General features: G+C 41.9%; 1 protein-coding gene across 1 annotated transcript; it reads left to right on the top strand.

Moving 5' to 3' along the window:
• Nucleotides 1-755: 755 nt before the first annotated feature.
• Nucleotides 756-44,001, top strand: DCST2 (DC-STAMP domain containing 2). Its single transcript, XM_069737636.1, has 20 exons — nt 756-782; nt 955-1,030; nt 1,203-1,276; nt 9,883-10,219; nt 15,660-15,830; nt 17,199-17,354; nt 17,720-17,914; nt 20,828-21,035; nt 23,649-23,806; nt 26,170-26,334; nt 26,469-26,636; nt 26,898-26,998; nt 28,206-28,336; nt 28,422-28,552; nt 29,830-29,923; nt 32,874-33,098; nt 33,225-33,407; nt 36,221-36,296; nt 42,134-42,249; nt 43,878-44,001. The coding sequence occupies exons 1-20, from the start codon at nt 756-758 to the stop codon at nt 43,999-44,001; spliced, it is 2,916 nt and encodes a 971-aa protein (XP_069593737.1).
• Nucleotides 44,002-72,089: the final 28,088 nt, after the last annotated feature.

Genomic DNA, 72,089 nt, shown 5'->3' on the forward strand with positions numbered 1-72,089 from the left:
CAGATTGGGAATCCTAAGCATGTCCTCCTTTAGGATATCACATATTTAGGATAAATAGGACTTGAGCCCTCAAGAATAATTTGCATTCATTGTACCTCTCTGCATTCTGGACTCACGCGTCACCTCACTTCCACTTCAACAGCTAAAACAACAAACTGGACGACTAAAGTGTTTGGTTTGAAAGGATCGAGTATATCAAACATGCTACTTTCACTTTCCTCACTCTCCGTGATCATCGTATTCTTATTGATTGTTTCCATCTGTCTTGGAAAGTTGCCTCAAATCTGCTCCGGAGGCTCAACAATAGATTATAGACGGTAACGAGTAAACCTGCCATTTTCCATCTCAAATCTTACAGCCTATGTCTCGGAAATCAAAGAAATGAAACCGAGTAGTATCTGCTCTTGAAATTCTGGAATGAAACCGGAGGATTGGATTTAAATATATTATTAATAGTAACAGTGGATTGAGCCAAAGGGGGTTGTTGATTTAAAGAGTGGTTTTGAATAGTCTAAAATGCTAAAGAATATGTTATCATGGAGATATAAAGTTTAGCAAAATTTTTCCAGAATGTAAGTCCTTCAAGAGGTTTCCTGAGGATAGACTGGAAATGTCATTTGACTCACGTTTTACAGTTTTAAACTTTTTAAGATGTCCTACTGTTCTCTTACAAATGATTTTCAGTAATTTTCTTTGCTGCTCTAAGATGACCACCTCATTAAAGTCTCGAGAGTTCACCTGCCATATACACCATAATGGTGTCCATGGTGGAAGAAGCTCAGGTACTGCTAATTCTGCATGATTTTCAATGAATTTCTTCGCTACTCTAAGATGGCCACCTCATTAAAGTCTCGAGAGCTCACCTGCCACACACCATAATGGTGCCCATGGTGGAAGAAGCTCAGGTACTGATAATTCTGCATGATTTTCAATGAATTTCTTCGCTACTTTAAGATGACCACCTCACTAAAGTCTCGAGAGCTCACCTGCCATATACACCATAATGGTGTCCATGGTGGAAGAAGCTCAGGTACTGCTAATTCTGCATGATTTTCAATGAATTTCTTCGCTACTCTAAGATGACCACCTCATTAAAGTCTCGAGAGCTCACCTGCCATACACCATAATGGTGTCCATGGTGGAAGAAGCTCAGGTACTGCTAATTCTGCATGATTTTCAATGAATTTCTTCGCTACTCTAAGATGACCACCTCATTAAAGTCTCGAGAGCTCACCTGCCATACACCATAATGGTGCCCATGGTGGAAGAAGCTCAGGTACTGATAATTCTGCATGATTTTCAATGAATTTCTTCGCTACTCTAAGATGACCACCTCACTAAAGTCTCGAGAGCTCACCTGCCATATACACCATAATGGTGTCCATGGTGGAAGAAGCTCAGGTACTGCTAATTCTGCATGATTTTCAATGAATTTCTTCGCTACTCTAAGATGACCACCTCATTAAAGTCTCGAGAGCTCACCTGCCATACACCATAATGGTGCTCATGGTGGAAGTAGCTCAGGTACTGCTAATTCTGCATGATTTTCAATGAATTTCTTCGCTACTCTAAGATGACCACCTCATTAAAGTCTCGAGAGCTCACCTGCCATACACCATAATGGTGCTCATGGTGGAAGTAGCTCAGGTACTGCTAATTCTGCATGATTTTTCAATGAATTTCTTCGCTACTCTAAGATGACCACCTCACTAAAGTCTCGAGAGCTCACCTGCCACACACCATAATTGTGTCCAGGGTGGAAGAAGCTCAGATGCTGCTAATTCTGCATGATTTTCAATGAATTTCTTCGCTTCTCTAGGATGACCACCATTACAGTCTCGAGAGCTCGCCCGCCATACACCATAATGGTGTCCATGATGGAAGGAGCTCAGGTACTGCTAATTCTGCATGATTTTCAATGAATTTCTTTGCTCCTGCAGGATTGCCACCCCATTAAAGACTCGATAATACACCTGCCAAAGGTCATAATGGTGGCCAAGGTGGAAGGAGCCCAAATACTGCTGAACTAGATGGGAACTCATTGCATATGGTTTTACACACTGCCTAATGAAATCACTTCTAGCTGTTTACCTTCATAAAATGTTACAGGATGATGTAATTATCTAAAAAATGAAGCCAATAGGTAAATTACCAGCCATGTCATTATGCCAAAATTTATGCTGGACCTCAAATTGTCCTGAGCGCAGGAGTGAACACACACAGATAGAAGAGGTCTCCTGTACAAGAAGAGTATATGGGCCCTTTGCAGTCCAATAGCTCGACATAATGCACAATTCCACCCGCTTTGGAGGTGGTAGTGGCCCCTTACCTCTTGGGTCCCTGTGCACCAATGGTGTGTTCGCCCCTTTTTGTGAACCTAAATGCCCCTCTTGAAAGGCTGTACAGTACAAGGTGAAGCTGTTAGACCCTGGAAGTATGCAGGACCCAGGGTATCCAGCTGCCAGTTGCAAGAGGAGGTAATGCCAAGTGTCATTCTGAGGTCACTTTGGTTACAACCCGGATTTGTAGGCCTCGAAGTAAGTCACAGCTACTGGCCCCCAACTACTCGGAATTTCCATATCGCAACAAGTGAACAAAATACAGTTAGTTGCTCAACTGAAAAAAATTCTTTATGGTTCTTAAAGAAAGCCTTTTTCCCCCAAGAGATGATAACTTTAATAATTGTCACATCGTATGCAATGTGTGATATGGTGATTCATTGGTCTTGGGAGCTGGCGGACATGTGACCACAAATATACGATACACACATTCCTGGCCACATTCCGACTAGACGTTTTCTGACCTCGCTCAATATACTTGCATTGAGTGACGCTGCTCCCATCTAGTCGGAGTGTGGCCGGGAGTGCGCACAGTCTACGCATTGAGAGGATACAGAGTGACTGCAGACTTGTAGTTTAAGTCTGGACAACCCCTGTAAGAAAGGCGCTGTACATTTGACAGAGCTCTAAAGAGGGTTTGGATTCCGTTCTGAATTTTAATTTTTGGCTATTTGATTTATGCGAATACTCATGACAGCCATGATACCCATGATGAATTTTGCTCACTTACCTCAGTAGTAAGTGGGCAAAATTTCTTTGCGTTCCATACCCCTTTCCTTGCAAGGGGCAAGGACCTCCGCAGTAAGGTCCTTACCTCTTGCAAGAACATTTTTTAAAAAATCATATGATATCAGCAGCAAATAACTTACTTTACTTATAGTTTTCTGGTACTGAGGCGGGTCAGTTAAGACCAGACAAGAGGTTGTGAATATTTCCTTGTCAATATATGCATGCTAAATACATACATAAATATTCGACAATCATTAAACAGAACATGCCATCAGAAAACAACCTACTGTTTATATCAGGTTTGTATATTTTTTAATTTGGCAACTTGTTTTTTTTACACAGCACAGTCTTTATATAAAAAAAATAGAAATCTTCTATTTTTCACACTAGTCACTGAGGATATTCAGCACAATATATTCGATTCACATGTACATTAGCAGCAATAGACTTACTCAGATCCTATCTTCTGATATTGAAGCGTCTAATGAGCGTGTGCAGAGGTCATGAAGGGAGGAGAAGCTGTGACATCGCTTATTGTTTGCCCCGTATTCACATGTAAAGCGCCATGGAATAAATGGCGCTATAAAAATGTATAATAATAATAATTGTGATTGGTGGATCAGCTGTGTATAGAGGTCTTACCTGTTATAGTAATCCTGTCTCTGATGATAATGAGACTGCTGAAACATTTTCCCATGAGCTTAGAATAGCCCCAGTGGTCACTATAAAAATTGAGAGATTCCGCTATTTTTTTTAATACAGATTGTGATTTAAATGTTTTTTTTTTTTTAATTCATAGTAGCTAAAGCAAAAACTTGATTTACATGATGTCGTTTTCTTATGATAAGGTCCCTTTGAATGTTTTTTTGTTTAACAACCTATCAGATATTCAGATTCTGTTAGAAACAAATCATCTGAGCTACAAGTAGTTTCTGTTGTGTAGAAGACAGGCTATTTTCTGCCATCAAATTCTCTTTCTTTCAGATCTACAAGCCGCATTTTAATCTTTCTGTCTGACACCAAAACATAGAGTGGAAGTGCGTGGGCTCCTTATTGGCCAGATGCCACAGCCACAAAAATGCAATCCATTTACTCGACAGTGAGAAAATTGCTGTGTTGTTTTTATGGCCAACGGTAATGAAAATTGTTTCTGATTTTGTCACTGAACAGCGCTGGTGCCGGGGGTGTAGGCACCATGTCCTCGATGGTTGGCCTGGTCAGCTCCAGGCCACACTCACGGCCGGTAGTGGAGTGATGCGGGTGAGAGCTCCGGTAGTAAGGATAGACGGACACACCACCTCAAGTCTCCCATGGTCAGCGTGCACAGGGTCCGAGGTACTGCAGCGTGGGCCCAAGTTATTGCGTAGTCCCCAAAGCGAGGGAGTCAACCTTCTCATGCTGCACGCTCTGTCTTCCCACCAAGTGTCTCGCTTTCCCGCGCACCGCCTCTTTTATACCCGACACGCCTCCTACAGTCAAGTGCAAAGGTCTGTCCGGGTTGGAAAGCTTTGCCCCCTGCAACAATGGTGACAGCCCCGATAGTTCCAGAATCGGCACGAGAGAAGCATCCATGGCCCGGTCCATCTTCCCACACTGGAATAAGGTGTTATCTGAGCATGCTAGGGTGCTAACCAAGCGTCTTCGGCGTGCTCGAAAAATATGTTTGAGCCCCCATGGCTGCATGTCTCAAGGCTATTCGACAGGCGGAACACATGCAGTGATTGTCTGTTTGTTAGGTAATCCCTACATGTGTTGCATGTGTCGAACAGCCGTGAGACATGCAGCCATGGGGACTCGAACATATTTTTCCAGCACTCGGTTAGCACCCGAGCATGCTCAGACAACACCTTATCCCAGCATGTTTGCTCATCACTAATTATAATTAATTAATTTTAATCTCTGCTTTTTCTATGCTTAGGAGGCCAGGGGGTGGTCCTGTGTCAATCATTGCATAGGACCACCCATCAGACTCTTAAGCATAAATAAAATTTATGAGAAATCACTGCGGCTTGGCATTTTTCTGCTCTCTAGCAAACTGGTGCAAATCTCTATTCAGAAATATATATTTTAATTCAATGTCATCTGAGCACAAGAAACATACAATTACTGTAAATAGGCATTTAGACGTCCGTGCAAATCGGTCTGACATCGAACCACAATGTACGGACTGGCCACCGGACTCCCAACTTGAGCATGACAGCTTCATAGGAATGTATGTGTCCCGTGCATTACGGTGCGATCTCAGAACGAGTTTCACCAGTGTCAGAATACGCCCAAACTCGTACACCTGTATGTGCAAAGTGTGGAGCATTAAACCCTGGATACAATATTACCGTACTGTGAGGGCGCATTCAGACGTCCGTGCAAATCGGTCTGACATCGAACCACAATGTACGGACTGGCCACCGGACTCCCAACGTGAGCATGACAGCTTCATAGGAATGTATGTGTCCCGTGCATTACGGTGCGATCTCAGAACCAGTTTCACCAATGTCAGAATACGCCCGAACCCGTACACCTGTATGTGCAAAGTGTGGAGCATTAAACCCTGGATACAATATATAAAGTAAAAAAATTTGGATGGAAAACGTATGACCTTACTAGCGCTAATATATGGGAGAATATGCTACAGCTCAGAAAACCCGATTGCCAGGCCCTCAGGATATTAAACCAATACTAGTACATAAACATCACAAACTTAATAAAATAGAAAAAGATTTCCAAGTGGAAAGCAAAACTATATATTAGCTAATACAGAGTTTTCCGAAAACATAATAATCAGCATAGTACAGTGCACATTACCTTGTGGCCTGGAGCCTGGGCGAGCCCTCGCTGGGCAGTGTGTCTTGCCTATGACTTAATAAATATATATATATATATATATATATGACTTTGTATTGGTGCGTGTATGGTTTCAATAGTTTGTGTTTTAACTCTTGACTAGAGATGAGAGAACCTGGACTATAGATAGAGAGAGAACCTTTTTTTAGCAACAAAGTTCGGGTTCCCATTGACTTCTATGGGCTTAAGGTTCCTGTAGAGTTCTGGAACCTGAACCAACCTTTGGACTAAAGTTCAGTAGAAGCTGAAGAACCCAAACATCCATGGGTCTACTCATCCCAACTCATATTTTTGTTATTCAGGAGATAAGCCACTGTAGGACTCCTTTGTCTTCAACTTTTTCCACTTTCCCCTTTGAAAGGATATGAATGCTCCTCGGATTCAAATGGTCATGCCTATGGGGGCGTTGGGAGAGAAAAACTGACCGCCCTTGGCCATCAGCTATTATATGAGTATGGCTAGCCTCAGCAAACATCCTGCATAAACTTGTTGGAAATCTCATGGAAGCCAGCGATTCTGGGAGGTTTCTTCATTCAGATAGACGGGGACAGGGTGTAGAGAGGAGGGGTATCGGGAAGCAGTTTCCGTGACTTCATTAATGAGGCATAGCCATAGAAGTTGCCCAGAACCATCTTACAATATAACACCCCCCACCTTGCTCCCGATGAAGCTCAGAGATAGGAAATCAGCTAACTTTACATTATGACAAGATAAAGCTCGATCCAAGCAAATGATCAAAACTTTGACGTACAAGCTGTGAATGTCGGCACCGGATAGGAGATTTTACTCTACTTCAAGGATAAAGTTGTTTCACATTAGGATCTAAAAACAATTATTGATTTTTTGGGGATTCGCATAATGTTCTCCTGATGGAAAATATTACATGCATACAGCAGTCAGTGTAGGAGAAGGAAGGAGAAGGCTTTTTGAAGTTGGCCGTGCCAACAAGTCCTCACATCCTAGTAGTGATCATCAGATTGCATAAATCATATGTCACTATTATGGATTATGGAAGTCACGGGAAGCGGCAGCCGGAGGGAAGATTTCACATTTCACGCTGATTTCCTGTAGAAAATGGGAACTAGGGAAGGTACTTAAGATTGAGCTTGGCCGGACATATTGTACATAAGGAGCTGATTGCTATAAAATTCACAGATGGTTCATGTTCCTGCTGGTGCAAAAATAGAAATTACATCACTTGTTAATATAACATACTGCTATCAAACATAAAAACTGTATAATATACATGAAAACATAAAGCAACTTTTTTTTAAAATTAGTGCCAATCAATTCACGAGGCCCGGTGCATTGGCTCACGTCAGTGACTTATGGTCGCCGGATGGGAGCCTTGAGAACTGCCTCTTACCTCCCGCCACCTGCAGCTCTCTTTTTGATTCGCCAGCCTGATGTGGTACACATGCGACATCACTCCAGTCCGGCCAATCAAAAGAAGAGCCATCGAGTAACGGGATTCTCACAGATCCTAATCAGTTGCCACAGATTACAGACGCGGATGATTTGCACCAACTCTTTTTATCATTCTTGCTATTTACCGTATTAATAGTATGAAAAAAGGCTTCAATTTCTAAAATAACTGCAAAGTTAGTGAGGCGAGTTCAATTTTTGTTGTTTCATTTACTGCCTGATCGTTGAAAGAGTTAGCCATAATTATTTTTTTTTACTATGGTTCTAAAAAAATAATAGGAAGGTAATTTCTAACTACCTGCCCGTTGTACCCTGCGCCAGCATAGATTGGTCACTAATGGTTCCTATCTGCTACTCAAATGCTCCATCTCAACAGAGTAGCTTTTCCTCTTCTAGACTACAATGTCGATCAGCATGACGTCGATAATCACGTCCCATCAACAGAGTAGAGCGGAAGAGAAGCCACTAATCCGTTGACTCTGAAAAATTGCTAACAGGGTCGTTGTAAAGGCACATTCTCTAAAAGTGTTAATTTCAGCAATGGGGATCACAGGGATCAATGTTAGGCCACATTCACACAACTGTATGGAAAAGCGCCAATTTTGTGTCCATACAAATTGATGATCTTTCATCTGTATTATATTCAAATGCCTCCGGGTTTTTTTTTTAGTGTTTTTTTAACATGAAAAATGTAATAAATAATGAAGATCAAATACAGTTTACCATCAAAGTAATTTTAATGTATCTGTAAAGAACATATGACATCGGAATGGTAACGCCTAGGGTGCTTGGGTATGTACGCAGTATCGCGAGTACTCGAGTGACATGTTCGCGCTGGCAATTTTTCACGGCTTTTAGACAGACACAAAACATTCGGGGATTGCTAGACATGCACCGGAAATACCCGTATGTTTTGTGGCTTTCTAACATGCGGCCGCGTAGACTTGAACATGTCCGCGATACTCAGTGCGTACCAGATCACTCTCGGCAAGCTCGAGTAACGAACACTTGCACTCTTCGCTATTTATCTATTTTGCATATGGACGTTCAATACATTGATCTGAACGAGCCCTTAGGCCCAATAAAGAGAGATAGAATCCTGTAACCCTAACGTATCGTTACCTCTCTATAAATTAGAATGTAAGTCCGCAAGGACAGGGTCCTCTCCCCTCTGTACCCGTCTGTCATCATAAACTTGTGTACTGTAAATTATATCTATAACCCTGTATGTATCCCCTTTCTCATGTACAGCACCATGGAATTAATGGTGCTATATAAATAAATAATAATAATAAATTACATCTAGAACATGGGCACCACATTCTATAAAGGATATTGAAAAGCTAGAGGACCTCCAATCGCTTAGATTATTACATGGCATAGTAGATCTCTCTTTTTGGCCAAGTTCAACCATTGGTATGAAAAACTGTCCAATTTTCATCCCAAAAATAAAATCATGATTTTTCATCCGTGTGCCATCTGTAACTTCGTTTTTCTCATACAACATCCGTTTTTATACATCGGCTGTGAACAACTTTTCCAGAACCAAATAGTTTCTTATGTTAATAATTGCAATGTGTTCATAAACATCGGATGCTATATGGTTGATCTGTATGGGATCCAATTTTATTTTTCACGCGTATAGACTTGAAGAGGTTAGTCTCATCTCAAATATGGAAGACACCAGTGCATGCTGCGATTTTATTTTTTTTTTACTTGAATATTCGGTACTTATGTAAAAAACAAAAATCTGTATACATCATTTGAATATCATTGGTCCGAAAATAGGTTCTTGTGAATAAGCCCTTGTAATAAGAGGTTAGACAAATTGGACTTTTTTTTAGCTTAGAAAAAAAGATGCATCAAAGGAGATCTCATTTTCATGTTAAAAATACATGTGTGGTCAATATAAAGGTCGGCACATGATGTATTCCTTCCAAGGGCCAGGGACATTCATTACGGGTGGAGGTAAGGTGATTCCGGCAGCTAACTAGGAAAGGATTCTTTACAGTTCAAGCAGTCAGACTATGGACCCTACAGCACCAAGTAATAATAGCAGACACTATATCCGGTATAGAAATCAGGGCTGGAAGCTTGTCTCATAACCATTGTCATTGAGGGTGATAAATAATCTAGCGAGTGAGAATTGATTAAGACTGGTTTAACCTCTATCTTTTCTCAACCTATTTAATTAACTATATTCCAAATATTTTATTATTTCTAAACATACCAAATATTAGTGTTAGATAATGAAGCGGTTAGATAAAGTTTATTTAAAAAAAACAATGACGCGTCCAGTACCGTGACATAATCACCACGGAATGTTCCGTATCTGTACCGGAACCTGACAGCAGTTATTTCTCGAGGGTTTTCTGGAGAAGATGCACTGAGCGTTTGGAGATGAAGTCAAGTCCCCGATGATCTTTACACAATGGGGACTAGACAAGGGCCATTTGAGTGGCTGTGCGGCTGGTGCGGCCACATCTGCTCATGTTGCAGAGGCATTTGCAGTTCTCGTTGCTCAGCTTGTTCTTTTTGCCCCTGCCAGTGCACCTGTGTGCCAGTGCTGTGTCCATCGGCTGCAGACCAATTACTGGTTGAGGAGATCAGTGCTGCCGATTACATCGATGAAAAGAAGAAGACGACCAAGCCCAAAATCAGAGAGGACACTGAAACTAAAGTTGCAGTGAGACGCTTTGCAGGATTCTTGACCGGCATTGTGCTTACCACCCTGTATGCAATGATTGTCCTGTTTGTTAAAAATTACAACTTATGGTTCTGCCTGACAACCAGCGTCGTCATCGGATTCTTCCTAACACTCGGCATGGCATTTTCCCTGAGAGTTCGAGTAACTGTGTTCCTAATGCTGCCGCAGATCCTCTCAGGTCAGAGGATTGGAATATTATATATATATATACAGTATATACAGTATATTTGTGTTCATTGTATTTTTTTAGTATATTCACTTCTCAACATTGACACTGCAGGCCCATAAAGAAAAGTTTTGTGGAATTATGGAAATCACAGGATCCATAGACATGCAAATGATGAAAAAATGGAAACGTGAGGGATGAATAATTAAGGTGCTTATGCCAGAATTATGACATAAAACACCTTGCTAAATTGCAATATTTTTGAGCCAAAATATGCAAAAATGTGCAAAAATATTGTGACTTTTGGTTTTGGCTAGGGCAGGCGTTAGCGGCAGGCAGACCAGGCAGCTTCCAAAGGCCCTTGCTCCCCCAGGGGCCCCCAGCCAGTCGCCTACTGCCAGCACCAACTCCCCCCCACCAGCACCAACTAACCCCCTGCCACCACCACCGCATTGAACTATATTCTATGGGGGAGGGCTGTATTATATTCTATGGGGGGCTGTATTATATTCTATGGGGGAGAGCTGTATTATATTCTATGGGGAGGGCTGTCTTATATTATATGGGGATGGCTGTATTATATTCTATGGGGGAGGGCTGTATTATACTCTATGGGGGAGGGCTGTATTACATTCTATGGGGGTCTGTAATATACTATATGACGGTCTACATTATATTCTATGGGGGGGCTGTATTATATTCTATGAGGGGCTGTATTATATTCTATGGGGAGGACTGTATCATATTCTTTGATGGGCTACATTATATTCTATGGGGAGGTGGGCTGTATTATATTCTCCTGGGGGCTACATTATGTTCTATGGGGGTTGTATTATACTCTCTGGGGGGCTACATTATATTCTATGGGGGGGCTGTATTATATTATATGGGGAGGTTGGCTGTATTATATTCTCTGGGGGCTACATTATATTCTATGGGGGCTGTATTATATTCTATGGGGGCTACATTATATTGTATGGGTGGCTGTATTATATTCTATAGGGAGGTTGGCTGTATTATATTCTCTGGGGGGCTATATTATATTCTCTGGGGACTACATTATATTCTATGGGGGGCTGTATTATATTCTATGATGGAGGATTGCATCATACTCTTTGATAGGGCTAAATTATATTCTATGGAGAGATGGGCTGTATTATATTCTTTGGGGGTTACATTATATTCTATAGGGGGCTGTACTAGATTTTATGAGGGAGGATTGCATCTTATTCTTTGATGCGGCTACATTATATTCTATGAGGAGGTGGGCTGTATTATATTCTATGGGGGTTACATTATATTCTATGGGGGGCCATATTATATTCTATGAGGGAGGATTGCATCATACTCTTTTATGGGGCTACATTATAGTCTATGGGGAGGTGGGCTGTATTATATTATATGGGGGGCTACATTACATTCTATGTATTAAATGTATTCTATGTATTAAATGTATTATATTCTATGAGGGGTGATTGCATCATACTCTATGAGGGGCTACATTGTATTTTATGGGGGACTGCATTATATTCTATGGGGGCTAGATTATATTGTATGGGGTGCTTCATTATACTCTATGAGGGGGCTACATTGTATTCTATGGAGGGGCTACATTATATTCTATGGGGGGCTGCATTATACTCTATGAGGGGGCTACCATATATTCTATGGAGGGGCTCCATTATTTTTTATTGGGATTACATTATATTGTATGGCGGGGCTGCATTATATTCAGGGGGCTACATTATATTCTGTGGGGTGGCTGCATTATACTCTGTGGGGTGGCTGCATTATACTGTATCGGGGACTATGGGGAATACATTATACTATCTGAAGAACTATGGGGTGCATTATACTATGGGAAGTGAATTGTACTACATGGATGACTATGGCGGTGCATTATACTATATGGAGCACTATGAGGAGTGTATTATACTGTATGGAGGACTGAGGAGTGTATTTTAATATATGGAGGATATGAGGAGTATATTATACTATATGGAGGACTAAGCAATGTTCTTTAATATATAGTGGACTATGCGGAGTGTATTATACTATATGGAGAACTGAGGGGTGTATTATACTATTTGGAGGACTGAGGAATGTATTATACTATATGGAGGACTTTGAGGAGTGTATAATACTATATATATGTTCAGTGCGGCCTATCACGTTCACTAATCTAAGTCATTTTATGTGTAAGTGTGCGTGTGTAGCCCATTCACCAGCTCCATCTATCCCTCAAGATGGCTGGACCATCATTGTATATATATCATTGTAAATACATACCTGTACTTTGTATCTCCCCCACCTCATAGTAGATTGTAAGCTCTCACGAGCAGGGTCGCCTTATTTTGCTTTAATGATTGTATTGTTAACGTTGTTACTTATGACTTGTGTTTTGAAACTGTTAAACTGTACAATATGGAGGACTGTGGTGTACATTATACTATGTGGAGGACTATGGGGTGTATTATACTAAAGAAGCAAAATGCAGCATATTCATCGAGTGATTGGATTGTTTATGTGGGAACAAAAATCATTGTTCACAGCAGCACATCGCCGGTGTAAACTGTAGTTGTGCTGCTGATAACATGATACTGTATGGGGACAGATTGATCTATTAGTGATTGTTCTGTTCCCATTCTTTCTCAGTTGGTGTAAAGAGGCCCAGAAACAAGCAAACAACTTCAATATTCTCGATTACACTCGTTTAGCGGCCTGGACTCAGCGCATGTCAATACAACAGAACTGCTTCTGTGTGATATGCAATATGTCAGCATTTGGGCCCCATTTTAAACTTTTGCCTAGGGCCCCACTTTGCCTAAAACCGGCCCTGGTCTTGGCCAGCTATGTCAATATAGATGAGGTGAGGTCAAGACGGGACATGGCTAAACCCACCTGTCAAATTCATGAAAAGTTATGCCACTTTAGAGGGGTAACATACTCCAAACATGGAGTACATTTCTGCTGGAGGCAGGGACAAAATTTCAAAAACATCTCAATTTATTCATTATTAAATATGAGCACCATGTACAGAAATTCCCACACTTACTGCCTCGGCTGTTTGGTATTAATGAGGTTATTAATAGTCGTCTGAGGAATGTTCTGCCACTCTGAATACATTTGGGCAAATCATCAAGATCCACTGCTTTCAGCTCTCTGTGAATTTCTGACCAATTGTCACTGGTTTATCACGACAGAGAGAAACCAGAAGACCACCGAGTCTGATTTCTCCTACTTCTGCACTGATTAGAAACACTTCACCTTCAGACTAAATGGTGCAAGTTTATTTTACCAATGCAGGGATTAATCTGCTCAGTTGAGAGCTCTGGGAGCTTTCCTGCATTAAGGCTCTCAGCTGTTCACTGTTAGCCACTCCCTTCTGCTATTTAATCTGGGCCCCGGCTAGCACTCATTGTCAGAGATAGCTTATGCTGCATGGCTGAAGGTTGTTGTTGATGTAACAGGAATACTGGCACAGTATTTGAGGGGAGAAATGTGTCACTGCGCATAATGACATCAGTGATGTGAAACCAGAGTATTTTCCTCTAGCACATTACGTGTTGTGTGGGTTAAATTAAAGTTGCATACATTGGCTGGTTTTAGGTGGACATCTATAGCGTGGGTGGGAAGATGTCCACCATATCTCCACCTGCAAAGTAGGCACAGCCGTGTGCTAACAGGACCTGACTGATGTCGCATTCATGGGATCAGTCACATAGTCAGGTTTTAATGGCTGGACTTGAGACAGTCTGCGTATTGTGTTTGGAGATGAAAAACTCCAAACGATGGCACCAGGTGGAGTTGAAGACACATTGTGGCCTGAGAGGGCGAATCCCTCAGACAAATGGACTTTGTTATACGTTATCTTTTTGTTTTGCCGTTATGTCAGTAAGGCCATGTTTACTTTGCTGAACCCTGCTATGGTTTATGCTGTTTCACAATAAACCAGCAGGGGATTTACCACAAGCGTTCCTGTGTCTACCTTGGGAAGCAGCTGAGTGAGTCAACCCCTCAAAGTGGTTATTAGTGGAGAAGGCATTTGGTGGATTTACCTGTAAGTATTGCTTGGTTTTGAGTGTGTGATAATTCACTTTGTTCTCCTACTTTGGTTTAACCCCATCCTCTACTCCCCGGTGCATACCTCTGTTGTATGAGTGTGATTATTTGCATGATTGGTATTTTTTGCTATCCCTGTTCATATCACCTTGTTAGTCTCCTTGGTGTATTACAGAACACTACTACTCCCCTTTTTCCTGGGTGGGGGAAGGGTACTGACCGAGGGCAAAATCAGGAGCTAATGCAAATAACGTGGCCCTGGCATCTTCACCATCAGAAGTAATCCGAGAAACAGAGTAAGCTAGGGTGCCCCTGGTGTTAGGGACAGGGAAGGAGCCCCAGGTTCTGGGAAACCTGACAATGACAACAGATTCGTGACACTAATGACAGCCCAGATGTGCTCGATGAGAAACAAGTCTGAGATGCTGTAGACCATAGTAGAAAATTTAGGCTATGCAGCCTGCTCACAATATTATCAGCATGCGGCCTGGCATTGTCATCTTGAAATACAGCTCCTGGAACACCTTGGAGAAAAGGCCATATCACTAGTTCCACGGACAAATTAATATAACACCTAGCAATACCTGGAATGAAGACTAGAGATGTCCGGCCACCATACATTATGCCGCTCCACACCATAATCTCAGGAGTAGGACTGGTGTGATATTTCCTTGTGAAGGCATCTTCATGGTGTTTCCTACATGGTCTTCAGAGCATTCTTCAGCTATCATTGTTCAGAAGAAAAAAGCAAGACTAGTTACTGAAGAGGACAAACCTCCATTCCAGGCTCCATTGGAGTCTCACTCTTCACCATGATAGCCTTTGATATCAGATGCGAGAGTTCAAGGGAGCTAGACATCTGGCTCATAGCCTAGTTTTGTGCAAGCAGTTTTTGCCACCTTATGCTTGGTATGTGACATTCAGTTTCTCTTATAGTGCAGAATGGATCAATTGTTGAACCAGTGGTGCTTCCATTTCTCCAAAGTGTCAAGGGAGCCATTTTTCAACACGACAATACCAGGCTGCATGTTGCTCGTGCTACTGTGAGCAGTCTGCGTGGCGTAAATGTGTTACCATGGTCTGCAGCATCTCTGGATTTGTCTCCTTTAGTTCATAGTCAGCGGTGGATCTTGATGATTTGCTCAAGTGCATTCAGCATGGCCAAACTTTCCTCAGATGACCATTAATCACCTCATTGATTGCAGCCAAAGCGGAAAGTGCGGGGATTTCTGAACGTAATGCTCATACTCCATACTGAATAAATCCAGATGTTATGCAAATTTTGTTTGCATTTTTTAATCCTTTGCAGTAACATATCGCAATTTCAATGTTGAGGAGCATACAGTATATATGGCCATTATAATAAATCACCTTTGTCTTTTGATTTCAGGAGAAGCAAAGACTGTGATCCTCTTCATTGCCTTCACTTTGGTCTTGCAAGGTCCGGGTGCAAATGTCGTGGAAAATATCCAACGCTCCACAGCATCAATGGCTTGTGGTGCTGAATTAGCTGTAAACGAGACCAGAGAGCTGGCATCCAAGATCACAAAGCCGCTAATGAGTAAGTAACAAGTAAATGCCTTACTTCCCATAACATATATGCAACCACTAAGATATACAGACCAGATAAGCAGCAGAACTTCATAATGCACAGCTGCTGAAGAACCTCTTTTCCCCTTCCCGCTGTGGCCAATTTTCATTTGCGCTCTTTTGTTTCCACTTTTCTTCCTTCCGAGAATTAAAACTTTTTTATTTTTATGTAAAAAAATGACATTTGAGGTTTTGTTATTTTGCATAGTTTTAGTTTTGGAGGGCGCTATTAATTAATTTTAACGTAAAATGTACTGAACAACAGGAAAAGAAAATTCTAACTGAAGTGAAAGGATAAAAAATGGTAAATGGTATAAAAAAATGGTAATATTTCCTTCTTATGGCTTTCATTGTGCAGTAAAAATAACCTGTCATCATGATTCTCCGGGTCGGTGCTATTATGGTGATTCCAAACTTATATAGTTTTTTTTTCTATTTAAGTGGTAAAAAAATATTGGAAATTTGTAAAAACTACAAAATTTGGTTTGTGTCGCCATTATCCATAACTTTTTTTATATTTCTCGCGATAGAGCTGTGTGAGGCCTTATGTGTCATTTTTTGCACGGCGAGCTGATGTTATTACTTATAAAAGTTTGGGGTACGTATAATGTTTTGATAGCGTTTTACTGCATTTTTTAGGGAAATGCAGCATCCAACAAATCTGACATTTCAATTTTTTTACTGTACAAGTTGTCATTTTCTTTTTGATAGATTTATGGATGCAGCAAAACTAAATATGTTTACTTTTTAATTTTTATTATTCCCTTGTTTTTAAAGATTGATTTGAATTTTTATATTTTTTATTTTTATTAAAAAATGTATATAACATTATTATTCCCCTTTTTTGTCCCCGTAGTGGCTTAAACCTGTCCTGTATATACTGAAATGTCAAGCTTTTGCAGTACATAGAGAAAATTACGTTCTAAAATGGCAGTGATGGGGGCTTTCAGCCATGACAATCCAAGAGCCGGGGAATGTGTGTCCTGTGTCTGCTCCTTAGGTCGGGAGCACACATGCGAGAAACACGTCCGTGTCTCGCATGTGAAATCCAAGCTCTGGCGCCGGCACTCCGTGTATAGCAATACATGGAGCCGCACGCTCCGCTCCGGAGTGCCGGCGCCAGAGCTTGGATTTCACATGCGAGACACGAACGTGTTTCTCGCATGTGTGATCCCGGCCTTTTATGCGGACTCCACGTAGGACATTCTTTTTGTGTTTTATGTCGTGAAGGGTTTAAAAATCAAACAGAGCATTTTTTGCCAATCTTTGGTCATATGAGAAGGAAATGTGATGCTATTATTCTCTGTTTTCTATTATATTATTCTCTGTGGTTTTCCAGGTGCTCTGAACGCTTTAAAAAGCATTGGAAAAAAGCTTCGCTCCGCGACGGATAGCACATCCAGATTCTTCCGCAAATTTTTTGATGGACTCAAACATGCCAGTAAGGATTGGTGTTTGCACAATTATGGATATGGTGATGGGAGGGACCAGTCGGGTGAGAATTTACTGGGAGTACAGTCTGTAATGGGAGGAGGTGACTCTTTTGTCTGGATATATGATTTATAGGAGACCTCCCTGTTGGATGGTCATAAAGGGTCAAGTAGCTGAAGACTTGTTTCTGGCCTTTTACGTCAATGACTATGATTGCCCATGCCATCCTGTGCGGCCACTGCTCCACCCAGTATATAGCTCTTGGATTTATATCATAGAAGGAAGGTCAGAGCAGGGAACCCTCAGTGATAACTAACTAAATCATTGGCCAAATGGGCATGCATCATCCTCAGCTGGGTTGTCAAAAACAGAAAAACCTTATAGTTTGTCATCTCCATCCTACTCCCTCTATACCACACTTCCCCATAGTAAAGAACCTCCGTGCCGTGTGGGCATTCATCGCTAACATCGGGGACATCTGTAGCGAAGAGCTGGAGCGGCCATATATAAAGTGCAACAAGGCCTTTGATGAAGCCAAGAACAACTGCTTCAAAGTGATGTCATTCATGGGCTTCTTGTGCTACATCCTGGATGTATTCCGGCCTCTGTGCGGCCTGGCGAAAAGTAAGTGTAACTTCGTGTAATGACACCATCATATAAATATCATCATGGAATAACATGCCTCTCAACGCTAAAGGACAAGAAACCTGAACCCTAACAGGTGCTTTTAGTGCACTCTCATAAAAATAGTGCCCCTAATGTTCCCATTCATTTTAATGCTCATTTTATAACCTTCACACAATATGGTGCACCCACAATGCCACTCCTCATTGTAGGATGCCCCAAAGATTCCCCCTACATACCTTGTGTTTAAATACCCCTACATTTGCTGCCCCTCTGCACACAGAATATGATGCCTCCGAGGCCGCAAAACATAATATGATGCTCTCTTAGTGCCTTCCCACACAATGGTGCCCCCACAGTTACCTCCACCCAGTGTGATGCCCCCTCAGTCTGGTCTACCCCATGCAAAGATGCCCCCACGTTATTATTATACTCATGTCCCCTACACAATAGGATGCCCCTACAGTCCTACATCGACACAGCATGATGCCTTCAGTGTCCTTTGCTCACAATGATACGCCCACAGTGCCCTCCACACAGTATCTTGCCCCCACAGTCCCCTTTATAAAAATGCCCCGCACACATTATGATTACCCCTCTGTAATGCCCTACATAAAGATGTCCAACACCATATGGTTCCACTACAGTCATCCCCCTATACAGTATGCTGCACTAAAGGTCCTTCCCCACACTTTGAAATCCCATGTCACCTATACAATATGATGTCTGATGGTAGTGCTGGAATATATATATATATATATATATATATATGTATATATATATATTATGATTAAGCCATTCAGTTTTCCGTGCTGTGTCTGTTCCCAGCACAGATGTAGAGATGACATCCCACCTCTTGTGCAGGTCAATAGTGGAGCAGGGAGCAGACACTCGCCACTCCACCATTCTGCTCAACTGTATATGACGCACTGTGTATACTATTTCTGCTAATAGGATCTAACTCTGTAACATTACATGTAAATCCATGAATATTGTCACATGGCTTCCACGGTGACAACACATTAAATTGTTTAATATTACATCACAGCTATATGAAGGTTACACTTACACTCTACAGATTCCTTCTACTATATAATTGTCTAAGGGTCACTTCTGTCTGTCTTTCTGTCTGTCTGTCACGGCTATTCATTGGTCGTGGCCTCTGTCTGTCATAGAAATCCAAGTCGCTGATTGGTCGCGGCAAAATAGCCATGACCAATCAGCGACAGGCACAGTCCGGCCGCAAAATGGCCGCTCCTTCCTCCCCGCAGTCAGTGCCCGCTCCATAATCCCCTCCAGTCAGCGCTCACACAGGGTTAATGCAGCGCTAACGGACCGCGTTATGCCGCGGTGTAACGCACTCCGTTAATGCTTGTGCAGCATCAATAGTAAAAAGATCTAATGTTAAAAATAATAAAAAAATAAAAAATTGTTATATACTCACCGTCCGTCGGCCACTCGGATCCAGAACAGGCCTTTCCCGCCCCTCGCGACGTTCCGGTGACCGCTCCATGCATTGTGATCTCGCGAAATGATGACGTAGCGGTCTCGCGAGACCGCTACGTCATCATCTCACGAGACCGCAATGCATTCCTGAGACCGGAGCGCGCGAGGAGCGTCGGTAACCGCTTCGCCATGATCCGGGGGCCAACAGAAGGTGAGTATATAACTATTTTTTATTTTAATTTTTTTTTAACAGGGATATGATGCCCACATTGCTATATACTGTGTGGGCTGTGCAATATACTATATGGGCTGTGCAATATACTACGTGGGCTGTGCAATATACCACGTGGGCTGTGCAATATACTACATGGGCTGTGCAATATACTACGTGGGCTGTGCAATATACTACATGGGCTGTGCAATATACTATATGGGCTGTGCAATATACTACGTGGGCTGTGCAATATACCACGTGGGCTGTGCAATATACTACATGGGCTGTGCAATATACTGCGTGGGCTGTGCAATATACTACATGGGCTGTGCAATATACTACGTGGGTTGTGCAATATACTATGTGGGCTGTGCAATATACTACGTGGACTGTGCAATATACTAAGTGGGCTGTGCAATATACTACGTGGGCTGTGCAATATACTACGTGTGCTGTGCAATATGCTACGTGGGCTGTGCAATAGTCTGTGCAATATACTGCGTGGGCTGCGCAATATACTACATGGGCTGTGCAATATACTACGTGGGCTGTGCAATATACTACGTGGGCTGGGCAATATACTACGTGGACTGTGCAATATACTACGTGGCTGTGCTATATACTACGTGGCTGTGCTATATACTACGTGGGCTGTGCTATACATTACGTGGGCTGTGTTATACACTATGTGGGCTGTGTTATACACTACTTGGCCTGTGTTATACACTACGTGGCCTGTGTTATACACTACATGGCCTGTGTCATATACTGCGTGCATCTTCATAAATATACTACATACATATTCTAGAATACCCGATGCGTTCGAATCGGGCTACCATCTAGTATATTAATAATACCAATATTCCTGTGTTACAGTTATTATCATCCTCTGTATCATCCCTGACTATGTGCAGGGATTCGTGAGGAAACACGTAAAAAATCGTAAGTATGAGACATCTCTTAATTACTTCTAAAGATATTTATTTCAGTGATTTTGTTTTTCCTCCCTTGTCTCTTGTCCTGACCTGCGCTCATCATTTCACTGCCATTTAAAAAAAAAAATGCAAGACCTAAAGATTGCATAAGGAGAATCTCTGACCCGTCACTTATGTAGGTCATTACTAGTAAATTCGTCAGGGACTCGAATTCGTAGTTCTCATGATGCAAATCTAATCTCTCCAAATCTCAGTAGTGTATTGTACAGTATACTGATTGGTGTATGTATTCTTACGTTTTCTTCTGTCTCCCTGCAGCCATCCTCTCCGTAATCAGGAACTTTAGGAATCAATTTGACTTTAAGATATCTGTGATCCACGATTTTAGTGCGAAGATGAACGTCAGCTATTATGATATCTCTTCTGCTATGGTCAAAGAACTAAAGGAAGATGTGGAAAAGTATATGGAGATGCTGAGCATGTTTAGCTATTCGATGATCTTCATCTGCGTCTTCACTTATATTCAGTAAGAGCCAATCTGATTATCTATTTATTTATCTATATTACTTACATTCACTTAAAGAAGCACTCCAATCAACATTTTTACCTTTTTAATATATTGCAATCATATTATCACAGATATGTCAGAGGCTGAAGACCGTTGCACTGTATCTGTCTGCAGGAGGTCTCAGCAGTTTGCTTTGCAGACCTCTCCCTGGTCCTTCTGATGCTAGGACTCAGTTGCCACCTCCCCCTGCTCTAATGGTCACACCTGGATCTAGGTGTTTAAACCTCCCAACTTAGGCTAGGTTCACATTGCGTTAACAGCAGCCCGTTCAACACATGCGTTAACGGGCTGCTGTTAATGCAAGTGCCGATATGTCATCGCGCTAGCGCAGATAGAGCTAGCAGATGCTCTATCTGCGCTACCAGTGACAGACCCGGAAACGCTGCAGCCCGCGTCCCAGGGTCATCACTGAATGACGGCACATCGCTAGAGCACGCCCATTGTGGGTGTGCGCTAGTGATGCGTCCAACATAGGACTTAATAGCGGCGTAAATGGACTACGTTACACCGCGTTATGCCATGCTGTAACATAGTCCGTCTAACGGATGCCTATAACGTAATGTGAACCCAGCCTTACTGTTGGGAGTTGCGGGTGATATTTCCATTTGCATTTCCTTGTTGAGGCTGGGAGCTGTAGCAGTCAGATATCATCTTCTTTGGAGTTTTGAGGAAGTCAGTGTTTCTCTCTGAGTGTACTCAAGCTAAGTGTCTCCCTCGTTTCGTTTATCCTAGCTGTCTTTAGAGGTAGTGGGGATTGACTAGTACTCATCCTGTCCTCCCAATGCAGGGTGTATCGTCAGGGTCAGGCAGGAATTAGGTATTATTATTTATTATTATTATTTATTATTATAGCGCCATTTATTCCATGGCACTTTACATGTGAGGAGGGGTATACATAATAAAAACAAGTACAATAATCTTAAACAACACAAGTGACAAGTGACAACTGGTACAGGAGGAGAGAGGACCCTACCCACGAGGGCTCACAATCTACAAGGGATGGGTGAAAAGGTGAGGGCAGAGCTGGTCGTGCAGCTGTTTGGTCAATCGGTGATAACTGCAGGTTGTAGGTTTGTCAGAAGAGGTAGGTCTTCAAGGCTCTTTTTGAAGGTTTCGATGGTAGGTGAGAGTCTGATATGTTGTGGTAGAGGGTTCCAGAGTAAGGGTGATGCGCGGGAGAAATCTTGTATACGATTGTGGGAAGAGGAAATAAGAGGGGAGTAGAGAAGGAGGTCTTGTGAGGATCAGAGGTTGCGTGCAGACGAGGTCACAGATGTGTGGAGGAGACAGGTTGTAGATGGCTTTGTATGTCATGGTTAGGGTTTTGTACTGGAGTGTCTGGGCAATGGGGAGCCAGTGAATGGATTGCCAGAGGGGAGAGGCCGGGGAATAGCAGGGGGACAGCTGGATTAGTCAGGCAGCAGAGTTTAGAATAGATTGGAGGGGTGCAAGAGTGTTCGAGGGGAGGCCACAGAGTAGGAGGTTGCAGTAGTCAAGGCGAGAGATGATGAGGGCATGGACTAGGGTTATTGCAGATTCTTGGTTGAGGAATGTACGGATCCATGAAATATTTTGGAGTTGAAGTCAGCAGGAAGTGGAAACGGCTTGGATATGTGGTTTGAAGGCAAGATCAGTGTCAAGGATTACCCTGAGGCAGCGAGCTTGTGGGACTGGGGAGAGTGGGCAGCCATTTACTGTAATGGATAGGTCTGTTGGGGGGGTCGCGTGAGATGGGGAAAAGATGATAAATTCTGTTTTGTCCATGTTAAGTTTCAGAAATCTAGAGAAGAAGGATGAAATAGTGGACAGACATTGAGGGATTCTGGTTAGTAGGAAGGTGATATCTGGTTCATGTGTGTCATCAGCATAGATGTGATACTGAAAGCCATTAGATTCTATGAGATGTCCTAGTCCGAAGGTGTAAATGGAGAAGAGCAGGGGCCCTAGGTCTGAACCTTGTAGGACTCCTGCTCGGTGATAGGGATGACAGGGCAGACAGGGTGACATTAGATCTGTCTAGGGGTCTCCACTCCCCCCTTCACTAGTGATTGGTTTCCTTTCCCTTATCCTTTTGTGTTGCACTTAGCCTTTCCTTCACATTGCATGACACATATTATACAACACTGTGCACTTATAATTGCTCATTTTGCCTTTCTACCCAGTCAATTATTCTCTTTTCTGTTAGATCTATTACATCATGTGGGTAAAAACTGACTAGCTGAATGCTTCTAAGCTCTATGTAGAAACGAGAGGTCAATTTTTCCTGCATGAGTCATGAGTAACTGCTAAAGTTCCTGACATGGTAAGGGGGGGGTACAGTTGGATCAGGAGTTGAAGAAAGGAATGATAAATGCTGGGGCAAGAGACTTCCTGTTTCCACAGAGAGCAAAAAAAAGAGAAGAATTAGCTGTGTAGAAAGGCAAAATCAGCAATTGTAAGTACACAGTGCTATATAATATGATGACTGCAATATACTAAGAGGATAAAAACTTTGACGTGCTTCTTTAAACATATCTGTAGCAATGTAAATGCATATATACTACTTCTATACCAACTTTTTTCTTCCCTCAGGGCCTTGCGCTATCGCAAAAGTTACCTGAGTAACAACAATCATGATAACATCTACATCACCCGTGACTTCATTGAACTGGATGTAATGAGAGCAAAACAAAACCGCGATACTCTGCTCCCTCTGTCATCAAGCGAGGCGTATGGACTCATCCGACCAAGTGAGAGCGCAACACAATGTTGTTGTAGCGTACAATCTAGAGATGAGCGAATTTGCCCAAATTTAAATTTCATTCATAGAGAAAATTTTATTCAGGTGGTAAATTTGGGGTTAAAAGAATCTTCTGGAATGTGGTTAAAAATAAAAACTCTTATACCTACCTCTCCTCGGCGCTCCGCATACTTCTCCCGTCCATCTTCCGATTAGCTCCTCTGTCTTCTATCGACTTGTTCTGGGCCTCCGGCACTAATACTATACACAACGCTCCATGCCATTATACAGTGGGGCAAAAAAGTATTTAGTCAGTCAGCAATAGTGCAAGTTCCACCACTTAAAAAGATGAGGGGCGTCTGTAATTTACATCATAGGTAGACCTCAACTATGGTAGACAAACTGAGAAAAAAAAATCCAGAAAATCACATTGTCTGTTTTTTTAACATTTTATTTGCATATTATGGTGGAAAATAAGTATTTGGTCAGAAACAAAATTTCATCTCAATACTTTGTAATATATCCTTTGTTGGCAATGACAGACGTCAAACGTTTTCTGTAAGTCTTCACAAGGTTGCCACACACTGTTGTTGGTATGTTGGCCCATTCCTCCATGCAGATCTCCTCTAGAGCAGTGATGTTTTTGGCTTTTCGCTTGGCAACACGGACTTTCAACTCCCTCCAAAGGTTTTCTATAGGGTTGAGATCTGGAGACTGGCTAGGCCACTCCAGGACCTTGAAATGCTTCTTATGAAGCCACTCCTTCGTTGCCCTGGCGGTGTGCTTTGGATCATTGTCATGTTGAAAGACCCAGCCACGTTTCATCTTCAATGCCCTTGCTGATGGAAGGAGGTTTGCACTCAAAATCTCACGATACATGGCCCCATTCATTCTTTCATGTACCCGGATCAGTCGTCCTGGCCCCTTTGCAGAGAAACAGCACCAAAGCATGATGTTTCCACCACCATGCTTTACAGTAGGTATGGTGTTTGATGGATGCAACTCAGTATTCTTTTTCCTCCAAACACGACAAGTTGTGTTTCTACCAAACAGTTCCAGTTTGGTTTCATCAGACCATAGGACATTCTCCCAAAACTCCTCTGGATCATCCAAATGCTCTCTAGCAAACTTCAGACGGGCCTGGACATGTACTGGCTTAAGCAGTGGGACACGTCTGGCACTGCAGGATCTGAGTCCATGGTGGCATAGTGTGTTACTTATGGTAGGCCTTGTTACATTGGTCCCAGCTCTCTGCAGTTCATTCACTAGGTCCCCCCGCATGGTTCTGGGATTTTTGCTCACCGTTCTTGTGATCATTCTGACCCCACGGGGTGGGATTTTGCGTGGAGCCCCAGATCGAGGGAGATTATCAGTGGTCTTGTATGTCTTCCATTTTCTAATTATTGCTCCCACTGTTGATTTCTTCACTCCAAGCTGGTTGGCTATTGCAGATTCAGTCTTCCCAGCCTGGTGCAGGGATACAATTTTGTTTCTGGTGTCCTTTGACAGCTCTTTGGTCTTCACCATAGTGGAGTTTGGAGTCAGACTGTTTGAGGGTGTGCACAGGTGTCTTTTTATACTGATAACAAGTTTAAACAGGTGCCATTACTACAGGTAATGAGTGGAGGAAAGAGGAGACTCTTAAAGAAGAAGTTACAGGTCTGTGATAGCCAGAAATCTTGATTGTTTGTTTCTGACCAAACACTTATTTTCCACCAAAATATGCAAATAAATTGTTAAAAAAACAGACAATGTGATTTTCTGGATTTTTTTTTCTCAGTTTGTCTCCCATAGTTGAGGTCTACCTATGATGTAAATTATAGACGCCTCTCATCTTTTTAAGTGGTGGAACTTGCACTATTGCTGACTGACTAAATACTTTTTTGCCCCACTGTATATTGTGCAACTCAAGTCATTGACATCATTGATAGGCATTGCGCCCTATGTGATGGCATGGCGCCTTGTAAAGACTGGCAGCTCAAGAAGCCTGAGAACGAGAAGAAGGTGGAAGAAGAGTAATAGGAGAACCATGACTGGGATGTGGAGAACATAGGAGAGGTTATATACATTATTTATTGCTTTTTTATTAACTTTTCCAAGCCCTCAAAATTGGATTTGCTACAAATTTCACCCAAAATTTCAGAGTAGATTTGCAGGAATCCAGCAAAATCCAACCAATTTGCTGGATTTCCTACAAATCTACTCTGAATTTTTGGGGGAAATTTGTAGCAAATCCAGTTAGTTTAGAAACAATTTGCTCATCTCTAATACAATCATTAAGGATAATGGAAATACAAAACATTCTCATCTTAAAGCCTATAGATAATATCTAGAACTTGTTTGGAAACCATTTATTCTCACATCTCTTTCCAGCCGCATTATCTCTAACTAGGAAAGAAAAAAAAGGATACGTCTTCGAAATCATCAATGTCTTTCGGAGCTTCCTCGTTGCATTGCTCTCTGTGTCCTTAGATTACCTTTTTTTCTGGGTACTCGATGTTGTGGACCATATAATGAAAGGAGACATAGTAACTCGTGGTGAGTAACAAAGGTTTCTAGACATTTCTATATCCTTCATGACCTCTTCGTCACAATGGTGGCCAGGCGCAAACATAATGTTAATGTTATGTTGTATCTCTAACATGCCCATCACATCCTTCCTCTTGTCTCAGCTCCGGTAATATTTTCCATGTTTGTCAATGGGTCTGGATACGCGGATGACATCTACACCTCCCTGGTTTCTGCTTTTGAAGCTATTCAGGCCACCAACATCACCATTCAAACCACAAAATGCCAAATCCGACCGTCAGAACCAAACTACCGTGACTATGTTCTTATCGGTATGTTTCTATTAATAGGGAAAAAGTTGTAGGGTACAGCATGAACCAGAGTCTAAAATTAGGAATTATAGATATGTGTTTCAGCCATTGCTATGTCTTCTTGTTTTATTAAGTGGAAATCTAAATTCATCATAAGACATTCTCCCCTTCGATAAAACCATGGCATAGCGTATTTTCCCAGATTTGCACCTGTTCTTGTTCCATCACTTCTCTAATGTTCTCTTCTTGACACTAACCAGCTATTCTTTTCCTATGTTGCAGCGTTCCTGCATGGATTTGGATTTTTTATCGCCATTTTTGGGATTTATATGCGGAGACTCAAACGCTATATATGTGCTTACTATTATCCAACCCGCGAGCAGGTGAGACATAATATATCCTGCTGTTTATTCAAAGGTATGAGAGATTAACATTCCTGACATAGGACTTACTGGTACGTCCCATGAATGGATATGATTGTGGTGAGCAGGCTCATTTAATGAGCCCGCTCCATACTTGGCGAGTGCCCAGCTGTATATTATACAACCACTCACAGTTACTGAAAACAGCAGCAGGGATCATAGGGAGAAGATGAGCAGCCAATGTAACTGGGGGCCTTCAATTGCTGCCATTTTAGTGCTCCTATGAAGCCCAGCCAGAGACTGGGCTTCAATAAAGATCAGTAAATGAGCCATACACTACAATACTTTCATATTGAATTATATAGTGCAAGTAATTAAATTATCGCAAATTCAAGTCTCCTAGGGTGACTAAATAAAGTAAAAAAATAAGAAAGAAAATGTTAGAAAGATTAAAGAAATAAAAAAAATAAAAGTTTAAAACACCCCCTTTTCCAAATTCAAAAATAAAAAAAGATGCAAAAAATTTACGTTTTTGGCAATGTCGTGTCCGTATCAAATTTGTTCGTGTCAATGGAAATTTATTTAACCTATACATTAAAAGATGAAAAGAAAGAAAAATCGATACAACAAAACTGCCACCTATCAGTTTGCGAACTTACCCTAAAATGCAATAAAAATGATTTGAAACTTTTTATTTTTTTCGAAAAATGTGCAAGTAAAAATCTCACCTCGACTGGCAAAAAATGCAAAACAAACCTTTTTCTTTTTTTTTACAAAATTCAAAAAATTTTAAACCCCTAAAAAATATGTAAAAAAAAAAAATAACTTGATAAGTCTGATATCGCTATAATTGTACTAACCTGGAGAATTGTGTTGTTGGGTTATTATTACCATATAATGATTGCTGTATAAAAAAACAATTAGGAGGAATTACGGTATGTTGTTTTTTTTAAGCTTTTCATTCAACCACTTATAGTTTTTACAGTACATTATATGGAAAAGTGATTGGTGTAATTCAAAAATAAAACTCTTCTCACAAAAAACTCTTCATATGGTAATTATATTAATGAAAAATAAAATTAAGTTCTTGCTCTTGGAAACAAGAGGAAAACATGAATGCACACAAAAAAAGAAAAACTGTCCAGTTAATTGTTCTTGGATAAAGAGGAGCTGATTTTCTATAGGATACATGGTATCAATAATAAATGTATTTTTCATTTCCTGTTAGTTGCGGATATGTTTCCTCTATAATAAGTTGCTAACCAAGCGCAGATATGTGGAGAAAGCTCTCTTCCAGAGTATAAAAAGCAACAAAGTGGACAAGGGGCACAACAGCATTATGCTTATACTTGCTGCAAAGTAAGCACCATCTTTACGTCTCCTTTATGAATGCATGTGCACTGCTTATCTAAAGCTGACTTGTCTCTTTTAATACTTGTAACAGGTGCCCACTCTTATGTGGCTGGCTAGCAAAATTTATGGGAGCCTCTGAAGAGTATTGCATGGGATGTGCCCAGATACGTACCAACAAAAACATTGGGGAATACAGCGCCTGCAGCACTCCTGGCTGCAAAGGTAAGAAGCTCGCTCAAATTAAGACATTGTCCCAGTGGTGTGGCCAAGGGGGGTGGTTGACTGATGAATGATGGAGCAATATTCCATTGGGACGCACTGCACCTGATCCAGTACTATCATCATTAAAGAGGATATCTGGGAATTTAAAAAAAACATACTACTAAGCACTAACAAGCATGTATTTGCTAACAGAGGCAACTACCTGTCTGTTGTATCCGGCACCGGTCATTGACCGCTCCTGCCGGAGATTCAGCTGCTCCCCATCAACAGAGGAGTGGTTTCTCTTTCTGTTGACAGAGCAGGATTACTGCTGTCATGCTGATTGATAGCCGGCTTCCCCCTATTAGGCAATCAGCATGACACCAGTGGTTCTGCCCTGTCGACAGGAAAAAAAAACTGCCTCTCTGTTGACTTGATGTCAGTGGAAGTCAGTGACTGCTCTGTGCCAGCGGAGAATGGCAAGTGTAGCAACTACCTGCCTGTTAGTGCTTAGGTACTTAGAGTTGTTTTTTATTTTTACAATTTTTCTAACACTAGGGTTTTAGCTAGTAATTGGTTTGCGGTTAGGCTTAGGGCTAGAGTTAAGGCTCCCGTACACATTAGAGTAATGTCGGCTGAACCAGTTGATATTGACTGATTCAGTCTACTGTCCAATGTGTATGGGGCTGCTGGCCAACTGATGGTCGCACATATTTAATTTAGGACTGGATCACATTGCTATCCCATAGATAAGCCGTCAGCCGATACGTCAGTCGGCGCCTTTTTGATAAAGAACACAGGTGTACTTAGCCCGAACGAGAACTCCCGTGTGTTTGACAGCTGGCTATGATGGATATCGGCCAAATGAGTGGCCCTGTGAATGGGTAGTCAGGTGAGATGACTGTCGGCCGAACGCTCAGCCAAAGCATAATTCATCTGACAGTTTTAGGCTTAGTGTTGGATTCAGGGCTAGGGTAATAAAATTGTTAACTAAAAATATGATAAAAAAAAACAAAAAGTAAAAAATTATAAAAATGGTTTAATATATGACAGACAAGCTTACCTTGCCCCGGTTGCTGGCAACTCTACACAACGGCATTAACCAGTTGTAGGACCACTACATATCTCAATCAGCCAACCCACTGCTATTACATTTATACCTGTCTCTGTAAGACTCCCATCTTATAGAGTAGCCATGATTTCTAGCCTCATTTACTGTGCCCAGTTCCACCATAACATAAAGCGGATGGATTTGATCACATACACATCAGTCAAATATATATTCTTGCTCTTTATAGGCATGTACTGCGAAAGTTGCTCCAATATATTGGAAAATGTCTGCAGCCTGTGTATGGGACCTTTACTAGATGATGATATACAGGACGAAGAAATGTAAGTAATTTTTTATCTTCTCACTAGACTCTTCACTATGTCCGTAATTGTTCCTTTAGTTAAATAGTCAGCGTATATCTCATGGATGTTTTGTCTCCTCCGGGGCAGTCATCGATTCTTTATACCAGATCTCGAGTAGTAGACAGAGATGTAGGCCCGTATTCTTTAAGACTAACGTATTTCATACAAGTCTTAATAAATTTGGCACATTTTGCAACTCACATGTCCTTCTCCAGAAGTGTTACTCCTTCCAGGGACTGCCACAGATTTCTGGTTTAATTTACCCTACTTTTAAGACATAAATTATAATTAATTTGATTTGCCTCCTTTGATATGCCTTGTTTCTCCACAGCTTTGCCCACTTTGGCAAAGTTGATCATGTCTGGCATAAAAACTTCAAAAGTTGCAAGATTTTTACGCAAATTCACATTGCATTAATTTTGGAAGATTTCAAGGGGTTTTGCTCCAGACACCTGGGCAAAAACTCCTTGATGAATCAAGGCCATAGTGTTTGTAATGAGAAAATGCAACCTATACTACTTCACAGTCTTATATAACAGCTATTATAAGCAGAGAGATGGTGACGTCTTGTTTTACATCACTACGGAGATGATGTCATCTGGAAACAGATATACAGTTGCTTACAAAACTATTTACAACCCTTGGCATTTCTTGTATTTTGCTACCTCACAAACTGTAATTTCACAGTTTTTGTAAAGATTTGCATCAGTTCATGTAAAGAGCATGCCGAAGCAAACAAGAAATATAAAATTGCTGAAAACTTCAGTGTGCATAACTATTTATCCCCTCTAAAGTCAGTACTTTGTGGAGCCTCCTGTTGCAGCAATTATAGCTGCAAGTCACATTGGATAAGTCTCTACGAGCTTTCCACATTTTGCCACTGGGATGTTTGTCTATTCCTCAAGGCAAAACTGCTCCAGCTCCTTCAAGTTAGATGGAACAGCAATCTTCACGTCAGACCACAGATTCTCAATTGGATTGGACCAGGCCACTCCAAAACATTTACATGTTTCCCCTTAAATCACTTGAGTGTTGCTTTAGCAATATGCTTTGGGTCTTTTTGGAAGGTGAACCTCCGTCCCAGTCTCAAATCACTGACAGACTAGAACAGGTTTTGCTCAAGAATATGCCTGAATTTTGCACCAGCCATCTTCCCCCTTTTCAGACCATTTTCTTTGTCCCTGTCACCGAAAAATATCCCTACAGCATGATGCTATCACGCCACCAAGTTTCACTGTGGGGATGGTGTTATTGGGGTGATAAGCTGTGTTTGTTTTGTGCCAGACATAGCGTTTACCTTGGTGGCCAGAAAGTTCAATTTTAGCCTCCTCTGACCTTAGCACTTTCCTCCATACATTTGGGGAGTCTCCCACATGTCTATTGGCAAACTCAAAACGAGCCTTAAAAATTTTGTTTGCAAGTAAAGGCTTTTTTCTCCCCACTCTTCCATAAAGGCCACCTCTATGGAGTGTACGGTTTATTGTGGTCATGTGGACAGATACTCCAGTCTCTGCTTGGGAACTCTGCAGCTCCTTCAGGGCTATCTTTGGTCTCTGTGGTGCCTCTTTGATTAATCCCCTCTTTTCCCACACTAAGAGTTTTGGTGGGTGGCCCTCTCTTGGCAGGTTTGCTGTGGTACTGTCTTCTTTCCATTTGGTGATAATGGATTTGATGGTCCTCTGGGATCAGTGATTGGGAAATATTTTTATAACCCATCCCTGACTTAAACTTCTCAACAACTTTGTCCCTGGCTTGTTTGGAGACCTCTTTGGTCTTTATGGTGTTGTTTGGTTAGTGATGCCTCTTGCTTAATGGTGTTGTAGTCTCTGTGGCCTTTCAGAACAGGTAAAGTGTATATACTGACATGTGACACTTAGATTGCACACAGGTAGACTTCCCTTCACTAAGCATGTGACTTATGTTATGAAGGTAATTCGGAGCAAAAGGAGTGAATACATATGCACATGCCAATTTTTAGTTATTTGATCCCATAAATTTAATTTTTGCATATATTTTTCTCACTTCACTTCACCAACTTAGACTATTTAGCACTGGTGTATCACACACAAAACAGATTACAAAAATATTTAAACACAGGTTGTAATGTAACAAAATAGGCAAAAAGCCAAGGGGGTGAACACTTTGGCAAGGCACGGTAGGGTTGAGCAAATTTTGAGGTTGGGGATGGAAGTTGATTTCTATCCAATAGATTTGATGTGAAATTAATTACCGGGAAGGGACCTAAGAAACATTTCTAAGGCTATGTTCGCATCATGTTTTAGCCACACATCGGGGCTCTGTCAGGTTTTACATCTGGAACCTTGAAAAGCAGGATTCAAGGGTATCCAGTAACAGGGTTACTGACTTTAATAAAGCAGATGGTCTTACATTGTGCTTTGCTCGACTTTTTTTTGGCAGTACTTGCTGACTTGAGACAGGCACCAAAATTTGGACTACTGAATTTTTGGGCCAGCCTCAAATAGGCACATACTTTTGAAAATGATGTCCGATGGAATACAAAGTGACTCCATCTGCTTCCTTAAAGTTAATAGCTATGTTGGCGGATATGTCCAAATTTTATTTTACTGGGCTTCATATATAATGATCCCCAACGGAGTCCCTAATGTTTGGCTAAGACACAACGCAAGTCATTGACATGCATCACGCCACAAAAAAAATAATCGTAGGATGAGTGGTGAGGGGACAAGTATGCAGAGGGACACGGAGAAGTGAGCATGGAATTTTCCTAACTCCTTTCTGGCTCTCTATAATCTCACAAAATGGCAGCTTTCTGGGGAATCACATAACTTGTGTGATTGGACTTGAATCTGGACTTTTTCTTATAATTTGAACGGAATTTGATTAATTACTAATAGATGTGATTTTGGTCACCGGCGCTATGATAGGGTTTTATCGTCTTGTTTCTCAGAGACTCCAGTGATGATGAAACACTCACTTTATGGATGGAAGGAACAAAATCCATCAAAATTGAAGACTCATCCAAAAGGGAAAAAATGAAAAAAGCAATTAAAAGTCGATTAAAAGAAACAATTAAAACACGAGGAAAAGGCAACGAACTTATCGAAAAATATAAGTGTTTGATGCCCAGTGACTCTGAAGATTTTTCTGGGTCAAGCGATGATGATGATTCTGAGTAAGTCATGTTATTACTGTACACTTATTCCATCCGCTCTCTGTATATAGTTCTGTATGGTTTTGATGTCCATGACCACATTCTATAGTTGATGATCTGCTTAACTCTTTTATTACATCTTCACAGAGAAAGTGACTTTGATTATCAAAGTTCCAAGGCAAATGATGATATTTTCGATGCAGACTGGAAATTACCAACTAGGACCAATGATCAGAACTTCAATTTAATTAGGCTATCTGATGTCCTGGACATGAGTAAAAGAAATGAAAGAAGCCAGAAGGAGGAAGTAGATGTGGAAAAGGGTCTTTGGTAATAATACACTGCTGCTGCTGCCACCTATCTTTTTTCGCTCTTCCTCTTTCAATTGAATCCCGGTATTATTCGCAGACTTATACTCTCATCTTCTTCAGTCTTGTAGTTGTATAAAATATTATTGTCTCATCCATTTGTCCAATATTTGAGGGCTTTCTCTTCCTATAACTGAATTGTGAGCTTTGTCAGACTCTCACAATTCCAATTCACGATAAAATGGCTGTTGCATTACCTGCCTCAGCTTTTATACAGGGTATGATAGTCCTTCCTGATTGGCTGCACATGAGGTTAATATGAAGCCTGTAGTTTGCCTAAGGTGGTCATGGTGTGATGGGACAGATGAGGAAAGGTGAGAAAATTGGCCCTGATTCATCATTGTCTTTACGCCTTCTTTATGCAGCAAAACTAGTTTTGACAGTGACTTTTATGTTTGCAACTTGTCCATTTTCCACTTTCCACCTTTTAAATTTAATATTACTTAGTTTTGTCTTTTTTTTTCTTCCACAATATGGTTGTGATTTGTATTATCCAGATATTTCAACCTCATTCATCTTTTACAACTTTTCAAAATGTTGAACAATTTTAGCCCGGTTGTACTCCAATACTCTATTGGAGTCCAAAATCTGACACACGTTATTCTTGGCGCAGGTGAAAACTAACATGCAACATTTTAAAGGACTGTGGAACCTTTTACTCTATAAAGGCAAAAAAGGTGGAAAACAAAAAAGAAAGCAAATTCAATTTTTGATTAATGAAATCATCATAAGTGAGCTATTTTGAAGGATTTAGTGCAAAAAAACCTACCTAATGATGCCTCAAAATGAAAAATATAAGCCACTTAAAAAACTGTCTATGATGAAATAAGTACCAACGTGGATTTCTAACCACTTCCTTACTGCAACTGGGTCAACCCAAATTTATTTGGCTCAAATTAAATTTGCCCGCCAAATTCAAGCGAATATGCCTGAATTGCAATTGTGAGAAATATTTTTATCTCTGGATAGAAACACTGCATATGTGTGTGGTGGGGGTGACCCACCTGAAAAAACATTGAAAACATTTGAAAAAGAATGAACATTTGAACAACGATGTCCAAACGACTTGGTGTATATGTTGCATCTTTTGTTACTTCTTTAATTCTACTCGTGGTTTTACGCTTGCAAGGAAAATAAGAACACCAGAAAGATGTCACAAAAGACTCTTAAGGGAAAACACCGCTGGCATTTATCTGAAGCATCTTCTGCTTCAAAAATGATGTAGGTACACCGGTATTTAAAAGGAACCTGTCACCTGAATTTGGCAGGTCCTTTTTTGGGTCATATGGGCGGTGTTTTGGGGTCTTTAATTAACCCCTTTTTTTCCCGCTGGCCGCGCGCTGGTCGCGAAGTTGACTTGCCGTTGATTCGCTTTCCTCCCTAGTTAACGCATGCACAAAGCAATCTTGCCTTGCACATGCGCAGTATGCTTTTCCTAACTGCGGGCAAAGCCAAAAACCATTAGTGCGCATGCGCCGGCGCACTATGTCCCGGAAGTATTTTGCTGTGTTCCGGGACATAGTGCGCCGGCGCATGCGCACTAATGGTTTTCGGCTTTGCCCGCAGGTGGGCAAAGCATACTGCGTGTGCGCAAGGCAAGATTGCTTTGTGCATGCGTTAACTAGGGAGGAAAGCGAATCAACGGCAAGTCAACTTCGCGACCAGCGCGCGGCCAGCGGGAAAAAAAGGGGTTAATTAAAGACCCCAAAACACCGCCCATATGACCCAAAAAAGGACCTGCCAAATTCAGGTGACAGGTTCCCTTTAAAAGACTTATTCTGCATATACTCTTATAGGGAATATGTGTGGATAAAGAGCATTATGTAGGGATAATTACCCTGTGAATCTGACCATTTTCACAATATCCTTGGTAAAATCCAAGACAAAATCTGCAATAGAGAGTACAAATAATTTTATCTGTCACATGGACAAGCCGTTAGGTTTCAATTTTGCCAAACATATCCATAAAATGCAGGTAAATCATAATCTGAAGTCTGATACAGCCATAGCATATTATCATTGTCCAAAAGATGGCAGTGCTGCGTTATTATGGAATCGACAAGTCCTTCAGCTTCAAGCGCTGCACATTTTTGATCTCTTCGAATAGAGAAGAGCTCAGATTCACATCTGCACATCTGCCTATATGTGTGGGCGGAATGCAACAACCCAAGCGATGGATGACTGGTCCGGAGAGTACATCACTCAACTATTAATTACCCTAAATTCTCTCTTAGGTTAGCTGTGCTGTGAAATCAGAAGTGATGGTGACCCACATTCCAACCTCCAGACCCCGAGTGAGATTTTCTGCTGACCTGTAATGATAGCCATGCTTGCCAATAGAATGAATGAATCTATTTTTACCAATTCTAATTTGTTACACATTTCTTAAAAATGTCCGCACCCTACCCAATCCTCCTATTGGCAAATCTTCGGCTTATTCTCTCTTTAGGTCTTTGGGTGCTTGCCTCTTCTTGTTTAGGTTGTATAGATTGAGATTGGTATTGAGATCAGTATTTATTTATGTTCTTATGGCTGTAAATTACTTTATAGAGGCTTGAATCTATATTTAGTTGTCTGCATTTATTTAGCGGGTGGAGTCAGGAATCTTTATTTATGAGGTCCTGGGTACTTATTTACTTAGGGTGTCAGGTCTGTATGTATTTGGTAGGCATTGTTTTGGTGTCAACATTTATTTTGGGATGTTCTTTCTCAAAATTTGACAGGTTTGAGAAATTTTTCCGCATACAATCTTTGTTTTCAAAGTTTCAACTTTAGGTTCTACAAGTCGACAGAGTCCGATGATATTGGTGTGATCGGTGGACCATCTGATGTGTATGGGGGCCTCGGTAACGTAAGTAGTGAATGGATTTAGACTGACGAGGGTAAATGTACTTGGAGGAATTTTTGGACAATGCCTCAGTCTGACGTCAGTACTATATAATACTGTTTATAAGGCTTCCAGGAGAAGGTTTTTGGTTCCAGAGCTTTTCAGAGACCTTTGCCAATGTAAATCTTCCAAGGCCTCCTCCATCCCCAGGCAAAAAATAGATACAGTAGATGCCTCTGATATCATCACAGCTCATGCAGAGAAATGAATTTGAGCGGCCTACTTCATTCACTAGACTCTAATCCTCCAGCGCTTTTTCAAAATCTACCCATGTAGACAAAGCATTGGTGAGCCTTTCATACAGTGACCTATAATGCAACCATCTACATCGTGAGTTTGGGGGGAATTCTTTTAACAAGTATTCTGCAATACACTTTATTTTTTTTGCAAGTGAAATGTTAATGGTTAAAGTATGAAAACAATAGCTGAAGTATACACCTCGACCATAGCAGTTTGCAGGGAATAGCATATGTTTGATGTACAAAATCGATAAATGCAGATATAGACTATACTTGTAAAATAACCAATTTGTATGTGCCAACAAGCCACAAAAAGGCAAACCTTTATTAATCAGACCCTAACTCTATCAGATATACATCTACTCGGCATAATTGTCTGATAGAGTTAGGGTCCCATCAATAAAGGCATGGTTTGTGGGCACACATGAATTGGCCTAGACAATTACCCAGCATGGCCAATGACGGCGAATAATGTCAGCAATTTGTCCAGTTTTTTCCACAAAAGTAAACACAAAGGGAATCCTATTCAGGGCTTTTTGCATAGGCAGGGCATCAAAGAGGGTGAAACGGAAGAATGATTCAATTTTCTCCAGATGTCTATGGAGAAGGCATCTAGCAAACCCACATTTATGAAATTTGGTGATGCTCTAAGCTTAATTATACCTAAAGAATCTAAACAGATCCAGCTCTAGCTGTAGCCAGTCCACACGTGAGCGAGGGGAAATTAGAAATCCTTAGATAGCACAGACCATTGCATAGGGGGTCAGGGTTTTTTTTTTTAGAAATATTTACCGCTAGGCTCTGTTGTTGAGGTTTGATGCCTTCACTTGTTTCCTTGTTTCCTGTGGGATCTTCTCGCTTGGAGGTAATTTCCCCGCTGTCACATTCTCCCCTAAAAAAACAGATTCCAGGGAGTTCAATTTAGAAACATGAGGATTAAGTCTTTATTCTCCTTTAAGGATTATGAGTAGATCCAAAAGAAGTGCCAGGTTTAGATATTTCCAGAAATGTAGTCCTCCATGTCACAATTCCATTTTCTCCTTTAAGTCTTTTCCAAATCAGATTAGGCTACTGGGCTGTAACCTGCAGGCTGGCATCTACACACTGCATTTTGTCTTTGCTTGTGATGCTTCATTTTTCTTTCTTTGATAGATGGCTAGATAGACAAACACGCTGAATACTAAGGAACCTTAAGATCTAGCATGTTTTGGGCCATTAAAAAATATGTGGGATGAGCCATCTGTTGAGTTTTTCACATGACGATCATTACTTATAGTGATGAGTGAACGTGGTCGGATAAGGTTTTTATCTGCTATGCTCGGGTGCTAACCAAGTGCCTTTGGGGTGCTCGAATAATATTCTAACCAAGTGTCTTTGGTGTGCTCGAATAATATTGTAACCAAGTGTCTTTGGTGTGCTCGAATAATATTCTAACCAAGTGTCTTTGGTGTGCTCGAATAATATTCTAACCAAGTGTCTTTGGGGTGCTCGAATAATATTCTAACCAAGTGTCTTTGGTGTGCTCGAATAATATTCTAACCAAGTGTCTTTGGTGTGCTCGAATAATATTCTAACCAAGTGTCTTTGGTGTGCTCGAATAATATTCTATCCAAGTGTCTTTGGTGTGCTCGAATAATATTCTAACCAAGTGTCTTTGGGGTGCTCGAATAATATTCTAACCAAGTGTCTTTGGGGTGCTCGAATAATATTCTAACCAAGTGTCTTTGGGGTGCTCGAATAATATTCTAACCAAGTGTCTTTGGTGTGCTCGAATAATATTCTAACCAAGTGTCTTTGGGGTGCTCGAATAATATTCTAACCAAGTGTCTTTGGTGTGCTCGAATAATATTCTATCCAAGTGTCTTTGGTGTGCTCGAATAATATTCTAACCAAGTGTCTTTGGGGTGCTCGAATAATATTCTAACCAAGTGTCTTTGGGGTGCTCGAATAATATTCTAACCAAGTGTCTTTGGTGTGCTCGAATAATATTCTAACCAAGTGTCTTTGGGGTGCTCTAATAATATTCTAACCAAGTGTCTTTGGGGTGCTCGAATAATATTCTAACCAAGTGTCTTTGGTGTGCTCGAATAATATTCTAACCAAGTGTCTTTGGTGTGCCCGAATAATATTCTAACCAAGTGTCTTTGGTGTGCTCGAATAATATTCTAACCAAGTGTCTTTGGTGTGCTCGAATAATATTCTAACCAAGTGTCTTTGGTGTGCTCGAATAATATTCTAACCAAGCGTCTTTGGCGTGCTCGAATAATATTTTTGAGTCCCCACTGCTGCATGTCTCGTGGCTGTTTGACAGCTGGAACACATGCAGGGATTGCCCTAACAATCAGTAATTAGTGATGAGTGAACGTGCTAAGTATATATACACTTTACATGAATTACTATTCTGTGTAGTTAGTCATTAAATAATTTTATGGATTAATTTTTTCCACTTTGCATCCATTACAGTTTTTCTTTTTGTATTGTTATGTTGCAGATGGATTTTTTATGAATCTTTGTATTCATTGATTGTAATTAATGTTGAACTGGTAAAAAAAATAGCAATATGCATCTGTGTGTTTATGGAATACACCGTGAACACAGTTTGATGAATGCTCAGTATTGTATTTGATGCTGAAATCTTATTATAACACTGTGGGTGAATATCCACTTTTTACTTGAAAATGGAGTGCTGCCTTTTTTTCCATACATCTTATTATTCAAGACAACTGGTTTATTATCTTGAGAGGTACAACCCACACTGCTTTATACCAGTGCTGCTTTTGTTGTTGTGTAGATAGATAGATAGATAGATAGATAGATAGATAGATAGATAGATAGATAGATAGATAGATAGATAGATAGAAACAAAATAGAGAAAGACAATAGAATGTTAATAGGATAGATAAGACAAAGGAAGCAAGAAAAAGAAAGAAAGAGAGAGAGAAAGAAAGAGAAAACAGACAATAGAATGTTAATAGGATAGACACAGGAAGGAAGAAAAGAAGGACGTAAAATAGAATGAAAGAAAGAATGAAAGAAACAGAAAAGAAGGAAGGAAGAAAGAAAGAAAGAAAGAGAAAGAAAGAGAGAGAAAGAAAGAGAGAATGAATGAAATAAACAGAAAAGAAGAAAGAGAGAATGAATGAAAGAAACAGAAAATAAGTAAGAAAAAAAGAAAAAAGAAATCATAATACAAATAATAGTGACAATAATACATATTTTCTTATTGATTATTTAGAAACATTTTCAAAATTTTAAATCAAGATTCTATTGACTCTTTACGGGCCCCCCTGCGATCTTCTATTCTGTACACATCAGTCATCTGCTGATCTGTGACGGTGGAGGGCAACTCACAGGATATTTTGTTGTTTCCATTGTTGAAATCTGAAAATTCTTGAGCTGTTCTCACTACAGTATCATTTTGTCTGACTCACGTTTTTTAAAGCTTTTAGTTTACATTTAATGCAATCTGTGAAACTATCCTTTAAGTTTTTGTAAACTTCCCCTTTGGATGAAATAAACCCAGTGTTTCAAAAATCACAGAAAACTCTTTTAAATAAATTTGAATGTCTATTTGAATATTTTATTTTTAATAAATCGGAAAGGTCTGGTATCAAGTTGGCGCAAAAGACTTTATTATTTCTATATTATTTCTAGCACTTGTGCCCCGATCGCTTCTTTTCTATTAAGTTTTGGCCATTATCCTTTAGCATCATGCAATAATTATTCTTTCATACCGGTTGCGAGATGTCATTAAAAACTAGATGATTGTCAACCGAAAAGCATTTTTTCGAGCCTGACTACTTGTTTTTTCTTATAAAAGCATGCTTAATGAATGCAAAAGTATTTACTAGGAACTAACACACTTATCCATAAAACACTTAAGTAATAGTTCCCAAAGCGCAACTTACTTTGCGCATCGGGTTATACCACTTCGAAGACCTCAAAATGAATTTTTCAGGTCACCGTTGAGTGTATTTTATCATCATCAACAAAGACACGCTCTTGTGGAATTTTAATGGAATTGGGGAGCTGTGCATTAGTTGAAAAAATTTCCAATGTGTCACCCCTAATACTAGGAGGAGCGTATAATATAAAGAAAAATGTCACATTATTTCCTTGATTGAGCGGTCATCAGAAAATGTAGGCTTAATGGCCACAACGCCGCGGTATAACCTTGATCGCAAATTAAAGTGTTGCAATTGAAGCTATTAGAGAAAGCTTGTCGGAATGGAATACCCTTGGAATGGATGGCTTCGTTTAGGAAATTGGCAACGATGGGTAATCGTTCTTTTTCTTTATTGTTAGAATGGAGGACATTGTTATTATGAAATATCTTCGTTGTATTTCTTTTAACCCTTTTATTAGACATACAGAATATAAAAGTGAGTAGAAAAATATCTGTCTATTTCACCCATGTGCCAAATTCCACCTTGAATTTGCCATTTTTTCATCCATTTTATCAAATTAGCTTAAAGAACCCTAAACTACAACATTCTAAAGGTGATACAATTCACAAATCTAATTTTGAAAGTTTTTTTTAGTTCCTTTCAATCCTATGCACCGGAAATATAACTTTTCTTTTATAGTGTTCTCTTATCCTTAAGCACTTACGTTTCCCTTAACATATCTGAAAAGGCTCAACCACCTGGTTACAAATTGGGATAGTGCCCCAAAATGAAGTAACCAGTACGCCAGGCTTGCTAATTTTGATTTTTCTGAATGCAATGTGGGCGCAAACATTTTTCTAGTCTTGTGATACATTGTGTTCCAAAATTTTGACACCAACAATGACAGCTTTGAATTGGCTTAAATAAAAGAAAATGCAATTTTAATTATATAGCATCTTGGTAATTCTGCAAAATGTAAGAGATTATGTATGCCGCAATCATTGATTTATAAAAGAGTGAAAACATATAAGTTTCAAACCTCGACTGGGAAAAGTGGGACAGCAATAATAAAGCTCCTTTGGCATTGCCAGTTCTTGCTTTGTAGAGGATGAGAAAATGTATTTTTAGAGCTGCATCTCTAGTCTTTAAATGAATGTTAACATTAAATACATTATTATTATTTTATATTAATATTAAATTAACATTGACTTCTTAGTTAACTCTTGTTTCGGGATTGTTGGTGGTAAAGGGCAATTGAATTTTTCATTTTCTTTATATATATTATTTTTCATTTCTATTTGTGTTATAAGTGAAATTTTTAATAGAATATAAGCCAATATATAACTCTAAAAAACAAGAGATGGACGATAAAGTTAAAATCATATCAGCTGTTTTAAGATTACTGTTTTTTGTGTTACATAATTTAAAAAAAATTAGTTTGAAATGACCTAATATATTTTTCAAAAAACTCTTTGTACCTTGAGCAGCATTGATTTATTGACTTTTTTTTAACAAATGTCTTTCATTTTGGTTACGAAATACACAAAAAAGGATAAATACAATTCAAAATTGAGCCATACAAGAGTCGAGTTAAAGATGACTGTGATGAATCTTTTTAAAGTACCATAAAAATTTGATTCGATTTGCAATTTTAAGATTTCCTGCCTTGTTTAAGAGTCAGCATCCTCGTAGGTCTCAGTATTCAATCTATGATAGTATCCTTATGACTTGTGCCTTTAATTTGGGCATGTCAAAAGAACGCAACCACAGAGCTGTTGATGTACTCGACCGGTAGGTTTGTCCGCTAAGGAATTCTTACTGTAAAAATTATCCAACGTATCAGATTGGTTTTGAGTTATTTTAGCAGCTGAATATTGATTCTTTTATGCTAATTAATTTATTTTTCTATTTCTGGAAAAGTAACTTTGCATTAAGAAGCGATCCGTTCTGTAAGTTTACAGCCTTATTTCATTTCTCAATGCATTCGTCATATCTGATGTATTAATAATGCAAAGTTCATTTGTTCTGCATGGCAATTGAAGTGAATGCACTTATTAGGAGGCTTCAACAATCTATCAAAGGAAACGACAATTGTCTCATGCGCCTCGTGTCTGGGTTCAGGTACTCCTCTCTAAGACAAAGATGAAAGGTGCGGAGATAAAAAATAAAAAGACTTTAAAAAAAAAAAAAAGCAGTTTAGTGCCCTTCTGCGCAATTAATGCCCTTTCTTTATCTGTAGGTAAACAATGTGGGCTTTGTTCAATTTAACTTTAAATAAAGTGCTTGAAATGTTAATATCAAATCTATTAGTTAATATCGCGCTGTAAATACAAGGTAACTGCAAAAGGTTTCTAGTCAGAAATAGTTATCGGGTCAAGCAAGAAAATTCTAAGAGTTACTTTTTTTTGTCATTTTAATGTTTTTTCATGAAAACATTCTGCAGTTTCTTTTTTTTACTGGAAGAAAATAATCTGTGTTATAATAAAAATAGACAAAACGCGTTTGCTCTTCATGTAGTTTCTATTTGAGTTGAAATAAAGATATTTTATTTGTTTTCATTTGAAGCAAAAAAATATTTTGTAACTATCTAAATGAAAACTAAACTTGGAAATGAATGTTTAAATAATAAAAAGAATATAGTTGACCACGCTGATTGTGAGTCGGCAACATTTTCTGCATGATCCTTTTAGGAATACTGAAAAAGAAAAACTGTGATCCTGTTATGTTTGGCAGATCGCACTAAATATAAATTATGATGAAGTGCGATCGCAACCCGGGGTCCACCGTGCAGAGATGGAAAACAGCAGCTAGTAAACAATGGCGGAACACACGGCGAGCGATAGCTGGCTCGTACTGAGTTATACTGAGTGACGTTTATAGAACACAAGGCTGTGTCAGTCGCACACAGCAACGGAAAAGATGCTCTGCAGTAGAGCTGTGTCACTCGCACACAATAACAGAGCAGGTAAGGTGCTAAATACAATCCCCATTAACCTCTCCGGAGAATGCAACCCTCACAGGGCAAGAGAACAGGTAGTGGACACAATCACAGCATGTGCACGCACATGAACTCCTCTCCGGAGGTGCCAGAATTCTAAAGGCTATACACCTGCCCTGAATTCACCCAAACTCCTCTCTGGAGGTCCTGGAATTCTAAAGGCTATTCTCCTGCCCTGAATTCACCCAAACTCCTCTCCAGAGGTGCTGGAATTCTAAAGGCTATTCTCCCGCCCTGAATTCACCCAAACTCGTCTCTGTAGGTGCCGCTATTCTGAAGGCTATATGCCTGCCCTGTATTCACCCAAACTCCTCTCTGGAGGTCCCGGAATTCTAAAGGCTATATGCCTGCCCTGAGCACACGCTGACAAGTCCACACTACCGTTATGTTTCACACGCACATATGATATAAATGATCTTAGCATGTCGACGCAGGCTCCAGGAAACCTTTTATACGTTCCTGTTCAAGTCCAGTCAAGCAGGACCTTGCTCGTGGACCAATCAGGAACTGCCACATCACCCGAGCAGCTGACGAACAATCACTAATTTGAGGTCGCCACCTCACGAGCATGCTCAGTAACCAAGCGAACATCACAAGTCTGGGCAAGACGCTGAGACAGACGTCTTTGCTGAGCAGCTCCCACTGCGGCCGAAGCAGAGTGGGAAACCGCAGAGGCAGACAAGGCTTGGGATCTACCCCGTGCAGTGGGAGAATTCCGTCACCTAACAGATCCTGCTCATCTGGTGGTTGGTTGAAGCCCCTCTGTCTTAGCAATAAAAAAGGTTTAGTGATTTTTTGTCCTGCTGCTTATAGGGTTGGGAGGAGGAAGGTTTATTCTGCTGTAGCCAGTTGTTTTACCACCAGGCAGGAATGTGGAAGTTAGAAATGAGCATGGCTGATTTCTTATATACTTCTTAGCTTTAATAGTGATATAAAACATAATAGAAGCAAATTAAAAGAAGAGATACATTTGTGAGACATTTTTAACATTTCTGTCAGCAGGTTATTCCAAGTTAATCTGAGAGCAGCATAATATAGAGCAAGCAAACCTGATTTCAAGGATGTGTCAGTTACTTGGCTTTGTGTTGTAGTTTCAATACAATCAATGTTTTATCAGCAGGAAATTATCACTGCAGGATTAGGTATCACGTGCCAGGAAGTCCAGCTAATCTGTGTAACCGCACCCTCATCACTGATTGGTCATTTGCAGAGTGCAGACAATGCAGAGTGTAAACAGAAAGCTGCCAATCATGTATGTGGGTGGGGCTATACACAGCTCAGCATTCTGAGCACTGTTACACCTGTACAGAAATGTGGTCTTACAACGGGGTACAATGGATTCTCTCCAAGGAAGGTCTGCAGTCTGGAAAAGCAAACCAGAAACAGGACGACTCGTCAAACTGGGTGAAAGCCTAGAAGTCATAACAGGGACAAAATTGTAAAGTAAAGCAGGTAGTCAAAAGTCAAGCTGAGGTAAGGAATAATCAGAGCAAACAAGAGCACAGAGGAGTCAGAGCTTCAGGGGTTTAAATAGCTGACTGCCCAGCCAGAAGAACAAGTGACTGAAACGTAGACCAAAATTAACCACATAGCTCCCTTATAAAGCAGCAAGAAGTCCCAGGAAAATAAAACAGGACTGGCGCTGTGACGCATCACAAACAACAAGGACACTCTGCTGCCAGAGTGGAAACAGGGGAGGTATAAATTAGCATAGATGTTACACAATGGTTCTCAATTTTGAAGAATCTTTTTCAATGGCTCCCAATATTAAAGGATATATTAATATTTCCAAATATTAAAGGATATGTCCTTCAATGGTTCCTAAGGTCTCAGAATTATTATTATTATTATACATTTTTATAGCGCCATTTATTCCATGGCGATTTACATGTGAATACGGGGCAAATATAGACAAATACATTAAACATGAGCAAAAAACAAGGCACACGGGTACATAAGGAGGGAGGACCCTCTCCGCGAGGGCTCACAGTCTGCAGGGGATGGGTGAGGATAAACTAGTAGAGGGTAGGGCAGGTTGTGCGGTGGTTCAGTAGGTTCAGGATCACTGTAGGCTGTAGGCTTGTTGGAAGAGGTGAGTCTTCAGGTACTTTTTGAAGGTTTCTATGGTAGGCGAGAGTCTGATGTGTTGGGGTAGAGAGTTCCAGAGTATGGGGGAAGCACAGGAGAAGTCTTGGATGCAGTTGTGGGAGAAGAGATGAGAGGGGAGTAGAGAAGGAGGTCTTGAGAGGATCGGTGGTTACATATTGGTAGGTATTGGGAGACCATGTCACAGATGTGTGGAGGAGATAGGTTGTGGATGGCTTTTTATGTAATTGTGAGGGTTTTAAACTGGAGTTCTGGGCGATAGGCAGCTAGTGAAGGGCTTGGCATAGGGGAGAGGCTGGAGAATAGCGGGGAGACAGGAAGATTAATCGGGCAGCAGAGTGTAGAATGGATTGGAGTGGTGCAAGAGTGCTAGAGGGGAGTCCAGAGAGTAGGAGGTTGCAGTAGTCGAGGCGGGAGATGATACGTGCATGCACTAGTGTTTTTGCAGTGTCGCGGTCAAGGAATGTGTTGATCCGGGAAATATTTTTGAGTATGAGACGGCAGGAGGAGGCAAGGGCTTGGATATGTGCGTTGAAAGAGAGGGCAGAGTCGAGGATCACCCAGAGGCACTGGGCATGTGGGACTGGGGAAAGTGAGCAGCCATTGACATTGATGGATAGGTCTGGTGGATGGGTAGAGTGAGATGGAAAGGAAAAAAAAGATGATGAAATCTGTTTTTTCCATGTTCAGTTGTAGAAAGCGAGCAGAAAAGAAGGCTGAAATAGCAGACAGATAGTGGGGGATTTTGGTAAGTAAGGAGGTGAGGTTAGGTCCAGATAGGTAGATCTGCATGCCATTGGCGTAGAGATGGCACTGCATACCGTGGGATTTTATGAGCTGTCCCAGGCCGAAGGTGTAGATGGAAAAGAGTAGGGGTCCTAGAACAGAGCCTTGAGGAACACCGACAGACAAGGGGTGAAGTGAGGGGGTGGTGTGGGGGAAGGAAAAACTGAATGTTCGGTCTGTCGGATATGATGAGATCCAGGAAAGGGCCAAGTCTGTGATGCCAAGAGATGAGAGGATTTGTAGCAGAAGGGAGTGGTCCACAGTGTTGAAGGCAGAAGACAGGTCCAGGAGAAGGAGGACAGAGTAGTGTCGCTTGCTCCTGGCAGTTAGTAAGTCATTGGTGACTTTAGTTAGGGCAGTTTCAGTTGAGTGATGGGAACGGACGCCAGATTGTAACTGATCAAAGAGGGAGCAGTAGGAGAGGTGGGAGGACAGTTCAAGATGGACGTGTTGCTCCAGCAATTTGGAGGCACAAGAGAGAAGAGATATCGGGTGATAGCTAGACACAGAGGATGGGTCGAGGGAGGGCTTTTTGAGGATGGGTGTGATCTTGGCATGCTTGAAGGATGAGGGGAAGACACCTGTTGTGACTGAGAGGTTGAAGAGGTGCGTTATGGTTGGGATGAAGACTGTGGAAAGGTTATAGATGAGTTGGGACAGGATCGGGTCGAGCGTGCAGTTGGTGAGGTGTGATCTTGACAGGAGGGTGGAGAGCTGATCTTCTGTCATGGTGGAGAAGCTGGTTTTAGAGGAGCAGGAGTGAGCAGCTAAGAGGGGCAATGGGTGTTGTGGGCCAAAGCTTTCTCTGATCATATAGATCTTCTGTTTAAAGAAAGAGGCAAAGTCTTCAGCAGAAATGAGAGTGGAGGGAGGAGGTGCAGGGGGACGGAGTAGAGAATTGAAAGTGTTGAAAATCTGTTTAGGGTTGTGAGACAGGGAAGATATGACAGATGATAAGTAAGTTTGTTTTGCGGCAGTGAGCGCGGACTTGAAGCTGGCGAGGGACAGCTTGTATGCAGTGAAGTGGTCGGCAGAGCGGGATCGCTTCCATCTCCGCTCAGCGATCCTGGAAGCCCATCTCAATTCTTTGGTCAGGCTGGTCCGCCAGGGCTGCCTGTTGAGTCGAGTGTACGAGTTTTGCTACGCATGAGCGGGGCGGCCGAATTGAGTGTTGCTGTTATTGTGGTGTTATAAAAATGGCAGCAACATCTGTGTCATGAAGGGAGGCTATGTCTGTAAGAGGGAGAAGGGACTCAGAGAGTGATTGTAAGTTGAGATGTTTGAGATTTCTGAGAGGGAGTTTGTGGAGTGGGGGTTGCACTCTAGGAGAGGAGAGGGAAGAGAATGTCAGTAGGTTGTTGTCAGACAGGGGGAGGGGTGTGTTAATGAGATTAGTAAGGGAACGGAGGTGGGTGAAAATAAGGTCCAGCCTGTGGCCATCTTTGTGTGTGGCCTTAGAGGTCCATTGAGTAAGGAGAAAGGTGGCAGTCAGTGATAAAAGTTTAGAGGCAGCTGAGGTGGAAGTGTCAATGGGGATACTGAAATCACCCATGATGATAGTAGGGATGTCATCAGAGAGGAAATGAAGTAGCCAGGTGGTGAAGTGGTCAAGAAAGGTGGAGATGGCTAGTTCTGGGGGGCGGTAGATGACAGCCAGCTGGAGGTTGGAGTGGGAATAGATGCGGACAGAGTGCACCTCAAGCGAGGAAAGAGGAGCAGAGGGTGGATTGGAGTGAAGGAGCAGGTGTCGGACAGGAGCAAGCCAACTCCTCCACCGCGTTTGTTGGTGGAGCGAGAGATGTGAGAGAGGTGGAATCCGCCATAGGAAAGCACAGCTGGAGAGGTTGAGTCACAGGGGGTGAGCCAGGTTTCAGTGATGTCGAGGAAGGAGAGTTTGTTGGTGATGAAGGGGTCATGGATAAATGGCAGTTTGTTGCAGACGGAGCGTGCGTTCCATAGTGCTCCAGGTAAGGGGACCGGGGGAGTGGGGGCTGGATGAATGGGTATGAGGTTGTCATGGTTGGGAAAATGTGTGGAGGATCATGGCAGGGGGTTAGAAACGAGTGTGGGGATGTGTTGGGGAGGGCCGGGATTTGGGGATATGTCACTAGCAATGAGGAGTAGCAGACAGAGCGTTAGACGTTGGGTGCAGAATAAGACATGATGCGGCCGTGTGTGTCTGGAGAAAAAGGATTGTATGTCGAGGAACAGTTCTGAGGAGAAGGTGAGATGGCTGGGGAGGATGGAGGAAGAAATTGAGTCAAAAAGAGATCCTCATATTAGTTTTTTTATACTATTTACAGGATGTTTATACAACTTTTACCTTGGTTGGAATAATCATAAATCACAGTATCAGTTACTCTTAGGCTACGTTCACACTAGCGTTGCGCCGCCCTGCGTCGGAGACGCAAAGCGCGACGCACGAAAAAACGCGCGCAAACGCGCGCAAAAAGGCACGCGTTTTGCGACGCGTGCGTCGTTTTTTGACCAAAATCGGACGCACAGAAAATGCAACTTGTTGCATTTTCTTGCGTCCGACGCTAGCGTCGGAAACGACGCAAGTGTCGAAAAACGCCACCCTAAAAACGCACGCGTCCCCTATGTTAAACATAGGGGCGCGTCGCCGCTGCGTCGCCGCTGCGTCGCCGGCGCAACAGCGACGCACATTGGCGGAACGCCAATGTGAACGTAGCCTTACCTGTTATTTTAGTTCCAGTAGCAGCTCGAATGTGGTTCTATTGCTCTGCCCTCCAAACCCATTATTAAAGACATTAATGAAAACACACGAGTATCACTTTCGTCATTCAATATCCTCTGTTGTTGACTGCTGCTTTCGCTTGTGCCCTTAGAGTCAAGTGTGTCTGATTAACGGCTGGAAGACAAACAGGTTAGAGCTCTTTCTTCTAGTGATCTATGACTAATTATTGGAATATCTTTAGTGTCATCTAAGACCAAGGATTATTGGAGAAATGCTAAATATTTTTTATTTATCTGAAGGAGTGTGATATTAAAATTCTTTTTAAGTCATGAAGTAACATATGTAGCTCTGCTCCATTGCATGCACTAAGAATACGTAATGGAATGAGTGTTTGAAGGACATTTAAAATAATAGATGTCAAAACAAAAAAAATAAAAATGATCTTTTCCATTTTTTTTGTACTATCAACTTTTTGGTTCTGCTACTCCGTTGCATTACTTTACCTCTATGATGCTTCATCCATGTGACACAACGTTTATTAGCCTATGACTATTTAGCCTTTTTGTCTTTGGAAAGCACTAAAAAAAGTCAAAAGGGACGAACAATGTAAAAATGACTTGCTCGCAGATGCATATGTCTTGTCTTTTTGAGCTTCTTTAACCACTTCAGGCTTCCAAAGAAATGACCTTGTCCATTCTTCTTGGACAACCCTTAATATTTATAAACACCATTTCAGACACTGCAAAAGATGTCAATAGAGACATAGAAAAAGGCTCATCAGGAAAAACACCGTCACCATTTTCCTGAAGCCTCTTTTGCAGGGAAAACTCAACGGATACACCGGTGTGTAGTTACCCTATTTCAGTTTTTGGTAGAAAAAACTGGTGGCCTGGCTGTGAGCAGCCACGTTTTCCATGTCACATTACTCTGTTGGATGTTATATCAATGATACTTTTAGAAAATCTTCCACCTATATTAAGCTGGTAAACGCGTCTAGCTTTAAGGTGAAAACAAATGGACGGAATATAAGGATTTTCGCTAAATTTCCAAATACCAGTTGAGTTGAAACAAATTTCCATAAGCTCCTTCTGAAATTGAGTCATACCTGGCAACGATCCACCATATTAAATGGTCTTCATCCAGTTAGGAGCTTAGGTTGTGCCGGCAAGGTGGATGCATGTTTTGAACATGCGAAAGCAAATGGTTTTCATTCACCAGCCGCAATATCGGAGCAAAAAAATCTAAACATTTACATATATTAGGATAAACATTAAAAGCTGGGAAAAATGTAAATCATGGCAGTAGGCATCCAGATGTCTCATTAAGAGCATTTTTTTCTTGAATCGCATAGGCGCCTACTGCCATAATTTTATTTTTTCTCAGTTTTTAATGTTTATCCTAATAAAAGTGAAGTTTCAGGTTTTTTTGTTGTGCTATAGTGGCTGCTGGATGAACACCCTTTTTTGATGCATATTCAACGCGGGAACCAATCTGGAGCTATCCGTGCACCACGCCCTATCTAGCACTTCCTGGTGAGCTGATGATTTTTCTCCTACTTCACTAGTCAACTGATGAATTTTACTTTTTCCTCTCCTCCTTCACTGGTGAGCTGAAGGTTTTTTCCTTTTTGCCCTCCTTCTTCACTGGTGAACTGATGATTTCCCCTTTTTTGCCCTCCTCCTTCACTGGTGAGCTGAATTTTCATAGTAACATAGTAACATAGTAACATAGTTAGTAAGGCCGAAAAAAGACATTTGTCCATCCAGTTCAGCCTATATTCCATCATAATAAATCCCCAGATCTACGTCCTTCTACGGAACCTAATTGTATGATACAATATTGTTCTGCTCCAGGAAGACATCCAGGCCTCTCTTGAACCCCTCGACTGAGTTCGCCATCACCACCTCCTCAGGCAAGCAATTCCAGATTCTCACCGCCCTAACAGTAAAGAATCCTCTTCTATGTTGGTGGAAAAACCTTCTCTCCTCCAGACGCAAAGAATGCCCCCTTGTGCCCGTCACCTTCCTTGGTATAAACAGATCCTCAGTGAGATATTTGTATTGTCCCCTTATATACTTATACATGGTTATTAGATCACCCCTCAGTCGTCTTTTTTCTAGACTAAATAATCCTAATTTCGCTAATCTATCTGGGTATTGTAGTTCTCCCATCCCCTTTATTAATTTTGTTGCCCTCCTTTGTACTCTCTCTAGTTCCATTATATCCTTCCTGAGCACCGGTGCCCAAAACTGGACACAGTACTCCATGTGCGGTCTAACTAGGGATTTGTACAGAGGCAGTATAATGCTCTCATCATGTGTATCCAGACCTCTTTTAATGCACCCCATGATCCTGTTTGCCTTGGCAGCTGCTGCCTGGCACTGGCTGCTCCAGGTAAGTTTATTATTAACTAGGATCCCCAAGTCCTTCTCCCTGTCAGATTTACCCAGTGGTTTCCCATTCAGTGTGTAATGGTGATATTGATTCCTTCTTCCCATGTGTATAACCTTACATTTATCATTGTTAAACCTCATCTGCCACCTTTCAGCCCAAGTTTCCAACTTATCTATATCCATCTGTAACAGAATACTATCTTCTCCTGTATTAACTGCTTTACATAGTTTTGTATCATCTGCAAATATCGATATTTTACTGTGTAAACCTTCTACCAGATCATTAATGAATATGTTGAAGAGAACAGGTCCCAATACTGACCCCTGCGGTACCCCACTGGTCACAGCGACCCAGTTAGAGACTATACCATTTATAACCACCCTCTGCTTTCTATCACTAAGCCAGTTACTAACCCATTTACACACATTTTCCCCCAGACCAAGCATTCTCATTTTGTGTACCAACCTCTTGTGCGGCACGGTATCAAACGCTTTGGAAAAATCGAGATATACCACGTCCAATGACTCACCGTGGTCCAGCCTATAGCTTACCTCTTCATAAAAACTGATTAGATTGGTTTGACAGGAGCGATTTCTCATAAACCCATGCTGATATGGAGTTAAACAGTTATTCTCATTGAGATAATCCAGAATAACATCCCTCAGAAACCCTTCAAATATTTTACCAACAATAGAGGTTAGACTTACTGGCCTATAATTTCCAGGTTCACTTTTAGAGCCCTTTTTGAATATTGGCACCACATTTGCTATGCGCCAATCCTGCGGAACAGACCCTGTCGCTATAGAGTCCCTAAAAATAAGAAATAATGGTTTATCTATTACATTACTTAGTTCTCTTAGTACTCGTGGGTGTATGCCATCCGGACCCGGAGATTTATCTATTTTAATCTTATTTAGCCGGTTTCGCACCTCTTCTTGGGTTAGATTGGTGACCCTTAATATAGGGTTTTCATTGTTTCTTTGGATTTCACCTAGCATTTCATTTTCCACCGTGAATACCGTGGAGAAGAAGGTGTTTAATATATTAGCTTTTTCCTCGTCATCTACAACCATTCTTTCCTCGCTATTTTTTAAGGGGCCTACATTTTCAGTTTTTATTCTTTTACTATTGATATAGTTGAAGAACAGTTTGGGATTAGTTTTACTCTCCTTAGCAATGTGCTTCTCTGTTTCCTTTTTGGCAGCTTTAATTAGTTTTTTAGATAAAGTATTTTTCTCCCTATAGTTTTTTAGAGCTTCAATGGTGCCATCCTGCTTTAGTAGTGCAAATGCTTTCTTTTTACTGTTAATTGCCTGTCTTACTTCTTTGTTTAGCCACATTGGGTTTTTCCTATTTCTAGTCCTTTTATTCCCACAAGGTATAAACCGCTTACACTGCCTATTTAGGATGTTCTTAAACATTTCCCATTTATTATCTGTATTCGCATTTCTGAGGATATTGTCCCAGTCTACCAGATTAAGGGCATCTCTAAGCTGTTCAAACTTTGCCTTCCTAAAGTTCAGTGTTTTTGTGACTCCCTGACAAGTCCCCCTAGTGAAAGACAGGTGAAACTGCACAATATTGTGGTCGCTATTTCCTAGATGCCCGACCACCTGCAGATTTGTTATTCTGTCAGGTCTATTAGATAGTATTAGGTCTAAAAGTGCTGCTCCTCTGGTTGGATTCTGCACCAATTGTGAAAGATAATTTTTCTTGGTTATTAGCAGAAACCTGTTGCCTTTATGGGTTTCACAGGTTTCTGTTTCCCAGTTAATATCCGGGTAGTTAAAGTCCCCCATAACCAGGACCTCATTATGGGTTGCAGCTTCATCTATCTGCTTTAGAAGTAGATTTTGTTACTATGTTACTATGTTACTATATGTTACTATGTTACTATATGTTTCCTTTTCCCATCCTCCTTCATTGATGAGCTGATGAATTTTCTTTTTCCACTCCTAATTCACTGGAGAGCTGATGATTTTTCCTTTTTGCCCTTGCTCCCATTATTTTACTTATTTAGAATGTAGATAACATCTTCAGATGGATTCTCTACGAATGTATTGGACCCCAGAAATCCAGTTACATACATTCTGTTTAAGAGCCTCCCTCTCCCAACAGGTTGTCCATTTTTGCCACTCTGTAAAAAAATCTATGTTTTTTTACTTTCTATTGTCCCATGGTACAATGCCCATTTAATTGTTAAGAAGCTCCATTGAAAGGGAAAGTTTGGCATGAGTTCCTCCCAACCGGTAGTTAAGAGGAAGGGACTTTCCATTAGCAGGGCTCCCTCTCTGTAATGTTCCCCGCATGGTCTGCGCCTATAGCATACATTCCTCTTGCATTTAGATATGTAGCAGTCATTAAAGGGGATCATCAATATGACATTAGTGGGGGTATAACACATGGCATCCCCACCAATCACCAAAGTAGTGACTATTTTGCAGCTCAGCTCCAATCGAGTGCTGCACCTCAGCTCCACCATTTTGCTGGATTATTGAGAGTCATATTAGGGTTAACAAATTAAAAAAAATTCCCACTCACCCGGCTCTCACCTACGGTGCAGCCCTACTTTAGATCAGTTGTTAACTTTTTTCCGGGGTTCACTTGGCCAGCCTCGACATATTACTGTGCTTGCCATATTCGCCACCTCTCGCGTCATGTCATCAAGACCAGTGAACTGATAAAGACTGGACCACAGAAGACAACCAGAGCTGGAAAGGTGAGGGCTGGATGGGTATATATATTTTTACCTGCCTATTCTGGGGTCCAGAGAGGCCTCAAAAAGAAAAATCATGCAAATAAAATTTGCATCTAATAAATGAGATGTGAATTGACAAATTCAGGCAATTCAGCAAATTCAAATTTTTGCTGATTTGCTCATCTCTAGTAATTATGTGTTTTATTTTAGTTTTTTCAATAATAAATATAAAACCCTCCAATTTTTGCAGAACATACAGTATATTAGGTAGGTTTTGTGTCATCCGACCCCATAACAGTGCCGTCATATAAATCTCGGAAGGACGCAGCAGGTTTTTGGTTCTGTTGCTGATGTTTTAGCAACCTTGAAATAACTAAAAGAGGTCACTGATTTTACCATAACATCTTTACATGATATTTCCCATTTCACATTTTTCTTGAGAACTTTGCCGTGACAGATAAAAAGTCTGTTTCATTTTTACGGTACAAAATCCTTAAATGATATTTCTGGCTCCGGTATGATAATTTTATTTTTCCTTGAGTGCATTAAGTCATCGTACGAATACACATTTTACATTTTAGGTTGGAGGTATTGTGTTTTATTATTTCAAGATTTTACGCTCATGATTTAGATAAATGACAGTAAGCATCTTTATTTTCTTAATCCCCCAACTCTAGAGCTTCGAACCCGGAATATCATGTTCCCTTGAGTTATAGTGGCACCTGTACAATAGTGAGGGTGTATGGACCCCGATATTTAATTTCAGAGTGACCTTCTTATGAACTACTGTAGACACACAACTTATCGATCTGTCCTACATTTGCTATAACAGATGCGTGAATGTAAGAAAACTGGACTGATACGCTGCAGACAATCTCATTCAGTGAGCATCAATTTTTCCGAATCCCCCAGTACACATATATTCAGAACCTTATCCATCTCCAATAGTGGCTTATCTACTTAAAACACCGGATGAGCAACCACAATTTTTGGGGTTTTGCATTTCATTTCATTTAACTTCTATTTATTTATCATCAAATTCAAATAGGCTTTATTGGCAGGACTAAGTATTGCCAAAGCAAGTGGTAAATAATGGGGGGATGGGGACAGAGACACATCCAGGGGTCCTCAGGATCCATGACGTATCAGGCTCCTCTTAGTCTGTGGCAGGTACTGACATATTGCACTGCAATGGCCGCTGCACTTTCTTCTTCCACCAGTAGTATAGACAGTTTCTCTTCCTCCTCCTTGGAGGTGAAGTCTGGGATCAGACAGTCTCTTGAAGTGAGTGTCCCTCACTGCAGAGTATTTGGGGCACCTCAGCAAGAAGTGGGCCTCATCCTCCATGGCCTCCTGGGGGCACTGCTGTCAGAGTCTGCTCTCTCGGGGCTTGTAGTTCTGTTGGTGCCGCCCGGATTTAATGAGTAGGGTGTGGGCGTTCAGTCTGTACCGGCTATGGATCTGTCGCTCTTTGGGGTTTGCTTGTTTCTCTGGATATGGGGCCAGTTTGTATTCCCTCTGTAGGTTCTGGCATGTCATGAATTTCTGTGATTTGTTCATGTAGTTCTACCAGACACTGAGATAATCCTCTTTGCCTTTGTGTACCATCTTCCGGAGGTGTTGGGGAGCTTCCTTCTTCGGTGCTTTCCTGTTGCAGCAAGGCTTTGGATTGGTAGGAGCTGAGGCTACTGCTTTGTAGATGATCCTTGAACAATAGTGCCTTCTCCTGGATCACAATGTGTTGTCGTAATCTGCCCTTCTCTGCTGGGCACGTGTTGTTTCATATGCTCTGATGAACTAAGAGATAGTGTTTGCAGAACTGTAGGTGGAAAATTTCTGTTGGCCCAGAGTCCCACTTTGGCCAGTTTGGGTATGAAACTGGACCCCAGACTTCACTGCCATATAGAAGGATTGGGGCAATGATGATATCAAAGTTTTTAGCCAGATGGTTACAAGTGCCTTGAGATGGTACAGAAGTTTTCTGATGGAATAGAAGGTTTTGCCCGCCTTGTCTTTTAGTAACTATGGCTTGCTTAAAGCTGTCTGATTGGCTGAGTTCTAGGCCCAGGTAGGTGTATGTGTTGGTTTCCGTAAGTGGGCAGTTGTCTATTATGAAAGGGTGATGGCCAGCTGGTTTCTGCTTTCTTTTCTGGAACACCATGATATTAGTTTTCTTCCGGTTGATTTGCAGAGCCCATGTGGTGCTGAAGGTCTCTAGAATTTTCAGATTATCTTAGCCTTTCTCAGTTGGTGATAACTGAACAAGGTCATCAGCATACAGCATTAATTTCACCTCTGTGTCACGGAGGGTGAGTCCTGGTACTGAGGAGGACTTCAGAGCCACCGCCAGCTCATTGATGTGAATGTTGGAGAACGTTGGACTGAGGCTCTGTTAGAAATAGGGTGTCCTCCTTCTATTTATCCTCACGCGCCAGCTGTTCTCGGTATAGGAGCTTCAGATGATATCATATGTTTTGCCTCCAATTCAAATCCCCAGCAGTTTTAGGAATAGCCCTGGGTGCCACACTGAGTCAAAGGCCTTCTTAAAGTCCACAAAGTAGGCATAGATCCTTCCATGCTTTGTACTGTGGACATGGTTCTTGATGAGGCTGGTGGCTTGGCATGATGCCTACTTGGCTTTTGCTAAGGACATTGTGTTTGGGGAGGAAGGTGAGGATCCTCTTGTTCAGGACACAGTTGAAGAGTTTCCCCAGGATGTTGCTGACTCACATTCCCCGGTAGTTTTCTGGGTCATACTTGTCCGCGTTATTCTACATTGGGGTTATGTGAGTCCTTGGTTCTAGTTTTTGGGGAAGTGGCCACCCTGCAGAACAATCTTAAATAGTTTTGTTATTGCAGCCTGTATGTTTGGCTGGCTGTATTTCAGCATTTCCTGGGATGATCCCATCTAGGCCGCTGGCTTTTTTACCTTTTATCTGTATGATCCGCTCTGTAATTTCTGGCAATGTAATTGGTGTGTCTAGAGGGTTTTGGAAGTCTTTGAATTTTTCCTACATATCCATCAGTTTGCTCGCAAGTTCTTTTTGTGCCGGGTTTAGGTCTTCACTTGGGATGTCTTTGTAAAGGTCTATCAATTATCTATTATCTATCTATCTATCTATCTATCTATCTATCTATCTATCTATCTATCTATCTATTGTACTGCAGCGCTGTCCACACTGTGCAGCGATGAAGCAGTGACCCAGGCAAAGTTCAAAGTAAAGTCTCTCTTAATAAACAGTGTACTCACAAACAAAGGAATTAAATCAGATCCTCCGGATCGCAGCCGGGAAACAAATACACTCGGTGACTACTTGCCGTGGGTGACTGCACCGCCATGTACGTTGAGGGTGTCAGGCCGCTTGGCTCTGTGTCGTCTCACACCGTTGAGCTCTGCAGACCTACTGCTTTGCCTGCATGCAAGACCAAAACTGACACACCTAAACACTTCCTGCAGGGTTTTTGTCTCAAACTGGAATCTGGAGCCATAGTCCACCTGTAAGACCCGGACTGGAGGAAACGGACCGACCCCACTTCCTTCTTGCAGTCAGTTTAAAAAATAAAAGCCCATACTAGCTTTTCCTGAACAATACCTAGGCCAAAGAGCAAGGTCCAAGCTGGTCTAATAGGACTCTATCTATCTATCTATCTATCTATCTATCTATCTATCTATCTATCTATCTATCTATTATCTATCTAATATCTATCTATCTATCTATCTATCATCTATCTATCTATTATCTATCTATCTATCTATCTATTATCTATCTATCTATCTATCTATCTATCTATCTATCATCTATCTATCTATCTATCTTTAGATCTATCTATCTATGCATCTATTTCTCTATCTATCTATCTATCTATCTATCTATCTATCTATCTATCATCTATCTATCTATCTATCTATCTATCTATCTATCTATCTATCTATCTATCTATCTATCTTTAGATCTATCTATCTATGCATCTATTTCTCTATCTATCTATCTATCTATCTATCTATCTATCTATCTATCTATCTATCTATCTATCTATCTATCTATCTATCTATCTATCTATCTGTCACCTTTTATCATTTGTCTTTGGTTTCTTCGTTATAATTTTACCTTTTACTTCCTTTTCCCGGTGTTTATCACCACAACCTGTTTTTCCCTTTTAGACCTCTATATTATTATGTCTATTACGTGACTCTAGACGCAGCGTGACAGGTCATCGTGACACTCATAGCCGGCAATAAATCTTCATAAATCACGCTGGAATGTTTGGCAATCATCCAGAGACATTTTATTCCTCGATATCGCCCCTTTTCTCTGGAGCTCATGCTTCGGGCCGTATTTATAGCATGTATATATATACTTTTTTTTTTTATCTTGTCCTTCATAGATCTCTAATGAGGGGGATGTGGGTAAGAACAAAAGTATTTGTGTGGATTTCTTAAACACATGTGCCTCAATTACATGACCAGGAAAGATTTTTATTCCCCAGAAGAAAGCAATTAGAATGCATACTATGTGACAGAAAGCAGAGATCTTAAAAATTATGTAGAATTAATGTTGCTTTTTGGAAAATGAACATCAATTATTTGCTAAAATCCTAATAGTTGGAGACGAGGCGATTTATTTCAGTGAAATTTAACTCTCCTCGATTATGTAAAGAAAAAACGATATTTTTGAGAATACAGATTTTTGCAAATTTGCTTTGTGCAGATTAAGCAAAATGGTGGCCGGTTTGCCTTCTTTTTGCTGAACCGTAGCCGACAGTCAAAAGTAAAAAAAAAAAAATTATATGCACTGCTTACTTGTCCATCATCCAGTCCTAAGAGTCACCTCTTAGTTTCTCCATTGAGAGCCACATCTTCTGATCTCCAAGCCAGGACTTACAGGGCGACCAGATCTCGAAGTTCACCGTGCGTTGCGTGGTTTGAGTAAAAGTTTGTCTTTTGTTTTTTTACATCTTTCATGTTTTATGCTGTGGGGTCGGAGAGACCCCGAAATATAATAAGAGACATTCAGTTCACTAAGAATAACTTTTCTGCAAATCTAATTTCCTAGGTAAAATCCATATGAATTGTTGAATTCGGATTTTTTGTGTGACCATACGAGAATCTTTTCATGAGTGATAGTAGGATTAGACTGTAATGTTGAAGGCTTTTCTTGGAGTCTTTTTGAGCATAAGCAGAATCTGAGAGGAGACTCTCCAAATACACCTCCAAAGCTCAAAACTTTGAGTTTCCACACCCCAAATTAGATTAGACCTTAAATGATTAATTTTCCGTGATAATTTCTTTTTAATTTTATATGTCTAAGTGGGGTGGAGGGGTCAAAATTTGCTCTCCTCGCCCATTGCTGCTCCAGTGATGCCTCTCTGGTCTTTTTTGACAAGCTGCAGGGTCACATGTGCTCTAGACTCAGTGACTTATGCTGTCCTCGTTGACTTGACCAGTGGTTGGCTGCAGAGGAACCTCATGATGGCACCACTGCAGCCTGTTAATTGAGACCAATGGCATCACTGAACCATTATTGGGTGGGTAGAACAAATTTTTTATTATTTTTAACCCCCCAGCCCCCTCGTATTTATAGAATAAAAAAAAAATGATTGCAGAAAACTTTTTAAAATGTTAATACAAAAAGTTTCCTGACTTTTTTAATTGTGGATTTGTACACTGATTTGTGCAGAAAAAAAAATACAGAAGAGAAGTAAAATAAAAGAATGGGTTTATATGTTCCTATGGGCTGCACTCGCGGCTATCCTCTTACACACCGCTCCTTAGTAATTATCTAGAAGTCTCCTGTGCGTTTTCCAGCAGCGCAGCTCGCTCGGATGCTGTCGCTCTCCATCGCCATGTTTTGTGCCAGAGCTCAGCAGCTGCCAGCTGGGGACAATGCTGCCCTGATCTCTGCTCCTGTACTGTATTAAATAACAATATATTTGCATGACTGAATACTTGGCTTGTAATTCAATCTTGTGCTTCACTTGCTGCTCATAAACCTATTAAGCTTTTTTGTCATCGGCTGAGCCACCGTTGACTGAATTACAGTCCCGGCACTCAGCGCAAATCGCATTCTAGGAGCAGCAACAAGTGAGTCGATGATTTATGCTATGCGGTGAGTGTGTATGTGAGATTTCCTAATATGCTCCCGTTAATCTACACGGTGAAGGATGGAAATCTCATTTTGCTGGAACAAAGAGCAATGTGAGGACGACTTAGTCCAAACACTGTAAACAGCCATTCTATCAATACCATTGTACCTTTGTACGTGATTTGCGGCTGTCAACCTTGTAGATATTATAGATATCTTATAGATAATGTATTAAATAGACAAATCTCTGCATTTAAAAATTGGCAACCCCAACAAATCCCTCTAAAGTGCCAGTCACTGGGAGTCTCCATTTTGTCTACCTTGTCAGCCACTGCCTGTTGTCAGGTGCAATCCATTTCTAAGAGCAAAAACTCTCTGAACAGATTGCAGGATATGAGGGCAGGTTTGTGTCTCTCCACTCCTCCTCTCCTGTCTGTCACACTTAATACAGGTATAATGGGTTGACATATGAGTCCAAATAATATCTGGGGCCCCATAGGCTGAAGGGTCCACTGTGTGACATTAACACCCCAGAGTCCTGGTTGTTACAGTGGAGTTGCTTTCCTCACAGGGAGAGTGATGTCATGCTTGGAGGCAAGGGAAGATCTCTTCTTTCAGGTAACCACAAGCATACAACATGTTCGCACTTCAGGTCAGAAGGGGGAGCTCTAAACCCAGTTTCAGGGGAACTCCCCTAGTTATACATTCTGGTCTGGTGGGAAAGGCAGTTGGTGAGAGGACAGTGAGGCAGGAAGATGTGCTCCCTGTCAGAGGGGACTAGAGAGAGATTGCCAGAAGGGAACTTGTCGAGGAACTTCAGCTAGCAGGAGTTGGTACAAGAGGAGAAGAGCTGAGCAGACATGGGAGTCTGCAGCTCCTGGCAGAAAGATAAAGGACTGAGGGGCCATGCTGCCATGAGAAAGAGCTGCAGCTCCTGGACCGAGACACAGAAAGATGAACAGATTTGTAGTGAGCGTGCAGGAGAAGGAAGCACAGGCGAGTGACACCAGGGGAGGACAGCAGCGTATGGCTATCTCCCTGTAGAGCGCAGATTCCTGGTAGCTGGAAGACCGAGGTTGTGTCGGACTCTAAGAGGCAAAGCAGAAACCGGCAGCACAGCTGGATTAGATATCACCTGTCTGCCCTAACACCCAGGAGGCACAGTAGCACATATAGCCCGGGTCGTGATAGAAACCCTATAAAAAGGCTCCAGCCACCTGTCATACGGGTTTGTTTACAACCTTTATGGAGGACAGAAAGGAACTGTGAGGACCTTGATAGAAGCCACAGGCAGCAAGGGACTACACCAAAGCGCTAGTAGGAAGACATTCATCTCCACCTGGTAAAGGGGACTCTGAACTTGCTTCCAAGCCAGTCGGACCCTGCCTGTACCTGTGATCTGGTGCCCTGGACTGTGGATGCCTGAGTCCTTCAGTAAACCAGGTAAAGAGACTGCAAACCTGTGTCCTCTGTTCTTTACTGCACCATTCACTATCTTCACCTATACACCGGGAGCCCTGGGGACCTACCTCACCTGTGGGAAGTTATATCATCTAGCTGCCATAACATCACCCCAGCGGACCCCTTTAAGCAGCGTCGTTCCACACTGACCGAAAACCACAGGTGGGGTCATGAACACAAATTTTTTTCTAAACCCCTTTAAGATCTTTCCCTTTAACATGGGCGCCCAGGGCCATGGACCGGGTCACCGCCACCATGACACCCCCCTGTGAGTACCGGACCCGGGACTGAGTACCTCACGGCCCGGGCGGGCGACTCATGACTACATCCCCTGTATCTGCTATAGCTATGCTCTTCTCTCTCTCCCTCACTCACTCACTTTCTCTGTTTCCATCTTCCCTTCCCTCTCTTCTCCTCATATTATCTCCTTCTCTCTCTCACTCTTTTCCATCTGTGTCTCCTCTTCCTCTCTTGCTCTCTGTCTAATCCCACTCTACCTCCCTCTTGTCTCTCTTTTTCCCTCTTCGTCCTCTCCAGCTCACTTTCTGTCTCTTCATCTCCTTCCTCATCTCTCTCCTCTCCCACTCATCCCTCTCTTCCTCTGTCTGTTCCCTCTCCTCTCTCTCTCTATCTCTTTCTCTCCTCCTGTTCCTCTTTCTCCCATCAATTTCCCTCTCTTCTCTTGTTTTCTTTAGTTCTTTCTCTTCTCAGGCTCCACTCTTGTCTTTCTCTCCATGTCCCTCTGCTCTCCTCTCTCTGTTTTGTCACTCTCATTCTCTCCTTTTTCTCTCTATTCTCCCTCTCCCCTTCCTCTCTTTCTGCGCTCTTCATTTTCTCCTTTTTTGCTCTGTCTCATTCCTGTTGTGAATTCTGTGGCAGAGCTCCCTCCTGTGGTCACAAGTGGTACTTCGGCTGGTTCTCTCTGTGAGCTTCCGTTGGTAGAGGAAAGTGGTACTGCGGCTTCTGAGTTTCCTTCCTCAGGTGATGTGGTGAAGTCGTTAGGTGCTGTTCTATTTAACTCCACCTAGTGCTTTGATCCTGGCTTCCAGTCAATGTTCTAGTATTGGACCTGTTTCCTCCTGGATCGTTCCTGTGGCCTGCTGCTCTGCATAGCTAAGTTCCTCTTTGCTATTTGTTTGCTGTTTTTTTTCTGTCCAGCTTGTCAATTTGTTTTTTTCAGCTTGCTGGAAGCTCTGGGACGCAGAGGGTGTACCTCCGTGCCGTTAGTTCGGTACGGAGGGTCTTTTTGCCCCCTTTGCGTGGTTTTTGTAGGGTTTTGTGTTGACCGCAAAGTTACCTTTCCTATCCTCGCTCTGTTCAGAAAGTTGGGCCTCACTTTGCTAAATCTATTTCATCTCTACGTTTGTCTTTTCATCTTAACTCACAGTCATTATATGTGGGGCTGCCTTTTCCTTTGGGGTATTTCTCTGAGGCAAGGTAGGCTTATTTTCTGTCTTCAGGCTAGCTAGTTTCTCAGGCCGTGCCGAGTTGCATAGGGAGCGTTAGGCGCAATCCACGGCTGCCTTCAGTGTGTTGGAGAGGATTAGGGATTGCGGTCAACAGAGTTCCCACGTCTCAGAGCTCGTTCTTGTTTTTTGGGTTATTGCCAGGTCACTGTATGTGCGCTGACCTCTATGTCCATTGTGGTACTGAATTACCTTTGATAACAGTACTAGAAGCCCAAAGTACTAATGATTCCCAATAGAGGGAAAAAAGAAGTTCTGAGACCATTTTTTTTTCTTTGCACTGTGTTTTGCCTTTTTTTTCCCCTAGATATTTGGGTGGTTCAGGACACAGGTGTAGCAATGGACATTAAAGGTCTGTCTTCATGTGTGGATCAGCTCACGGCAAGAGTACAAAGTATTCAAGACTTTGTGGTTCAGAATTCTATGTTAGAACCGAGAATTCCTATTCCTGATTTGTTTTTTGGAGATAGAACTAAATTTCTGAGTTTCAAAAATAATTGTAAACTATTTCTGGCTTTGAAACCTCGCTCCTCTGGTGACCCAGTTCAACAAGTTAGGATCGTTATTTCTTTTTTGCGTGGCGACCCTCAGGACTGGGCATTTTCTCTTGCGTCAGGAGATCCTGCATTAAGTAATATCGATGCATTTTTCCTGGCGCTCGGATTGCTGTACGATGAGCCTAATTCTGTGGATCAGGCAGAGAAGAATTTGCTGGCTTTGTGTCAGGGTCAGGATGAAATAGAGGTATATTGTCAGAAATTTAGAAAGTGGTCCGTACTCACTCAGTGGAATGAAGGTGCGCTCGCAGCTATTTTCAGAAAAGGTCTCTCTGAAGCCCTTAAGGATGTCATGGTGGGATTTCCTATGCCTGCTGGTCTGAATGAGTCTATGTCTTTGGCCATTCAGATCGGTCGACGCTTGCGCGAGCGTAAATCTGTGCACCATTTGGCGGTATTACCTGAGCTTAAACCTGAGCCTATGCAGTGCGATAGGACTTTGACCAGAGTTGAACGGCAAGAACACAGACGTCTGAATGGGCTGTGTTTCTACTGTGGTGATTCCACTCATGCTATCTCTGATTGTCCTAAGCGCACTAAGCGGTTCGCTAGGTCTGCCACCATTGGTACGGTACAGTCAAAATTTCTTCTGTCTGTTACCTTGATCTGCTCTTTGTCATCGTATTCTGTCATGGCATTTGTGGACTCAGGCGCTGCTCTGAATTTGATGGACTTGGAGTATGCTAGGCGTTGTGGGTTTTTCTTGGAGCCCTTGCAGTGTCCTATTCCATTGAGAGGAATTGATGCTACGCCTTTGGCCAAGAATAAGCCTCAGTACTGGACCCAGCTGACCATGTGCATGGCTCCTGCACATCAGGAGGTTATTTGCTTTCTGGTGTTGCATAATCTGCATGATGTGGTCGTGTTGGGGTTGCCATGGCTACAAGTCCATAATCCAGTATTAGATTGGAAATCCATGTCTGTGTCCAGCTGGGGTTGTCAGGGGGTACATGGTGATGTCCCATTTCTGACTATTTCGTCATCCACCCCTTCTGAGGTTCCAGAGTTCTTGTCTGATTACCGGGATGTATTTGATGAGTCCAAGTCCGATACCCTACCTCCACATAGGGATTGTGATTGTGCTATCGATTTGATTCCTGGTAGTAAATTCCCAAAAGGTCGACTGTTTAATTTATCTGTACCTGAGCACGCCGCTATGCGGAGTTATGTGAAGGAGTCTTTGGAGAAGGGGCATATTCGCCCGTCTTCGTCGCCATTAGGAGCAGGGTTCTTTTTTGTAGCCAAGAAGGATGGTTCACTGTGACCTTGTATAGATTACCGCCTTCTAAATAAGATCACGGTTAAATTTCAGTACCCCTTGCCATTGTTATCTGATTTGTTTGCTCGGATTAAGGGGGCTAGTTGGTTCACCAAGATAGATCTTCGTGGTGCGTATAATCTTGTGCGTATTAAGCGAGGCGATGAGTGGAAAACTGCATTTAATACGCCCGAGGGCCATTTTGAGTATCTAGTAATGCCATTCGGACTTGCCAATGCTCCATCAGTGTTTCAGTCCTTTATGCATGACATCTTCCGAGAGTACCTGGATAAATTCCTGATTGTGTACTTAGATGACATTTTGATCTTCTCGGATGATTGGGAGTCTCATGTGAAGCAGGTCAGAACGGTGTTTCAGGTCCTGCGTGCTAATTCTTTGTTTGTGAAGGGATCAAAGTGTCTCTTTGGTGTTCAGAAAGTTTCATTTTTGGGGTTCATCTTTTCCCCTTCTACTATCGAGATGGACCCTGTTAAGGTCCAAGCCATCCATAATTGGACTCAGCCGACATCTCTGAAAGGTCTGCAAAAGTTCAAGGGCTTTGCTAATTTTTATCGTCGCTTCATCTGCAATTTTTCTAGTATTGCTAAACCATTGACCGATTTGACCAAGAAAGGTGCTGATTTGGTCAATTGGTCTTCTGCTGTGGTGGAAGCTTTTCAAGAGTTGAAGCGTCGTTTTTCTTCTGCCCCTGTGTTGTGTCAACCAGATGTTTCGCTTCCGTTCCAGGTCGAGGTTGATGCTTCTGAGATTGGAGCAGGGGCTGTTTTGTCGCAGAGAAGTTCTGATTGCTCGGTGATGAAACCATGCGCCTTCTTTTCCAGGAAGTTTTCGCCTGCTGAGCGAAATTATGATGTGGGCAATCGAGAGTTGCTGGCCATGAAGTGGGCATTCGAGGAGTGGCGTCATTGGCTTGAAGGAGCTAAGCATCGCATGGTGGTCTTGACTGATCATAAGAACTTGACTTATCTCGAGTCCGCCAAGCGGTTGAATCCTAGACAAGCTCGTTGGTCGTTGTTTTTTGCCCGTTTTGACTTTGTGATTTCATACCTTCCGGGCTCTAAAAATGTGAAGGCGGATGCTCTGTCTAGGAGTTTTGTGCCCGACTCTCCGGGTGTATCTGAGCCGGCGGGTATCCTCAAAGAAGGAGTAATTGTGTCTGCCATCTCCCCTGATTTGCGGCAGGTGCTACAAAAATTTCAGGCTAATAAACCTGATCGTTGCCCAGCGGAGAAACTGTTTGTCCCTGATAGGTGGACGAATAAAGTTATCTCTGAGGTTCATTGTTCGGTGTTGGCTGGTCATCCTGGAATCTTTGGTACCAGAGAGTTAGTGGCTAGATCCTTTTGGTGGCCATCTTTGTCGCGGGATGTGCATACTTTTGTGCAGTCCTGTGGGATTTGTGCTCGGGCTAAGCCCTGCTGTTCTCGTGCCAGTGGGTTGCTTTTGCCCTTGCCGGTCCCGAAGAGGCCTTGGACACATATCTTTATGGATTTTATTTCAGATCTTCCCGTCTCTCAAAAGATGTCAGTCATTTGGGTGGTCTGTGATCGCTTCTCTAAGATGGTCCATTTGGTACCCTTGTCTAAATTGCCTTCCTCCTCTGATTTGGTGCCATTGTTTTTCCAGCATGTGGTTCGTTTACATGGCATTCCAGAGAATATCGTTTCTGACAGAGGTTCCCAGTTTGTTTCGAGGTTTTGGCGAGCCTTTTGTGGTAGGATGGGCATTGACTTGTCTTTTTCCTCGGCTTTCCATCCTCAGACTAATGGCCAGACCGAACGAACCAATCAGACCTTGGAAACATATCTGAGATGCTTTGTTTCTGCTGATCAGGATGACTGGGTGTCCTTTTTGCCTTTGGCTGAGTTCGCCCTTAATAATCGTGCCAGCTCGGCTACCTTGGTTTCACCGTTTTTCTGCAACTCTGGGTTCCATCCTCATTTCTCTTCAGGGCAGGTTGAGTCTTCGGACTGTCCTGGTGTGGATACTGTGGTGGACAGGTTGCAGCAGATTTGGACTCATGTAGTGGACAATTTGACTTTGTCCCAGGAGAAGGCTCAACGTTTCGCTAATCGCAGACGCTGTGTGGGTCCCCGACTTCGGGTTGGGGACTTGGTTTGGTTATCTTCTCGTCATATTCCTATGAAGGTTTCCTCTCCTAAGTTTAAACCTCGTTTTATTGGTCCGTATAGGATTTCTGAGGTTCTTAATCCTGTGTCTTTTCGTCTGACCCTTCCAGATTCTTTTTCTATACATAACGTATTCCATAGGTCATTGTTGCGGAGATACGTGGCACCTATGGTTCCATCTGTTGATCCTCCTGCCCCGGTTTTGGTGGAGGGGGAGTTGGAGTATATTGTGGAGAAGATTTTGGATTCTCGTGTTTCAAGGCGGAAACTCCAGTATCTGGTTAAGTGGAAGGGTTATGCTCAGGAAGATAATTCCTGGGTCTTTGCCTCTGATGTCCATGCTCCCGATCTTGTTCGTGCCTTTCATATGGCTCATCCTGGTCGTCCTGGGAGCTCTGGTGAGGGTTCGGTGACCCCTCCTCAAGGGGGGGGTACTGTTGTGAATTCTGTGGCAGAGCTCCCTCATGTGGTCACAAGTGGTACTTCGGCTGGTTCTCTCTGTGAGCTTCCGTTGGTGGAGGAAAGTGGTACTGCGGCTTCTGAGTTTCCTTCCTCAGGTGATGTGGTGAAGTCGTTAGGTGCTGTTCTATTTAACTCCACCTAGTGCTTTGATCCTGGCTTCCAGTCAATGTTCTAGTATTGGACCTGTTTCCTCCTGGATCGTTCCTGTGGCCTGCTGCTCTGCATAGCTAAGTTCCTCTTTGCTTTTTGTTTGCTGTTTTTTTTCTGTCCAGCTTGTCAATTTGTTTTTTTCTGCTTGCTGGAAGCTCTGGGACGCAGAGGGTGTACCTCCGTGCCGTTAGTTCGGTACGGAGGGTCTTTTTGCCCCCTTTGCGTGGTTTTTGTAGGGTTTTGTGTTGACCGCAAAGTTACCTTTCCTATCCTCGCTCTGTTCAGAAAGTTGGGCCTCACTTTGCTAAATCTATTTCATCTCTACGTTTGTCTTTTCATCTTAACTCACAGTCATTATATGTGGGGGCTGCCTTTTCCTTTGGGGTATTTCTCTGAGGCAAGGTAGGCTTATTTTCTATCTTCAGGCTAGCTAGTTTCTCAGGCCGTGCCGAGTTGCATAGGGAGCGTTAGGCGCAATCCACGGCTGCCTTTAGTGTGTTGGAGAGGATTAGGGATTGCGGTCAACAGAGTTCCCACGTCTCAGAGCTCGTTCTTATTTTTTGGGTTATTACCAGGTCACTGTATGTGCGCTGACCTCTATGTCCATTGTGTTACTGAATTACCTTTCATAACACATTCCTCTCTTTCTCTCTTTTCTCCTCCCTCTTTCTCTTCTATCTCTCTTTTTTCCTCCCTCTTTCTTTTCTCTCTCCTTTCTCCTCCCTCTTTCTCTTCTATCTCTCTTTTCTCCTCCCTCTTTCTCTTCTATTTCTCTTTACTCCTTCCTCTTTATTTTCTCTCTCCTTTCTCCTCCCTCTTTCTCTTCTATCTCTCTTTTCTCCTCCCCTTTTCTTTTCTATATCTTTTCTCTCCTCCCTCTTACGCTCTTGCACTCTCTTTCGCTGTGTTCCACATTCGTACCTATTCTCAGCCTTCAAGTAGACTCTTAGGCCAGGTGTGTGGCTCTCGGGTTTACAAAGCTTCTTTGCATGTATGGTATTACATAGGAATTCTAGCTACTTTCACGGCTTTGGCTCCTTTCCTGGACATTTAGTCATAGAATAACCATAGGACTATGAGGTAGCATTGCACATGTCGGATGCACACATTCGTCTAATGACCAGTAAATTTAATAAAAGTAATGATAGTTATTCTATACATGATCTGATTTTAAAATGCACATTGATTTATGTTATGACTCATCTTGTGAGCTGGATTCTTAAAGCCCTCGGTCCAGACGAGCAGTTATTGTACAGCATGGACAGATGATATTGGTGAACAGGTTGGAGCAGCAGAGGCTGCAAATTTGAATAGGTTAGTAGACTTACTGTACTGTGTAGCAGAGCCCAGCAATGTAACAGAATAGAGTAAGTGACAGCTCAGCCCCCCAAAGAAGCCCATGCAAAACGCCCATGCACTATAAACCTGGGTAAGGTGTTTCTAGCTTTTTGATACACTTTCTGTAAATGGAGAAGAGAAAAAAGTATGTCTGTCACACTAATGGTCTTGATCCACGTATGACATTCATGTAGGTATAATGGATGCATATTGCCCTGCTGGGATTATAAATGACTGTATACTGATCAGACTATGACATTGTCCAGCTTATCCCTCGCTTAGCAATTTTGAGTTACGAGCATACTCTTTACATCTTTATACACCCATGTGACTTGCGCACTTCTTCCTTCTGAGGCCTGAGCTTTTTATTTTTATTTTGTTTTAAGTATTTCTGATATTTATCACCCCTCTTGGTTTTATTGTGTCTTCTTAACAAAATATTAATAAAGTTTAAATGTTATTTATCATCTGGAGGTTACAACTTATCTTTCGAGGTTTGACCTCACTGTACTATGTAGCGGAGCCCAGCGATGTAGCAGAATACATCACTACGGTGAGTGTCCTCACTTAGTCTATCAGACCTTAGTATGTCACAGGACACAAACTGCAGAGATGAATAGGCGGCACTCCGTATCAGGTAATATCTCTCCTTTATTCAAAACAGGGTCAAGACATGGATGCGAGGGAAGTAGGTCACCATGTGGATGATGATTGTTTCCCGTACAGCCTACACTTCATTGGTCCAGATACCTGGCTGTATGAGAAACGGCCGTCGACCACCAGTGACCCCATGTCTTAACCCTGTTTTGAATTAAGGAGAATTTTTACCTGATACGGAGTGCCCCCTAGTCATCTCTCCACCTGGACTCACCACTGCCTTTGTTGCATCCATGATGGCCCTTGGGGCTTCTTCATCTCTACACACCACCAGCCATGGACACAACCCCTAGGAAGTCCTTTCTTTTGTTTTAGGAACAATCATCTTCTCACCTCTCCATATGTAGTTATACAAGCGCAGATCCCGCAAAGGTGTTTTGCTCACACGCGGCCTCCGCTCACCACATTTGCTTTGTCAGCTACTTTTCTACTATAAGCTGAACATTTTCTAGCTTTCATTCTCCGAAAATGATATTTTCCATGGCTGGCTCACATCGTTTCAACCGCTGCAGAGTTTCCTTTGGGCATATTTCATAATCCCGCTCATTCTTTACTCTTTGCTTACAATAAGAGAGTTTTGTATCAGCAGCCGCATGGTGCACTTTACGATTTCCTCTATTTCAAGCCAAGATTAGGAACACAGAATGGTGGCTCTTTGCATGATCGTCTAGCTTGGGAACATAACAGACAAGGGCCAAAATCAGCAATGCATAACCTGATATATGGATTTACCTTACCTGTGCAAAAAGATTTGTGTTCATTGCACTTTCCCATCTGCTTATTTTTTTCCTTTCCCCGAAGTCTTCTTCCTTGATTGACGTGTTTGGCTTTACAAGAGCCAAAAAAAGTCAGAGGTAGATACAAAACAATTAGGCAGGAAATTTTCACTGAACTTCTCGGTCACACCAAGGGTGCAACTGCAGCGCCCCAGGGTCCTGGTCATTGCAGTAATGTCATTCTTCCACCAGGGGGAGTGATGTTACGTCTGAAGGCAATAAAGGAGATCTCTTTGTCAGGTAACATAATGCATGCAACATGTTCACACTCCAGACCAGAAGGGGGAGCTCTAAGCCGGTTTAAGGTGAACTCCCCTATAACCACATCCTGATCTGGAGGGAAAGGGAGTTCAGAGTTCAGTTCCTGTCAGGAAGACAGAGTAAGAGGAGCTCTGTGGCATGAAGTGTTACAGCTCCTGGGAAGAGACATAGAAAGCAGAACATATTGCAGAGAGTGTGCAGAAAAGCAGAGCACAGGAGAGGAATATCAGAATGAGACCAGCCAGGAGCAGGCTGCTTCCTTCTGAGGCGCAGAATCCGGTAGCCAGAATACCGAGGGAGTAAGGATCTCTACACTTTGCTTCAGAGACTGGCAGGACAGATAATTACGCATTGCTGATCCACACCTACACCCAGGAGGCACGGTGGCAACTGTGGAGGCTGGGGCGTGCTACAGTCCCTGTAAGGAGCCTTGGGCCATCAGTCATACGGGTTGTTCCTATCCATCTGGGGGACGGAGAGAAGAACATGACATCTAGAACACCACCAACAGTTGTGAGGACCTTGTGAGAGGCACAGCAGTAAGGTACTAAAACATCCAGGCGCTAGAGGAGGGCTACTGATTTCCACCTGGATAGGGGGACTCTGGATTTGCCTTCAGACTGGCCAGACTCTGCCTGCCCTGCGATCTGGTGCTCTGGACTGTGGATGCTGAGGCCTTCAGTGGAAAGGTGGAGAGACTGCAACCTTGTGTCCTCGTTCTTCACTGCACCTCACACCATCAACCATCTACACTCTGGGAGGCCCTGGGGACATACTTCGCCTGTGGGAAGGTGTACCAACTGGCTGCCATCGCATCGTCCCAGCGGACCCCTGGGCCGCATCGGTCACCCTGACCGAATACCACAGGTGGCGTCATGAACATTTCCCCTTTAAAGACCTTTCCCCCTTTCATCAACGGATGCCCCTAGGGCCACGGACCGGGTCAGCCACCGTGACATCCCCCTTGAGAACCGAAGGTCCCGGCTCCGAGTACCCCACTGCCCTACTGGGGGCGATCCACAAGCTTTTCGTTTATTTGGTTTGCAGTCATTTTGTGCTGACAGATTCCCTGTACAATATTACAAAAATTGCAGACTTTTCTTAAAATACCATGAAGTGCGAAGAAAAATGGTAAGGGATGATATAGCTCAGAAAGTTGATATAATGTTTGATGGAGGTCTTTCATAATTTTTTTAGTAATTATTTTACAGTAGTTAAGATCTCCAGATGTTGTTCCAAGTATCTCTAGCGCAGCACTTTGAACATTTAGGAATTTTTTGCTTAGTTTTTTTAAATCGATGACCTCAATTCATTAAGATTGGCGTTTATTAC

The sequence above is a fragment of the Ranitomeya imitator genome, chromosome 8 (assembly GCF_032444005.1).
Source record: "Ranitomeya imitator isolate aRanImi1 chromosome 8, aRanImi1.pri, whole genome shotgun sequence".
Classification (NCBI taxonomy): domain Eukaryota; kingdom Metazoa; phylum Chordata; class Amphibia; order Anura; family Dendrobatidae; genus Ranitomeya; species Ranitomeya imitator.

Excerpts from the sequence above, each read along its gene's own strand:
- DCST2 (XM_069737636.1), top strand. The coding sequence starts at position 756 with ATGGTGTCCATGGTGGAAGAAGCTCAG. Across the intron at positions 26,637-26,897 it reads CCGTGACTATGTTCTTATCG|CGTTCCTGCATGGATTTGGA; the intron begins GTATGTTTCTAT and ends CCTATGTTGCAG. Across the intron at positions 33,099-33,224 it reads AGCGATGATGATGATTCTGA|AGAAAGTGACTTTGATTATC; the intron begins GTAAGTCATGTT and ends ACATCTTCACAG.